This window comes from Saccoglossus kowalevskii, chromosome 16 (assembly GCF_978046115.1).
Source record: "Saccoglossus kowalevskii chromosome 16, keSacKowa6.1, whole genome shotgun sequence".
In the NCBI taxonomy this organism is placed as follows: domain Eukaryota; kingdom Metazoa; phylum Hemichordata; class Enteropneusta; family Harrimaniidae; genus Saccoglossus; species Saccoglossus kowalevskii.
In genome coordinates, this window is record NC_140656.1 from 10184590 (window position 1) to 10253105 (window position 68516).

Here is a 68516-nt window from a genome sequence, read left to right on the forward strand (position 1 = left end):
ATGTGCGGACAAATATTTAATACTTATTTTTGTGTAGACAGCTCTCGTTTAATTATTTTACACCATTACAAGTTGTTAAATTGAGAGAATAAGTGTGCGGACAAATATTTTAGACTTATTTTGGTGTAGACAGCTCTTGTTTGATTAATTCCCACAATTACAAGTTGTTAAATTGAGAGAATAAATGTATGGACAAGCATTTGAAACTTATGTTGGTGTAGACAGCTCTCGTTTAATTATTTTACACCATTACAAGTTGTTAAATTGAGAGAATAAATGTGCGGACAAATATTTTAGACTTACTTTGGTGTAGACAGCTCTCGTTTAATTATTTTACACCATTACAAGTTGTTAAATTGAGAGAATAAATGTATGGACTAATATTTGAGTCTTATTTTGGTGTAAACAACTCGCGTTTGATTAATTCCCACAATTACAAATTGTTAAATTGAGAGAATAAATGTGTGGACAAATATTTGAGACTTATTTTGGTGTAGACAGCTCTCGTTTAATTATTTTACACCATTACAAGTTGTTAAATTGAGAGAATAAATGTGCGGACAAATATTTTAGACTTATTTTGGTGTAGACAGCTCTCGTTTAATTATTTTACACCATTACAAGTTGTTAAATTGAGAGAATAAATGTGCGGACAAATATTTTAGACTTATTTTGGTGTAGACAGCTCTCGTTTGATTAATTCCCACAATTACAAGTTGTTAAATTGAGAGAATGAATGTGCGGACAAATATTTAATACTTATTTTTGTGTAGACAGCTCTCGTTTAATTATTTTACACCTTTACAAGTTGTTAAATTGAGAGAATAAATGTGCGGACAAATATTTTAGACTTACTTTGGTGTAGACAGCTCTCGTTTAATTATTTTACACCATTACAAGTTGTTAAATTGAGAGAATAAATGTATGGACTAATATTTGAGTCTTATTTTGGTGTAAACAACTCGCGTTTGATTAATTCCCACAATTACAAATTGTTAAATTGAGAGAATAAATGTGTGGACAAATATTTGAGACTTATTTTTGTGTAGACAGCTCTCGTTTAATTATTTTACACCATTACAAGTTGTTAAATTGAGAGAATAAGTGTGCGGACAAATATTTTAGACTTATTTTGGTGTAGACAGCTCTTGTTTGATTAATTCCCACAATTACAAGTTGTTAAATTGAGAGAATAAGTGTGCGGACAAATATTTTAGACTTATTTTGGTGTAGACAGCTCTCGTTTGATTAATTCCCACAATTACAAGTTGTTAAATTGAGAGAATGAATGTGCGGACAAATATTTAATACTTATTTTTGTGTAGACAGCTCTCGTTTAATTATTTTACACCATTACAAGTTGTTAAATTGAGAGAATAAGTGTGCGGACAAATATTTTAGACTTATTTTGGTGTAGACAGCTCTTGTTTGATTAATTCCCGCAATTACAAGTTGTTAAATTGAGAGAATAAATGTATGGACAAGCATTTGAAACTTATGTTGGTGTAGACAACTCTCATTGATTCACAGTCAATTCGTCCCAATTCACATTCGTCCCACAAGTCGATTCGTCCCAATTCACATTCGTCCCACAAGTCGATTCGTCCCAATTCACATTCGTCCCAATTCACATTCGTCCCAGTTCACATTCGTCCATTTTTTTTAATTTATGGTCAGCGTTACGATCTTGAGCAGGGTCAATTTCTATGCCAACTGTTACTGACACGCTAATAACTCCACGTTGCGTGTACGGTGTATTTGTATTTATTAACTAATAACTCTACGTTGCATGTAAGGTGTGTTTGTATGATTCACAGTCAATTCGTCCCAATTATTTATTAACTAATAACTTGTACGTTGCACGTACTAGTACGGTGTATTTGTATTTATTAACCAATAACTCTACGTTGCGTGTACGGTGTATTTGTTTATAGCATCGGCAAAAACAAAATGGCATAATGAACAATTACGCATGCCAGTGCATGACGTGTACGTGAACAGTTCGTTGTTTGGATTTTTTGTGTTTATTTGGCGAGTTAGTAGTGGGCTAACCTTAAAACTGACGAATCCATCGACTTGTGGGACGAATCGACTTTGGGACGAATCAACTTGTGGGACGAATCGACTTTGGGACGAATTAACTTGTGGGACGAATCGACTTGTGGGACGAATGTGATTTGGGACGAATCGACCGTTCCCCCTCTCATTTGATTAATTCCAACAATTACAAGTTCTTAAATTGACAGAATGAATGTATGGACAAATATTGACCATTATATTTGTGAGTAAATACCTGTTGTTTAATTAATGTCCACCTCTACAAGGTTGTTAAATTGAGAGAATAAATGTGTCGACAAATATTTGATACTTATTTAGGTGTAAGAACTGTGTTTGGCCAACTTCCACCATTGCAAGTTATTAAAATAATGAAATAAATATACTGGTATCATTGGATATTTGATTTAATTGTGAAACTTTCTAGCAAAATGTTAACTGCTGGCTTCGAACCCTCAATCAACAATTCCGCAGACACAGTATAAATTCCACAACACCACAGAAGATATTCGTCTGTTGTGAGTTTTGTGAGGTTTATTATTTTTTCGCGACGTTCTTTGTTTACTTGTTTACGGTTTGAGAGATTTCAGTTTATTTGATCTACGTTTTTACGGTAGCTCTGAGCGGGACTCGAACCCACTGTCTTTTCAAGCTAATTTTGTTTTATTTTGATGGCACGCTTGTGTACCACGCCACGACGTTGGTCGTTAAGTGGTGTTCATTTTTTCTAACTACTCCAGTGTTCCGATGAGTTGAACGGAAAAGCCAAAACGATTGCTGGTTTCTGATTGCTTCGGTTCTGGTGAGTGTGTATCTAGTGTGATTCGAACCCATGTCGTTTGTGTTGGGCGTTTTTTTATTTCCCATGTTGGCTACGGCGTAATATGCAACCACTTCCCCGTTTTATTGTGATTTTGAGAGTGTTTAATGACGTCTTCCTCACCCGTCACGCCATGACCCAGTTTCAACCACACGGCCATTTTGCAACACAGTTCGTGACCCTCGGCGTCACCCGACTGACTATATGATCGTTCTGTTCAACTGTTAAGCTAGGATTTATTACCGTTATTATCATTATATTGTCACATGATTTGTTTTACCTTATGTGTAATGTCTTAAGTATCCATATATACCAAGGAAACGACCCCGATTTAAGGTCATGTATTTTGTGACGTCACCAATTCGTGTGTAGGTACGGCTTCTAGATCCGTGCCCAATATGACAACTAAACAACTTAGAATTGTCGACAGCATAATAACGACTGAAAATGTGAATGAGATTAAGCAATTGTACCCACCAATGCACTGAGAAACAAGCCACGGTTCTGTCAGCAAGCCACACATTACGAAAAACAAAATGGAAGCTTTAACAACAACGCCCTATGTAGCCTATTAAATTATTAACTACTTTCCCGGATGTCGAAGATACGACGTAACGTAACGTCGTCGCCACAAAACTAAAATTTCCTTTTATCGACTTAGTATTTTCCGCCATGACAAAGCCGGAGTATTTTTGTACAACAGTCTCGCTACTTCCAGGAAATTGGTCTATATGTGTAAACTCTTACTCAAGTTACTGTTTTTTTTTTCTTCCAAACCGTGCCTGGAAGATGTATGGTGACAGTAAATGCCATTGTTATATTGTATATATACGCATTGTTTATCCGGGAAACACTAATAATATTATTACTTTACACTCATCATTGTAGACTACGCTGAGTTGTAGTTTCACTCCACTCAGGTGGTACCGGTAATATACTTTGGTGACGCTCTTGATATAAACCTACTTTGCAATATCAAGTATAATTGCCAGACAAATATGAAAAAACACCTGCAATAAAACTGACGATGGTGGGATTAGAACAAAATCGAGTAATACCCAATGTCCATTGTGTGCGAGTCCCAAAAGTTGATCCACACCAACTGCCAATCCTCAAGCCAGGCTAAACCACGTGACATGCACATTGATTGGACGAAAGCCAAACCACACAATTTGATAAATTATACAAAGCACACTGAGCTATATTTGAAAACCTACGGGCAGTTTTGTTCCAGTTCCGGGCTGGAATGATGTTGTTAAAGACGCCCATGATAGGGCTCGTGAATGTTTTCTTGTGTGGCGAGATGCTGGCAAACACAGACAAGGTTTCATTCCGCCATATGATGCAATCATCAAGATCAAAATTCAAGCTTGCACTGCGTAGTTACAGAAAGAACAAAGCACAGGCTAGAGCTGATTCTATTGCAAAATCCTTTATAAATAAAGAGTGCAGTGCATTCTGGAAGAAGGTTTGTGGTACATCGTCCTCAACGGTTGGGGGTACCTCGGGTGAACCAGAAATTGCGGATATGTGGGCCGATCATTTTGAAGCTATTGTGAATTCCGTGAAGAATGATCAATATGAAGCAAAAGTTCATAACTATATATCTGACTGTGATAATAACGGTATTCTTGTATCTAGTGCGGACATTGCGAATATGATCGGTAAGCTACCAACTCAAAAGTCGCGTGGTTCTGGTGGTCTCTGCGCTGAAAATCTTAAGTATGCTAACTCATCTGTCAATGTGCATTTGTCTATGTGTATCTCATCTATGTTTGTCCACGGGTATATCCCTCCTGAGATGTCAAACGTTATTCTTCTTCCTCTATTGAAGAACGAAAATGGAGATGTGACCAGCAAGAACAACTACCGTCCTATGACAATAGGCAATGCACACGCTTTTCTGAGTTCGGTTGTATGTTTGGCATCAATACATTTTGTGAGGTATTCGTTAGTAAAATGATTGGAAATGAACTTGATTAGCATTAACAGTATAGTATTACAAAGTGGAATTTTAGAAATTATTCTCAACCACAAATTAATATACATATAATTGCAATAATTCAATTTTTGCACTACTGAGAATGTCAAATTAATGACGTATTAATCCCATAATACCAAGCAATCAAAGATAAACCAGGATGATCCAAAGTTGGGATGGAATTAAAAACAATAATATTAATTGTCTGATTAAACTGCAATGAAATAATTTGTTCCGTTGTTTGATAAAGGGTATTGTACACTTGGAACAGAAATATAAATGAATCAGCCAGAACAGTCTAATAATAGCCAACTATTCTCCTTCACAGTGATTAGCTGCATTCTGTGGTGCGGGTTCTGCTACAGGTAGGACTGTCGGCGCTGCAGGGGACGTATGCGCAAAAGTAGATTCTGTGTATGCAATTGGAGGAGGTAGCGGTGCAGGGATACTGACTGTTACCGGTGGTGATAGAACCATTTCTGCTGGCGTGTCTTGTTGTTGAAGAAGTCAAGGTGGGAAGGGATTGAACACTTTCATTTGTGCTTGCAAGAACTCTTTTCGGTTGTACTTGTGAAAGTTCATTCGGAGGGCGACTGCTGCTCAGTTCTCATTCCCAACCAATGACAGCGGTGTTAGTATCTCAAATTTTGGAACGTATCATTGTAGACACATTGCTACGCTTTCCCTCGTCACAGGGGCTGACACTGTTCGACCTCGCCGGAGATTAGTGAGCGATGTTTTCCTGTCGTACACTGAAGGAATTGCTGTGTTAATATACTGATGCGTATTCACAAATACTAGTAGTACTGGTCGGTCATCCTCATCTCCAGTGTTCATATTCGTGTTTACTCGTGGGTTAGGCTGTAAATGTCTATGTCTATGCGGTTTTGAACCAATAGGTATAACGGTATTAAGTCTTCATACCCAGTTAATTAAAATCTGTGGAATACTTCGCGATGTCGACCCCATCTTGTTGTCATTCCTGTACGAGGATACAGATGGACCAGCGCTCTTGATACCTATGGCATGTTGTACCCAGGCGATGAAATCTGATTAATATGCACCTTTCTGTTTAACTTCCATTTTTTCTCCTAACCCCGCACATATAACACAAAGAAAAATGAAAAAATGTAAACTTCTTGTGTAAAACATGCAACGCAATGAAATATGAAACATTTAAAAAAAATAGTTGCAACAACATGGTTTGTGATAAATTCATTCATTACTAAAAATATATAAAAAGTCAATATGAACAGATTTTCATTACTATTTTAGCTAAGAACTTTGTAAAGAGAATGTGTACAATATTCATAATATAATGTATGTTTTAAAGTTGTGAGTGTGAGATATCGAATGTAATATATATATATATTGCGTAATTTCTTATTTATATGTACTTTTTGTATGCCAATACGCTCACAAGAGGGCGTTAATTAATGATGTAATCAAATAGAACTTAAGGAGCCTTTGTCCACTCTAAATGTGGGTGACGGATCAATTTCAATCAGTCGCCAATTTTCGTCGAGTCGTTACGAACACATTCCTAGTCACCAACACTTTTATCTTTCTACACAATATTTGCAAGAACTCTGCGTTCAGCAATTACATCGCGTTTGTTCAAGCCCGTGTTGTCATCCGTTGATGAGTCAAAAATTAAGCCACGTGTTGCATGCGTCGAAAGGGTTGACTTTATTCATACGAATACAATATTTAATTTTGGTAACAATCTGTCTTTGTGTCGTTTCATGTTTTTTTGTTCATATCTATGAAAAGAAAGGAGTGAAATCAATGGAAATAGTACATATTTTAACATAAATAATTTATTTCAACAATTGCAACACACGATGTGTCAAAAGTTACAATCGATTTACAAGTTGAATGAAAATGTTAGTTACTGAATGGCAAGCCACGGTCAACTGGACACGCGTGACGAATAACAAAATGGAAGCTTTGACAACATCGCCCTCTGTAGCCAATTATATTAATAACTTCGTTTGATATTAAAGTTTGTATTTGTGTAAACTCCTACTCAAGTTAGTCTTTTTCGTTTTCTTTCAAACCGTGCATGGATGAAGTATGGTGGCAGTAAGTGCCATCATTGTTACACTATTGTAAATATACGTATTGTTTATCATGGAAACAATCATAATAATATAGCAGCAAGCAGAGATTACCGGCTTTTGATGCAATGCCCATGTTAGCACAGAATTGCATTTATGCAACATAGTTATGACATTACACTTCTGTAATATCTAGTGTAATGGAGACATGTACTGTGATCAGTTTACTATATACTATAAAGGCAAATTGATCTAAGCACAGCATGGCAAACAGGTCACAATTTTGCTAACAGGTGGGGAAGGGTGCTGTTATGGTAACTTGGTGACAGTATGGTGAACTATGACCAGTTCACTATATTGGGACCAGTCTATTGTATACAGTATGTAACACGTACGGAGGGTGTGGCAGTGTGAGTCAAAAACGTTCAGATATCGAAAGATGAACCAACGGTGACATAGCGGTTATGCAGAAAACCCATGCGTAACCGTCGGATTATTGCATGATCCCCGATGAGAACAACATTATTTTTTCAGGATATATTCAGATATATAGCCATTTATAACTATTAGCTAGATCTAACAGCAGTTATATATATAGCCATTTATAACTATCAGCTAGATCTAACAGCAGTTAGATATATGTCCATTTATAAGTACCAGCTAGATCTAAGTTCAGATTCAAATAAGCATGAACCACTAATTTGACAGGAAAGTGATACTTATAATGCAGCAAGGTGTTTTAATTGCTGTTGTGGTAGAGTTTTTATATTTTCCTGTCAAATGCATTTATTGGTCCACTGAAAAATCAAAATAATGTTCCCTGTAACTTAGATTCTTATTGATCAAGGCATTTTTAAAATCATGGGTGTTAACTCCCCTCAAGTTATGACCCGTTGTCCCCTATGAAATAATGGTTGCATCTAATATTAAAATAAAGATGGCGGAGTATAGCGTTGATTCAACTCGTTCTACTCTGAATTACTTGGAGTCAATAAAGATCCTAGAAAGTTAGTATTTATATGCCTGTGTCTTTTTTTGTTTTTTGTTTTTTACTGTCTTTGACTTTTCCAGTATGTTTGTTGCTATTGACAACAATTCAGTCCTTTACAAGGCTTCTGTCCATGTTTTTCTTTACTACCTACCCAGCTCCTCGCCGGGGCGCTATGCAGCTGGTGTGGTATATTTATCACAGACAGTAGGGCAATTGTCACACTTAGTGCTTCAAGAAAATATTCTCTGTTCATGTGTATTTATATAAATAGATGCAGTTTCTTTGGCTTGAAAAAACATTCACTGGCTTCGTACATACAGGTATACTGGTTTACCTGTTTCTAGTTGAAATTTAGCCAATCTTATTATCCAGCAGGACAGTTGGACATTTGTCACATGTCACAACACTCATTTCCAAGTGCCACAGCTTGAAACAAGTAGTCAAATCTGATATTGACTGGAGCTTTTGTTTATATGGACATGGTAAATGGCAAACTAGATGGTCAGAAAATAATAAAAATAATCACAGGTTTACTCCACCCACCCCACTATGAAGTAAAAGGCCATATATGATGGTTTCATGTTTCTTATGTAAGACAAGTTGTGAAATGCGTTTTCCAGATTCCTACAAATCAGGACAAAAATACCAATATTTCACAAAAATACGGTCCGTTGGGGTTATATTAAGCCAACCAAGAACACTAAGCACTAAGCGTTAGGCCGTCGCTGATTGGCTGCTGTGCTGGAATGCCAATTTTTAGTTTCAAATACCCCGGCTTAGTGTTCTAGGTTCTTCGCGTAATTGGGTGTTCGTATGCAAGGGATTTCTCCACACAAAAACGACGAATTCGGCCGAATTTTGTTATTGGTTGGCCTAATATAACCCCAACGGACCGTATTTTTGTCCTGATTTGTAGGAATCTGAAAAACGCGTTTCACAACTTGTCTCTTATTTAGTTTTATGCGTCATTCAAGATGGCGGCCCCCATATAGTAAATATCGCATTATTTTATTATATCAGATGTGCGCCAGTGTCGCATACGACCTATTTACCACTTCCGTGTCACTGAGAATGTTCTAGAACCGTAAGTTCCAGACTCATTATGTATGCTGATGTAATGATCTATTTATAGACAGTGTGGGTATATATAGGGGAGTTGTTCAGCACTGAGTTCAGATCGGAGATTTCGTTGAATTGTATTGGAGTTTACTATCTAGTCATTGGAGTAGTGGAGTTTTACCGCGTTATTGTACTTGATGTTTGCAGAATATAATAATACCAGTACCAGTTGAAACCTCATCTGTTGGCTCCGTGTTCGTATTTTATCATCGCCGCCAGGGAAGTCTTTCTGTTACTATTGCCATTTTGGTATTTGAACCATCACACCTGTACTATACCAATTACGGTAATATTACGTTGCGTGTGACAGCCAGCTGACTGTGGATGTGGGAGTCGAATATTCCAAAACAAAAGTGCTCAATACAAAGTATATGTAGAGCGAATAAATACGGAAATAGAGTAATTAATACACAACTACATGAATATTGAAACTCGACAGCACTGTTTCGTAAGGTACAAGTACCTCACTCATCTGGAGCTTTATGTTTATTATGTTTATATATCATTGTAATAAAAATTGACAAACCATCTTTTATAATTCAGAGGTTTTGTTTATCGTGCTTGGTCTTTCATAATGCGACACTTCGTCCCTTGTCAGGGGAGAAAGTGATGTATAACTGCTATCACCTTCAGCGTCCTAAAATATAAGTGTGTATATTAGAGCATCAGAAACATGTGGCTTATTAATTAGTTATTTAACAATGCTTATTGGGTACGGGCAAAATTCAACAGGATATACGATTAACAACAGTATATTCATCCAGTAATCATTGTCGATAAGATATAGATATATTTGTCCGATCAATGTCATTTGCAACTATTTACATTTTGAGAAGGTGAAGAAAAATCAGATTATGATGGTTTTTGTTTCTTACCAAATTCGATAATGGCTTTGGAACTTCATATGTTGGTTCTTTATTAAATGATGTTGATGGCATTATTTCTGATGTCTTCAGGAAACGGATAAAAAAATAAAAGAAAACAGTTCATGGAGTCAGAAATTAAGTATATTCACCATTTTTTATTTTGGTTTATTTGATATATTTTTGTTTTTATCGATATAGATAATTAATTGGTGGTAGTACCTGTTTTGTTGGTATTTGATGTTTGAAACGTCTATACAACATAAATGCAATGATATTACCAGTCACAGAACAAACGAAAAGTGGTATAAGTATACCAGCTAAAATTACAATATCATTACTCTTATTTCCTGTACCTGAGAGAATGTGAAGCAAAAAAGCAATATATTTCAATTATTACAATATATTACAATTTCTGTGATTCGCATGAACCACTCAAACCCATCACATACACACGTGACATTGTGGTATTTAAGCCCATTGATTGAGATTATGAGAAATTCTCGTCGATTCTGAAAAACTGGAGGGTCGCTAGGAGAAAAGTTGAATGGCATCGGGCAAGGTGGCATTTTATCTTTCTGTTTGTTCAATGTGTATATGGATGGATCGTGTGAACGTTTGAGTAAATGAACAAGTGTGTTTATAATATATATATATATGTATTTGTTACTTGTTTTAAAACTGTGAGTTGGCCCTAGAATTAAATAATGATAATTACTAAGTTTCCCTTATTAAGTACGGAATATCTGTGATCTATATGAATGAGAGTAAAGTCGCAAAACCACACAGAAATGACCAGAAACGCGATGTATGTTCCCCCCAAATTATTCACACGATGTGATGTTACCACACCTGAAATATTGACCGTTGCTCTGAAACTATCCACTTCACAAATACCATCAATTGTACAATATGTAATTCTATAATCATCTGTTCTTTTATCCACTGTGTACTCTAGTTTATTCATATTTAGGCAGTGGTCGATTGTATTCCAGTCTTCATATTCCACGTGTTCTATTTTTACACATTCATATGTCATGTCTTCATGCCGTGTCCATTTTAGTATACCGGTTTGCGAGTTGAGCTGAACAGTTGGTTCATCTGTTTATAGAATTTCTACAATATCAACTCTCTACATTTCTGGACCATTCAAAATACAGTGGTGAGTAAATAAGCACTAACTATAATATGTATATGCGCACTCACCAAATGTTTTGACTACCTGGAGAGAAGAGAAGTTGCTTCTCCCTTTTGTACTTCCGGTTTGGGCTCTGTATTCATAAACAGTTGAATGTTGTAAATCGAGTATATGTATTGTAGTATTGCGTGTTCCTGTTCCATCTCTAGGCCACGTTAGAAAAAGCGCATCGCTCGGAGAACGGTATTCTATATAGTGTCTTAAATGTTCGGGATCTCCTCCATGGTATCCAGGCACTAGATCAATGACTACACTGTCATAATATCGACCAATAACAGCGATAGACACTGGGAATTCAGGAACGTCTATAATGATATAATTATTTCAGTTTATTCTGCGTATAACGTAAAAAATATAAAGTGAGAGTTATATATACACACTGATTAATTTTATAATGTTAATTGTAAATTCACCACTGATTTCCTTGCAAGAAGGGTATAGCATGTTGTGTGATTAATATGCGTTATAATTCATTATAAAATTATGTGCACATATTATTTACCAACAATGGACACATTAGGTTAATCGTGACCATTCTTATGTTGTTTTTTTCAACATCTGAACGCCGTCTTCCAATATATCAAATACTAGACGTTATTCCCCACACAATTAATATAATCATCTTTATCTTTGGTATGTATACGTACGTGTATTGTAACAGAAGGGCGAGAAAACCCATTCGAATACATTTGGAAATGGTTTGTATCATTGTTACGCTTTCCGTAACAAAGACTGCGACGACAATGATGATAAACATTGTACTTATACAAACTGCCACATGGTCAATGGTATTTCAATATAACAGATTACAAGATGTATTCAAAGTTGAATAACATATCCGCTAATCAAAATCATATGTGAACGAGAGCAAAGGAAAAACGGATATAAACTTGCATACCTGTTGGCACTAATTCGATATAAAGATAAACTATTCCAGCGTCATTACTCGTGTATATAGTATATGTACCAAAGTGCTGCTCGGCAATCTCTTCGATATGAACTTCGCAACTTGATGGTGTTTCTTCTCTAGTATGTAAAACTACGAAGTCATTCACCCAATCACCACATGTCACAGGCAAAGGATTAGCATCTACAATTAGTGTCATTGTTACTGATTCACCGATATCTCCAGAATACATTCTTGGGCCAACAAGTGTGGGTAAATCTATAATTTCATTTACAGTTATAATTAGATGCGAGTAACTTTCATCAATAGTTCATATTATTCTAATGAATATGCATATTACTGTCTACAAGGCTTAGTTAGCAGATTGTGTATAAAATATATTACTAAGATAACTTTTTGTCATGTGATCCATTTTTTTGGCCGCTGTTTTATTTTTATAAATTAACATGTCCCCTTGTCTTTATGTTATTTATAAACTGGCTATTTATATACAATGTTATGTATTCAATTATTCATGAGCAAATAGCAATACGTACAATATATATTTTGTATTTATGTCAATTAATATACGTTCAGCACTGTGTACTGGGCCAAGGCAACTGATTGCTGAATCTTTGAAGTTTATCGTTTTTCGTGGTACAAGTCCAAAACATACACTTGAAAGTACGAGTTTACAGATATAAAAAACACGGTTTTGGACGTGGTGCTTCTAATACTTACATTGTATTATAACGACAGTGTTTGAAGCAACTTTTTTCTGTTCTCCGTTATGAAAAGTGTTTGTAGCAGTACAAATATATGTTCCATTCTGTGCTCTGTGAACACATGCGTTCTCATATGTGCTTCCTTTAAATACACTGTTATCGGGTGTAGTCCATGTGACTATGGGATCTGGATTTCCATCTACAGTACAATATATCGACAGTGTTTCACCTTCTACTAGTGTCACAAATGCTGGGGTTTGAACCTCTGCTGGATCTGAATGTAAGAACAATTATCAAATCATACAAATTAGTTACTGGCCTTCACTCAAAAACAAAACAGTAACTTTTGCCACACACTCAAGTGGAGTAGAATAAGATATGTCAAAAATAGGTATCCAAAGACTTATTTTGCGTGAAGCCACGATCAGAATTGGGGGCTCGTGCATTGCCATGTCAACTGTGGGACAGGACTTTCTTTAGATCTGCGTTTTGTTTATGTGAATTGATTTGACAATACTACTACATAGTCAAACCGAAACTTTTAAGTATGACAAACAGAAGGTTGTAAAAAAAATATGTCATAGAATGTACAGAAATACTTTTCCCCATCAGAAAGCAAACCAAGACATACACTGTACTTCCACGGTGATGGTTGCTATCTCACTTTGCGTTGTACCATCATGTAATATATTCGACGCTCTGCATTTATATTCCCCAGTTTGGTTTCTATTGATATGATTTACATTCAAAATACTTCCAGACTTAATAAAAGCTCCTGATGGTTCCTCCCAAGAATAACTAGGAGTTGGATTTCCACTAGCTGAACATGTTGCAACGAAAGTCTTGCCTTCAACAATGTACCCGTTATTTCCATCGCTGATGGATACAAATCCTACTAGATCTGAAAGATGCAGAAATATAGTAATGTATACATCTGCAATACAAAAAATTATAAGAACGTGTGACGACTTGACAGCAACTAGACCTATACGTAAATGATAACTTACATTGCACATTGACATAAATACCCGATGATCCACTCCCACGAGTACCATCGTAGAATGTGTTTGTCGCTGTACAGGTATATTCACCAATTTCCGTTCTACGTATATTCGTGATTGTCAGTATAGTTCCATTTGATGTATACGTATGGTCAGAATTCTTCCACGTGTAACTAGGGGTGGGATTTCCATCGCTATTACACACAGCGGTGAATGTGTTTCCTTCTATCACGTTAGCATCGTCATTATTCGTGGATATAGAAACAGTCTGCGGGGAATCTAAACGAATATAAATGACACTGTCAAATACATGTATTGCGAAATGGTTATCATATTTCTGACAAAGAATGAAAGAAATCCCCCAACACAGACATGTACACACATACACACATACATCCAAGTCCTAACATAATGATTCTTGTGATACAAGTCACGTAACTTAATGTAATGCAGATTACGTATATAAGATAAGCTGTTTTAGTGAAATTCGAATACTAGTAGTAACACATTTGATTTTGGTAATTTCTGAACTATGTTGATATATATGCACATAACACAATATAGCGTAATACAATATATGGAATTCAGAGTTTAGTGTACCAGGAAATTCATATTCTAAATCCAACGGCATCAACTAAATGACAAAGATGTTTCTTTTATTCCAACATCGTTTATTGTTGAAAGTTTTCTTCGCCCGCATTTTATTATGCGAAACTGTTTGCTCGATGTGATAATTTAATAGCATACCACCCACAACCCTCATCATATTTCAAAATGTTGGATATACACAATGTACTACATATTGCCATGGTAACACTGCTATATAAAATTACTTACACTGTACATCTACTATTAGAATTTCTACATTTGTTCCATGTGTATCATCCCAGTATGTATTGGTAGCAATACACGTATACAAACCGCTGTCATATATCTGGATATTATATATACTCAGTGTACTGGTATTTGCTATGGTAACACCATCCTTTTCCCATTTAATACTGTCATGTGTTGGATTGGACTCAAGTGTAATTAAACACACTGTTGTGAAGTCTTGATATTTCTTTATTTTACCATTATTATCACCACTTGTAATACTTGTTGTTATCTCAGGTGGATCTAATTTAAATATTAATTGTATTATAACATTAACAATAGTGGATGACCGGCTAACCAAGTGAAAAGAACGATTCTAGGCCCGTTGCCCCCGGCCTTTTGCCCCCCCCCCGGTCTGTACCTACGCGGTATTGCATACAATATTAGTGTCTGATTTTAAAAAATGAAAAATTTAAGAAAACTTGTATGAATAAAATGTGATAATAATTTTATTGTATGAATAAAATGTGACAATAATTTTGTTATAAAGTTAAGCTCAATAAATAAAAAGGTATCACAAAAAACACACTTGTCTTTATTCACAAATAAATGCTTGTTGAATTTCTAAAATAAAAACACGGGGGGGGGGCAAAATTATCAGAGGGCAACAGGTCGGGGGGCAACGGGCCGGGGGTAAATGGCCGGGGGGGGGGCAACGGGCCTGCTTCCGAAAAGCACTCTGTTCGGCAAACAGTTTTATTGTTTGTAATTTGGGTTGGCTGGGAGTTTATATTATTGTTATTCATTTATAGATTCGTTATTCCAGTGATGAATTTGCTTCCATTAAAAAGCAAAGAAACTAGAAAAATCCACAGTGAACGGAACAGTTCCATAGTCACTGGCCTCTGAATTGACATAATTTAAAGGGAATTCTTGAAATTTGTTTTTGAAAACTCGTGCTGCAAAATAAAATGCGAGAGAAGCTAGTTTTAATCCACCAAATATTACATTTTAAATCAATCAAATTATGAACGAACGAGTGTTGTGTGGTGTGTGGTGCACAACGTGCAAAATTTCACGAACAAACGATGTATTTTACACGCGACGCGACGAACAACGACCCTTTAAATAGCAACACGTTGGGCCTATGTAATAAACATACTTACATTGTACATCAAATATAATATCACGATTACATTGTGGATATATTGACATTGAACTGTGACTGTATTTACAGTTGTATCGATCATCCTTTTTAGCTTTGGTTATTGTTATAAGCCATGACATCGGTCTGTCACCTTTATGATTTGTATCCTGTCCATTTTCAGTCCACATTAGTTCACCAGGAGGTGCTGCTTTATTTAGATCACATTTCAATGTAACACCAGTACCGGTAATGACTTCATAATTTGATCCAATCGCGCCCTCTGTGATACAGATTGGTGATTCATCTGTGAAACAATATAAAATTTACAAGATAATTGTACTATTTTAACTGCACTGATTTTAACTGATTGTCTGAAGATAGTTTGCATTCACAAAATGCAGCCAATTATTGGATTATTAGAGATATTCAGATAACGTTTAATAATTAAGGCCTCGTCTCATAATGCCTCCCTAGAAATTGATGCTTCTCTGTAAATGTTGCATATGCTTACTATGAATGGGTTTGCAGCTAACTCATTTAGCAAATGTGATAATATTAAAGTATGTTCATCTACTGTGTTATTCGTGACCAATATATGTCCGCCAGCATATAATATACTATGAAATAAAGTAGTATGAGTAATGCTGTCACAACACTTACCCAGTATTATAAGTGTTGCCTCTTGTGACTGAGGATGTGCATTTCCCACAGTGCACTTCCATGTGCCATCATCAGTTACACTCACAGGATCCATCTTTAGATGATATTCTCCATCAGAATGTGTTCCAGTAATAATACATGTAGGACACTGATGTGTGATAACGGCTGTACCAGATGAAACTTGTCTATGTGAACTCCCTGATGTATCGTACCATTTAGGTAAAGATGGTGGAACGAGATTACTGAGTGCACATTTCATCTCAGCTGATCCACCATTCACAGCTACCGTATCATATGGTGTTTGGGTCCATGTTGGTATTGCCGACACTACAAAAACAAGCAAACTTATTATTGTTCCAGGAAATGGACATTGTATCCCTTTTGTGTGTGTAGACAAGTGACATTATTATTTCAATAACCGTTGGGTTGGATCGTATGATCTAGGTGGACCACAAATTTGCATAGTGTGACATTAAATATAGAATGACATCATCCAATCCTGCAAAAATCATGATTATGAGCTGAAACAATCTTACAGCAATGAGAAAAGACTCGAAGTAAAAAAAAGTTCTTTAAAGCCAAAAGTTGCTCAAAATAAGAAGAATTTTGAAAAAAAAAATAATTAAAACAAAACAAGAAACGTTAAAAGAAAAACAATTTGATAATGGTTGAAAAATGGGCTCTACGTAGCGCTAAAAGAAAAAATATCCCATCCCTTATTTACTAGGTATGACGTTGTGGTTACGTAATGATTTGTGGTAACATGCATTAACTCGAACTATAATTGCTTATGGTGGATTGAAGAAGTATTTTGGTTTACCTGACACAGACTTTACGTCTTGGTGGCTTTATATTTGGAAACCTTATACAAATTTAGTGTCGCATACGACATGTTTACCACTTCCTTGTCACTGAGAATGTTCTAGAAACGTACTGTGTCTGGGTAGAATATTCTAGATTTTTAGGAACTGGTTGAATAGGTAATAGAACACTGTAGAAGGCAATAGAAGGTAATGGAACATTCTAGAAATTTGTAGTAAGTTCCAGACTCATTATGTATGCTGATGTAATGGTCTATTTATAGACAGTGGGGGTATATATAGGGGAGTTGTTCAGCACTGAGATCAGATCGGAGATCTCGTTGAATTGTATTGGAGTTTAAGTATCTAGTTATTGGAGTAGTGGAGTTTTACCGCGTTGTTGTACTTGATGTTTGCAGAGTATAATAATACCAGTACCAGTTGAAACCTCATCTGTTGGCTCCGTGTTCGTATTTTATCATCGCCGCCAGGGAAGTCTTTCTGTTACTGTTGCCATTTTGGTATTTGAACCATCACACCTGTACTATACCAATTACGGTAATATTACGTTGTGTGTGACATGTAGATTGAACAAAAATGTTTGGGGTGTATAGTTTTTACGATGATTTTATATGTCGTGCTACACAGTGATGGTAGTAACCGCTTGTTTCATATATGTTAAAGTCTTAACCCATGGCCTTAGATTTGAACAAAGTTGAACATTTACATATTCAATTAAACTTTGTTTTGTGTTGGTCAAAATGTACAATTTGTGCCCTGTGAGAGTTTTATTCTTGTTGAAAATTGCTTTTTTTCAAAATTATTTTAATAATTAGTGGAATGTACTTCTACACACTTTCAAAAGTTGAGGTCAAAATAACATGGATTTTTTTATTTTGTTTAACTCCAGTTTTTCTGAAAGGAAAGCCTTACTATTATCTGACAAAATCAACATCCAAGTTTAGTTCCATAGATTATGGAAGGTACCTTCCATGCACAGATTAACTCAAAACAAAACAATGTTTATTCCCGACGAATTTCAATGTTGATACATGTATTAGCATCCATTTTGTTCGAGTGAGTGCAAACAATTAAAATAATTACCGTGGTCGCCCGCGAATTTGTTTCGTACATCTAGCCATCAATATCGTCAGTTAAGGTATAGATGCAGGTTCGTGGGCACTTGAGAGTGAATTTTCTTTTTTTTTTTGCTTTTTATTATTCAAACAGTCTTGGCTATAGACTGTTAAAATTTCACAGCATTGTGAATAGTGGAACATACTCAAAAGACGATTTTAAAATATAGAAAACTGGTACAAACATTCTTACTTTTGAATGCTTAGCAAGATTTAGCAAGGTTGTACATAAATAATCAAAAATAAACATGGTGAAAAAAAGTAATGACAGGATCTCCATATTATGCACTATATTTAACTTTTTACAAAACTATAATAGGTTTAAATTTGGAACTGTTACAGCCATTTTAATTATGAGCATTAGCAAACATCTTACTGAGTGAATGGTTATGCAAATTAGCCATTATCTCCACTTGTGTTTTTCAGTTTACCATGGAAGTTCAAATCTAAATAGCTCCCACATTTCTTGTTTATTTTGAGTGAAACTTTCACACAACGTTTATCAGTTGTTTATTAACAAATGGGCGTCCAGGCGTATATTTAGTATGTTTTGTTTTCATATTACAAAGTTGTCAAGCAGGATGTGTGCCATATAGTCAATCCCGGTCAGTATTTCACACTTCGAATGTCATTGTCCGAGAATGCGAAGCTTTAAAAACAAGTCATTGTCAATGACACGTCCCCGTTCCGTTCATATTTGAGTGACATATACATTCAAAGCAGATCATGACCGAAATGCACCTGCATATGTACAACACATTGTACTAAATCTGAACAAAATCCATGCATGCATGACTGAGATCCGGTTCTGGAATTGTGAAAATACGTGATTTTAATGCATTTTCGGCCTTAAAATGGCCATCATTCAGCTATTGCTAAGCGGATCATGAAACAAATGCACATATCTATTTGTGACATGATGCACCATGTGTGTGTGAAGTTTGAACTTGATCAATCCAGACATGTCTTGGATACGGATCCAGAACTGAATTCTTTAAGAAAATGGCCGCCAGTCGGCCATTTCGAACTTGATCCGAAAAAAAAAATGACGTGCATCAAGGTCCTATTATGTTTAATGTAAGTACCGAATTTGAACAAAATCCGTCCATGCATAACTGAGATCCGGGTTCGGAATGGTGAAAATGTGCGATTTCAATGCATTTTCGGCCTTAAAGCGGCCGCCATTTGGCTATCGTTAATGGGATCATGAAACAAATGCACATACATATTTGTGACATGATGTACCTTGTGTGTGTGAAGTTTGAACTTGATCAATCCAGACATGTCTCGGATACGGATCCAGAACTGAATTCTTTAAAACAAAATGGCCGCCAGTCGGCCATTTCGAACTTGATCTGAAAAAAAAAATGACGTGCATCAAGGTCCTATTATGTTTAATGTATGTACCAAATTTGAATGAAATCCGTCCATGCATAACTGAGATCTGGGTCCGGAATGGTGAAAATGTGCGATTTCAATGCATTTTCGGCCTTAAAGCGGCCGCCATTTGGCTATCGTTAATGGGATCATGAAACAAATGCACATACATATTTGTGACATGATGTACCTTGTGTGTGTGAAGTTTGAACTTGATCAATCCAGACATGTCTCGGATACGGATCCAGAACTGAATTCTTTAAAACAAAATGGCCGCCAGTCGGCCATTTCGAACTTGATCTGAAAAAAAAATGACGTGCATCAAGGTCCTATTATGTTTAATGTATGTACCAAATTTGAATGAAATCCGTCCATGCATAACTGAGATCTGGGTCCGGAATGGTGAAAATGTGCGATTTCAATGCATTTTCGGCCTTAAAGCGGCCGCCATTTGGCTATCGTTAATGGGATCATGAAACAAATGCACATACATATTTGTGACATGATGTACCTTGTGTGTGTGAAGTTTGAACTTGATCAATCCAGACATGTCTCGGATACGGATCCAGAACTGAATTCTTTAAAACAAAATGGCCGCCAGTCGGCCATTTCGAACTTGATCTGAAAAAAAAAATGACGTGCATCAAGGTCCTATTATGTTTAATGTATGTACCAAATTTGAATGAAATCCGTCCATGCATAACTGAGATCTGGGTCCGGAATGGTGAAAATGTGCGATTTCAATGCATTTTCGGCCTTTAAGCGGCCGCCATTTGGCTATCGTTAATGGGATCATGAAACAAATGCACATACATATTTGTGACATGATGTACCTTGTGTGTGTGAAGTTTGAACTTGATCAATCCAGACATGTCTCTGATACGGATCCAGAACTGAATTCTTTAAAACAAAATGGCCGCCAGTCGGCCATTTCGAACTTGATCCGAAAAAAAAAATGACGTGCATCAATGTCCTATTATGTTTAATGTATGTACCAAATTTGAACGAAATCCGTCCATGCATAACTGAGATCCGGGTCCGGAATGGTGAAAATGTGCCATTTTGATGCATTTTCGGCCTTAAAATGGCCGCTATTCGGCTATCGTTAATCAGATCATGAAAAAAATGCATGTGCATATGTCCCATATAATGTGTGATGTATGAGTGAAGTTTGAACATAATCGGTCCATGCATGTTCGAGATACAGGTGATCACGGACGCACGGACGCACGGACGCACGGACGCACGCACACAGGGCAAAACATAAGTCCCCGTTTTCGGACTCCGTCCGAACGGGGACTAATAAGCCCAGACGTCCTTTTGTTCGTAGAGACGTTGTCAAAATAGTATGAAAATGTCAGGACAAACTGACAAAAACTGTGGGAGCTAATTAATTTTCAATCTCTCTTACCAACCAGAAAACACGAACGGAGATAATGGCCGTTTTATGAAAGTGACGTTCATCTTCCACAAAAATGGCTATTGCATCACGACGACATGCCAAAATCCATCATACACCGACGCTTGCCGATGTTCAATGGTCAGATAAAAAAATAAAATAAAAATATTTAGAATACTAGGGAAACGGACGTAAAATCGTCCGCGGAGTCAAAACCTTGCGTGAAAACTGTCATGGCGTCGTCTTATCTTTTCCACTTAGGGAGGGGCACAATGGATTACGTAAAGCCAATGAGATATTCATACAGTTATACAAACATAGCGATCCCCATTGGGTGGGTTGAGTCTAAATTTACCTTTCCTCAAACCTTTAACAAATACTCTGTATGACGCAGTTTTTCACGATCTCCAGTGAAATGGATCATGCGAAGTTAGACGGCCAGGTTGAAATGGGCCGTAATATTTTGCTACACAACGGCTATTCACAGTTTTTATACTCAATCGCCGGTGAGAAAAAGTCGAAATGAAAGACAACTATTGTAAATCGAAACAGGTTTCATTCAACTACGAGCAGACGCGATGGGTCGATAAAAATTAAAACGAACCCTGACCTCTGGAAATACCTCATTCATAGAGTGCCATAGTACCAGAGGTCGCCGAGCACGGCCGTACAACGTACTTTGCGACATCGCTACAGATGCATGCTAGCTGACAAGGGGGTGTCCGATTAAGGTAACCAAGATGGCATCGCAGAGTGCGTGATTTTTCCGCGGTGTTTAAAAACAGCATCTCGTTGCCGATGTTTCTGTAATTTTCGGGGTATTTTTTATTTTTAAGTAACCGAGCATTTCACGTTTGTGTATTTTGCCACTGAAAAGGTAGTTATCGATGACAGCACATCAATGGTCTGAATGGTGTTTATCCACTACTACATCGCAATGCTATCAGCACGGTGATCGTTACAGCGAAACGACAAATGTAAAATTAGTCAGTTTTATAATGTCTTCGGAGAAAAAAATGCGTGAAAAAAAAAATATTTAACAGTACTCCACTGGAAGCTGCCAGGCTAGAAGTTGTCGACATGTTGCGAGATAAGGGTGAAAAAGCTTACTTATCATTTACAACTGTATGTTTTTTGTATTCCGCTTGCATGCTGGAAGCGTCTACGTATTGTCTTTTTTTTTTGTAGTTTGCAAGACTAGTTGGTAGCACTTGAGGTAAGTTAAACAGGGTCGCGGACAGGAAGTTACACATCGCCGCACCATAACTGAGGCCAGCAACTCATTTGCATATAACATCAACAGTGACTTGTCAATCAAAGAGCAACGTAAACAAACTTTCGGGACTTTTAATCACATACGCGTGCCTCGATTCCCTATATTTTAAAATCCATTTTTGGGCATGTTCCAGCATTGACAATGCTCCGAAATTTCAACACTATCTAGCCAAGACTGTCTGGGTAACAAAAGCAAAAAAAAAAAAAATTCTCTCCTAGTGCCCACAAACATGCATCTATACCTTAATTGGCCGACATAGCAGCGTTGCAAGCAATATTGTTCCAAGGATCAAGTCGATCGTAGCAACACAGCTGTATTGTCCTATGTATTGTGATACTTCGCCCCTTTTTTACCCACAATAAAACAGTGGAATCTCCATACGAAAAAATAAAGCGTTGACTATGCGTAGTACGTCTTTGGGTCCAACTAATGTCATATTCTAATCATAACCCCCACGTTAACAGCGTTAACACAAATTACGTAACCATTTTTTGTGATTACAGCCCATGTGTAAAATTGTTATGAAGGAGTGGCTTTCAAAGAGACGACAGATGACTATTGTGATGGTAAAACACATCAATCAATGAATGCATTAGCTTGTCTATCTGAAGATGTTTCTTTTATGCTTTTCGTTTCACAAGCGAGGTCACTGTGACAAAACAGAAAATTAACAGAAGTCGATCACTGCGTTGTCATGTGTTTAAACGGCCCGTACGATCACGGCATCTGTCACGGTTCCAGACATGACGTTTATTTACAAGGCCACCAACTCTTACCACTGTACCATAAAATTAGTGCGAGAGAATGGTTGAGCGAGTGTGTGTATTTGTTTTTATTGAATGAACTGATACTGTAACATTGTTCATAAACCATGCTCCTTTCTCTGTGGGTGCTGCATGTAATGCCGTCGTCACTTTAATTTTCTTTTTGAAATCTTCGTTTTTTAGTTTACTCCTATTAGACCACTCAAAATACAATTTATTTTTTTCAAAATATAATTTCCTGTTTTTATCTATTAATTTAGCCATTCTCAAAAATATTATTTTAATGGTTTTATGGCCGAATTCCGGGGTGCTCAATTTGATTTTGGGTGGGAGTGCTCCGCAGCCAGTTAAAAACTGGACTCAAAAGGATTGGCAATGAGGGCGCTTTTGGCCCCAAAATTAGCGTTTTCGCCATGTTTCTAAACTGGCCGAAAATCTTGAAGTTCTGGCTCAACAACATCGGCTCGATTATATAGGCTCGATCATGAAAAAGGGGGTCAAAACATCCCCATATACATTAACAATGGGAGGAGGGAAAATCGCTGTATGAATGCAATAATAAATTGTCCGTTCTCAAATGCATTTCAGCGAAAATTTCAAAAAAGAATTCACCAATTGACCAATAATTTAGATTTAGTACGACTGTCACACAAATACGTAATGATATTGGTATTAAGAATTTCGTAAATAAATGATGTCAAATGTTCAATATGTATGAAGTCAGAATATAGAGAATTGCCGTCCTGATTGATTCCAAAGATTGAAGTGATTGAAGTGCTTAAATTTTTTAGTTATGTTGTAATACTGTTCCAATATCGGTTTACGTGTCGTAAAAACCAGGACCTGCTATGTTTTAGTAAGAGCTGAGGATCGGGAACCTCCTTGTTCCTACTGGCCTGAAGTTTATTCACCGTAATTAATTAGTCACAGTCTGAAGATGAAAACAAGTATGCAAATAATGTTCAGGCACACTTTAAGCACACTTGAAACAATAAAACAATGCTACATATAGATTTTATAATCACTAAAATATAATGACAAATGGTATGGTGCTTATTTTTTTATTTATCATAGAGAGACTTATCTTGAACTTGCTACAATTAGCTTCAATTTTAATTTAGTAATTATATAGTACTTAATAGAAATGCCCAAACAACGCGAAATTTTGAAAACTAAAATGCAGCTGACCTACATAATTGTTGTCAAAGAAAGTGCCACCATTTGAGACTGTTATACCTGGTAAGAGCACGATACTAATCTATACAATTTGTGTCGCGGAAAACCTTGTCAGCTATAAAGATGTAAAATGCACTCATAACACCTTATATCACAATGCAGGAATCGGTGGATAAGCTTTTTTGCCTGAATATTTAAATGTTACACGTGCTTCATACCTGTAACTTGACCTTACGTATTACACAGACACTCACAGACGTAAAGATTCAACTCGCGTGACAAGTACTTACCGATCACTGTAACAGTATTCAACAAAACGACGTAGTACATAGTCTTAGACGCTAAAGGGAACATATCTGTAGTGTGTGTTGTTACACCGAGATTTAGTTGTTTGTTTAGTACAGGTTGTTCGTATGCGAGGAGTATATTATCTTATACTTATCATCCAAAGTCTAATCCTAATCCAGGTCTTCTTTAATGCACCACTAGTCGCACTGGTGTACGTGGAAGATACTTCCAGTTATCTGGTATCACTGTGTAACCCGGACTTAACGCGTTAAATAGAAAATTGCCATACTATTGTCTAATACATTTCCGTGTTGGGCGCCCTCTTCGAGCTTATTCGACGCAGTTGAGATGTAGGTGCTGTGCTCGGCATGAATCAATACATGTTCTCAGTTATGTGATTATTTTCAAATAAAACAGGTACATTTTTGTACTCAATAAAACACTAACATGTTATGCAATTCCATTGCAATATATACGAATGGTGGTTTATAATATTTTGTCCTCGGGGGCGGACATCCGGGCATTTTCACCGCCTGGCAACCCGCGGCGGTGAAAACAAAGGCCCAAAACTCGCAGAAAACGGTACTTTGGGGTGATTGTTGAAACTCCTCTGAACAGTGCAACAAAATTAGCCCTACGTGTGTAACATATATAAATTTGATTGTTCGGGATTACTTCAAAGTTGAGTTTGTATTGTTTTCTCGAATTTTCACCGGCTCGACCGGCGTTCCACAGCAGCGCGCACAGAGCCCATAGAAATACGTGGTACAGTGGTGCGCGTCTTAGCAACGTATAACGTCTGTGACGTAGCTCCGCCCCCGAGGATAGCTAAAGGACACACCACACTACACTGGGTTCTCATTTGGGACTCGGGACACCGGACTGCTGCACGCTGAGTAGGTCGTACGGTTCTCATTTAGGACTCGGACACCGGACGGTTGCATGCTGGGTAGGTCATACCGTTCTCAAATACTCACGGCAGTCAAATTGAATAATAAAATATTTCTCTTTTTATCCCAAAACGGCCAAGTTCGTATACCTTAAAGATATTCTTTAAGACATTGCTTATATTGCAGTACCAGATATTGCACACGCTCAGAATACACCCCAACACAAGAATCAGATCACATAATGAATATTTGTATTCAATGAATAACAGTAGCATTCTCAAATACTCACGGCAGTCAAATTGAATAATGAAATATTTCTCTTTTTATCCCAAAACGGCCAAGTTCGTATACCTTAAAGATATTCTTTAAGACATTGCTTATATTGCAGTACCAGATATTTCACACGCTCAGAATACACCCCAACACAAGAATCAGATCACATAATGAATATTTGTATTCAATAAATAACAGTGGCATAAGTAGCATAAACAAAGCATATACATTAAGTATGAGTTATCATGCTATAAAAAGTAAAAATATTGTTTTGATTCATAACATAATATATATCTTTTTGAAGCCCTTATCTTTGCTTTTTGAAAAACTACGAGTTGAATCAGTTTGGACATTCACAAAATTACATACTTACAGTTTTACAACCATAACACCTACTCGGGATTGTCTAACATGCATCGTCAACACGGACCCAAAAAAACTCACCAAATATATGCTACAACCATGGAGGTAACAGACAGAAGGAGTTACAACTGGTTTAAGATCAAAGGTTCCATATCATTTCCGCCGTTTACGATGGTATACAAACCATAACTGTGAGCAATATTTCACTCTTAAACTGCGATTTTCTATATAACTTGGACTAAACATGGAGGTACGTGTGATGGCTAGTGGAAGTGTGACACTCATTTGTAATGTGTGAATTATTAACAGGTATTAAATAATAAAGTTTAAATAATTCGTGAAAATGCGAATTGGACGAAATTTGTTTTCACGCGAAAATTTCATTGCGTGAAAATTTCCCGTTCTACAGTATATTAATTCGATAATGTATTATTTGCTGCTAGATTAACACGCAAACATTATAATCACTGGGTGTTTAGCCCGAGTCGTGGGGAAATCACAGTTTAGAGTGAAATATTTTTACCCAATTAGAAATGTTATTTATTATTTCGTATGTTTTGTACCAATATGTATTACTCACACTTATGGTTAGTATACCATCGTAAATCATTTTTTTTTGTCGGGCTGATAAAAAATACAACTCACATGGTAAAATATTGTCATGGTCTGCTCCAATAAAAAAAATTAAAATCCAATTTTAGTAAATAAATATTTTGAAGTTGAACTAATGGCTGATACAAAGATCTTGCAACAAAAAAAGAATGTAACAATTTAACATGGAAATTTATAGCCAAGTATACGTTGTGTCTGTTGGTAGAATATTTTTGTGGTGTTTATATGGAGGGTAGTACATGTATTAAAATATTTTTATTTTGCAAGGCTAGTAACTTTCTGACTGTGTCTGGTATACAATTTTGAAAAATTTAAAACACTGTCAAACTGTTGTCTATTTTCAAAATAAGTTACCAGTCTATTTCTCCAAGACAGCTTGAGATTGCAATACCCCTGTAGTTGGGTGAGTTTGATTTTAAAACCAAATTAGTAAATTGGAACCGTTGGACTTGTGTTCCATAAGTCATGGTATATTCATTAGAATTGAAGACTTTAAACGCTTACGTAATGTTTTGTGAGGTAATTTTCACCAATTTTAATAATAGTTGTGTTACCCCTTTTCGTTTATGAATTAAAATATTTTATCGATTATATTGTAACCCTTTTCGACTCCCGAGTTGTAATTAAAATGTAGCGCCGCCTGTGGTGTAACAATTAGAAGTTTTAGACTGGACGTTGGGGGCGTTTGAATTGTTCCTCCAATACAGCCCTGTTGACGATTGAGAGAAAGTGTCAACATGGCCGACTTAGTTGACAAGTTGCCTGCCTGGGAAATCCAAAGGCGATCAGCATCGTACAGGTACGTCGCAGCCGAGGAGGACACGGCCTGGAATACGATTGAGAGTAGGAAGGCCAACGGTAGAAACATGTACTACGACTTGTATCAGTGGAAAATGGGGCAATCGCCCGATAACGTAAGACGTTTTTGCTCTCCTGACATTAAAAAGGACGAACGCGAGGAACTGATTGAGTGGATTCGAGATGTTGACGACAGTGGATCCTGTCAGAGCCTGCAAATCCTATTTTCATTTTCTGTGCCTTTTCCCGTTGCCTTAGACTTCATCGTGGGTCTGGAAGACCCGATTGTTTCTATGGGGGCGGTAGGTATTAATTAACTATGTACTATACAACCTTGACTGTCAACGCAATATTTTTATTATCTGTTTTATTGATATTTTGAATTCATCTTACATGTATACGGAAATCATTTTTTTCTCCATTAATTCGGTCGCTTCTTTGAATAAATAAACTGATGATGAATGTTGGCAATCATTTAAAGCATATGGTCAGTTGCACATACTGTCACATATGAACTCAAAGCTATTATAAGATTTTTTACAAAATGAAAACATTTATATAGAATTATAGTCTGGGCTTTAGGAAGTATTCAGCTGTTGACAACTTCACTAATGCCTAGATATGATGCTGGAAATTATTAAATTTAGTCAAAAATTGTAAATGTCATTAACTGAAAATGTAATAATGCATTGTCATTTATCAAATGATTGAGTTTTTATAGGAAATTCCTTCACATACAGTACAGTGTGTACCCAACGGTGTGTGACATGTGCATAAATCTGATATTATTTGCATTATACGTACACATATGGCGGGTTGAATGCTGCATTGATCAAAGAGATCATTATGCACTAGTCAAAAGTCCTGTAATCTGAATACTAGGACCTGACATTACACAAAGTGGTGTTTGTGTTTGATTGGGACTGAATTTCATGAATGTGCGTCTCTGTGACTCCTGTTTAAAAAACTCAAGTGAAATTCTCACTCGTTAAAAATTTCGCATTCTTCCCGTGAAAGATACACATTTATCAGCCAGGTGTATTTTATATGAACAAAAAAAAAGCAACTCAACCAGCAGTATTGCAATATTGTTTTGCCAACACAATTGCAATATTGATAGTTCAAATGTAACATAATTTGTAATTGTAAACTGATATCAATATTGCTGATTTGTTTGCAAAACAGTAAGTTATATTGCAATATATACTGCTCGTTGGCTTGCTTTTTTATTCACTGTGAAAGTTTGGCTAACCATTGCCCAGGTGAGCAAGTCAATACAGTTTCCCTGTACAATGGTAATGTACCCATCCCTGGGAGCAGGACTTCTACAGTACATATACATGGGAACATATGCAAGATATGGTACTTTAATTTAAGCTGTGCTCAAACAATTAGTACCGGTATACTCACTGTAAGGATACTTTGTGCAGTGATTCTCTTGTGAGGCCAGTCATATTTAAACTATTACAGTTAAAATTTATTGCTAAATAACCAACCACCTGTTGATTTGAAACGTCATTTTTTTATTTCTGTGATGAAAACAGACATTAGTGAAATTAAATCAACAAAACCTCTTGTAACATTTGACAGTATAGCTTGATTTCCTCAAAATTAAAGTTTGAACAAACAAATATTTGCAAATTAGCTTTGGGCATTCTTTGCTGTACAATTTATAAGAAGGGTGTTGCCATGGTCAGAAGACATTTGTTGATCCATGCATTAGTGAAGTTGTAAAAAATACTGTATTTTTGGAGATTTTCAAAAACTCTTTCAATTCCTGTGTCATTTAATTTTTTAGATTATAATACTGGACAGTGACAGAGTTAGTTTGTCTTTATAACATTATTAGGCATTTTTACCATTGTGTGACCTAGATCATAGGCTTAGTTTGACACACCTCCCTTGGCCATGCATACCCGGTAGTTCTCTAAGTCATGTCTAGTTCAGTGTATTATCTCCTTAGGCCAGGCAAAATTTTATGTGACTGAGAATTTAACCTTTTGAGCCAAGGTAAACTTCAGTTACCATCCATAAAATAGTTCCATTTGTAGTCAACTCATTTTCACATAAAATGTTGACAGAAATTTTCAAATTTTATGATCAAAAACTAAAAATAATGTTATATTAGTTCTGTTTGGTCCAAAATTAAGACTGAATTCAGTGAAAATTACAAAAAATGTGAACAAATTTTGAGCATGAAAAAAATTTGATGCTCAAAGGGTCAACTCTTTTGGACCAGTAGTAGTAGTTCAGTAGTCCCCCTAAGTCATGCATAGTTCAGTAGTTCCCCTAGCTCATGAATAATTTAGCAGTTCCCCTAGGTCATGCATAGTTAGCAGCCTACCTTGTGATTATAAACAACTTCATGATTTTCCAATTATATTTTTTTAGGGTTGTGGTTATTGGGAATATTTACTTAAAAAACGTGGCGTGGATATCGTATGCTATGATCAGAACTCACAATACGCTCCCGACATGAGATACATAGAAATCAAGGTAGGTTTTGCCACACCTGGAGTATTTTGCTGTCTATGGATGATGTCATGTGACTGCCAAATTAGCATATTTCTTTCATGATACATGTCACATATCCAGTAGGTGACCTATACAATGTGTAAACATGAATAAATTTTACATGGTTCCTATGGAAGTCATAAATGTGTTTAACACATTACCTGGTAATGTTGTTTTTTCTATTCATTCATCTATTCATTTCCTAAGGCTTTTGGCAGGTGATTTATTAAAATGCTCTTGACACAACATTGCCATTTTTAATGCCTTTACTAATTTTAGAATGTACAAAATTATTTGGTGCGAACTTGTCAAAATATAAAAAAATTAGAAATTTTAATTTTAAATATGTATCACATGGTTACTGTCGAACAAATTATTTTCATTGGCATTTAGTTAATTTTGATATTCTTGGCATATTCACTGGGTTTTAAGTTGACAAATTTCCCAGTGAAACAATACATTGTATTGTAATTTTACTTATGAGCAAAAAGAGTGAAATAATTCAAGCTTAGGGCAATATAACTCAATCAAATTTGAGTGTATTTATTTTGAAATGAACAGTCTGATTGCTTTTTCAATCAGAATGATTTCCTTTTTTTTCATTTATTGTATTTTTAAGAGTTCTAAAAGGATTTGAAACTTGAAGCAATACGATACGTAGGAATCCTGATTTTTTCACTTCCGTATATTGTGGTTGCATGGCAACTGTTTTGTGAGATTATTACGCAGTCAATTTGGTTCTGTAAAACTGCAAAATCTACAGCTCGCAATGTATGTGCTCGGCATCAAGCAACCACCACACTGTTAGTATTTCTGATCATATTACTGTTTGTTTCTTATCACCTTTCACATTTTTTGGTGACTTTCATCTTCAACTGTTCAGACGACTCGATCAGAACTGTTGGTGGGTTTCTCAGATATGACAAAAATGCTTTTCTAATGACAAACAGCAAATAAAAAGGGAAGGTTCTGGGACGTGTTTCCATGGAAACAATGAATTTGTGATTTTGGCATAGCATATACCTATTTTAGTAGTCATTTTGAATTGAAAATACATAAAATAAAAGTTAAAAAAAAAATAGTTTTGGTCACATTTTAGCAATATTTTATAAAATTCCAGTATGAAAAGTGTATTGCCACATCTATTTATAGTGTCAATCTCTATAGCACAATACTTTATATACATGTAGTGACAGGACAGTATTTCTAATTTTAATGTCTTATGGAAGGTATAATTTGTAATAATCGTTCGTTCTATTGTAGGATGGTGGTCCTGAAGTGTTATCAGAGTATTCAGAGAGAACATTGATGATATCATGGCCTGATTCGGAAGGTAAATCTAAATATGAATCTATGCTGCGTTTTTTTGTCATTGACTGATATTATGCATGGTTTTGCCAAGATTGGAACTTGCTTGGTGTGATTGAAATAGAATCTGAGCTGGTCAGATTACTGCTGCAGTGTCTGAGAATGAATTTGAATTAACAGCTTTGTCAGCTGTGTTAGAATACAAAGTTTGGTGAATAATATAAGAAAATTAGTTATATTTACAGGGGAGGACAGGGGGTGGAGATTCAAATAAGATTGATTGTAATTTTTAATTTTCCAAACTATATTTGTGGGTCAGTCAGCATTGCCAACAGCAAATATAATCTCCTTAATTGTGTCGTAATGGCTTATGACTCTCCTTGCCGGACCCTCCTGAGGTTGAGTTTTAAGGGATTTTTTTCCACGAATCAGATTTAATGATGTGTAGACCTATTTTAATTGACTATATTAACGCTGTAGTAGCTGGAATTTATTTTACTTGCTAGTCAATATTACAAACGGGGCATCGTTAACTTAGTTTTGTTTACCCTGTTTCTGTCTGTTGTTCCACTGATAGCTCAAGAGAACCACCTGTGGGATTTCATTGAAACTTGTGCATATAAATTATCTCATTTGCATAACTTTCCTATTCATTTACAGAATCAAGTACATTCTCCACTGATTGTCTTAAACACTACAAAGGTAGCAGTATCATTCACATTGGTGAGCTCTTCGGTGAGACTATGTCATCCAATCCATGGGGGCAGTCAACATCGCAGAATTTCCAGTTGCAATTGGGAGAGGAATATCGATGCATAAACCGTGTACAATTGCCAAACTGGCCTGGACATATGGATGCTTTGACATTATGGAGACGGGTTGAGTCACCTGTGGACTGCGATGGCGCCATGTTCCAGCATGTAGATGTGCCTCCAAAGAGATACTACTGAACACACAAGCGTAGTCTACAACTCTGAACACTTGGATTAATAGCTTGAAAGTTTCTTATTTATTATAAAATGGCTAATCATAATACTATATACTGAATATTTCTTGGTAACACTGGTACTACTAAAATAAAGTGATAGTGTAGCTACTATAGCAGGGGTATGGGTGGAGGAAATGTGGTGGAAAAACTGTACTTCCCTTCACTTAGTTCTAAACTATATTTTTTTTCAGAATGATATTGCTGTAAGAGTTGTTATTTTCACAATCAAATGTGTGATGTTTTTTTTTTTTTGAAATATTCAGGGGTTAAAGTTAAAGTTGTCTGTCCATTGGTCTGATTGGAGTATGAAAAAGTGCCTGTCCTAATACATGATGTACCTGTTCCTGCAAAATAAATTACAACATATTATTCAAAACAAAATGTTAAATTCTTGGCTGATAAACATTTCAGAAGTCTCAGAAACTCTGAAAGCATTTTGCTTGACATTAGCAACTCGGAACTACCCTTTTCGGTCAGTTAGTAAAAACTTGATATCATTATATTCACCTGTCCACAGGGACATGCAATGTTTTCATTTACTTCTCCCAGCTACAATTTGCCTGTGTGGACAGGTGGACAGGACTTAATTTCAACCCCTGGTAATATAGTAATATTTTTGTTTCCTGGAGAATTTTTTTTTTAATTTACATATGTAATGACTAGAATAATAGAACACTGCACATACATGACATGATGTCAACTGTTTATTTATTCAATTATGTTCCACTGTTCCAAGTCGGAATATGTCTTCCTCTATGCGCCTGAAGTGATCTTTATCATTTAGTGTAATTTTTAATGTAAATGAATCATGTGTAGGACATTTAAACACACACTTTGTGATGCTTTTAGTTTGTATGAATGGCAGTAATGTTCTAAATATACTACTAGTATTATAACCATTATTCAGTTTTACTGAGTTCAGTCAGTTTTGCAATTTGTGTTATTTCTGAAATCAATTTATATTCATGTCATTCAAATTCCAAATTTGATATCTTGCTAAATTTTCAATTCACTTGAAAATTAATACTTTAAATTCAGAAATTATTATCAGCCATCATTTAAAGCTTTTTTTTTTTTTTTTGCATCTCAGGTTAACTTTCTCTATCAAAGAAATTAATTGAGTTTTTACCATACAACTTGTTTAGCTCCGCTGTCGACTTTGTCGAGCGGAGCTTATCATATGAGTGATTGTCCGTCGGCGTCCGTCGTCCGTGTCAATGTTTTATTTTTCCGACTTCTTCTTGAAAACTACAAGCCTGAATGCTTTGATACTTGGTGTATATGTACCTTGGGTAGACCTCTCTTAGATTTGTTCATTTCATGATGATATCTTCAATTCTCTAATTTGGGTGAATATTTTTGGTAAAATAGTGATATTTTCAACTTCTTGTTAAAAACCGCAAGTTCAATTGCTTTGATATTACATATATAGGTACTACATGTGGACCTCTCTCAGATTTGTTCATTTTGTAATGATATCTTTAATTCTCTAATTTTGGTAAATATTTTTGTCATTTTTGGTAAAAAGTGATATTTTCAACTTCTTGTTAAAAACAGCAAGTCCAATTGCTTTGATATTACATATACAGGTACTACGTGTGGTTCTAACTCAGATTTGTTCATTTCATGATGATATCTTCAATTCTCTAATTTTGATGAATATTTTTGTAGTTTTTGGTAAAAAGTGATATTTTCCACTTCTTGTTGAAAACCGCAAGTCTGATTGTTTTGATACTATACATATTGTTCATTTTCTAATGATATCTTCTGTTCTTTAATTGAAATGTGCATTGCTAACAGCGGAGCTATCACAGCCGAGAGGCTGTTTGCTTATTTTAAGATTTTAAACCTGAAACAATAATTTTAACTTATACTCATCTTTAGTAAAAAATGAATATAAGTACACCTGTACACTTGTATGAGAATTTTGTAGCTGCCGTGATTTCCTGGCGATTTTTATGAAATCTGGGAATATGTGTATTAATAACAGAATCCAATGGCCTCGCCCTGATGCTTGTGCAGTGTGAAAGATATTTTAACTTGTGATACGGTGTATCTACGCTTCACTCGTAAAAATACGGCTGCAGGATACACCTCATCACTCGTGACAATTTATATAACTCACAAACGTCAGGACTAGAACATGGAGGTTCTGTCATATTACCCACAAGTCTCTGTACTGTTCCCACAATGATAGCCAATATATGTAGAAAATAGATCCCATCACCACAGTTTAAGACTGAGTGTTTATTAATTATCAGGCCGCAAAAAAAATTATCACAATTAGTGAAAGTCAACACTGGCCGTTTGATTCTACATGGCATTTATAAAATATAAAATAAAGTGTTATAAATGTCTTGTATAAAAAAAACATGCCAATGTGAAATTTAGTATAATGTTTAATTATTGCCAAATTAAAAAAATAAATAGGTTAATTTTTATCATATGGATATATATATATAAAATTTGGTGTTCATTTTTACAATAGTTTGATTAAAAGAGTATTAATAAAGTTGGATTAGATACAACACTGAAACGCATGGAATATGAAAACATGTTTCACTCTGAATTTTAACGATTTAAAGTAAATCTGCTGGTGACATCGTTTTGAATTACTTGTATTCATAAATGCAACAAATGAAAATATTTAATTATGCAGATATTTTTTTGCATTTAATACTGATGGTAAATGAGTATGAATACCATGATCTATTGGTGAAGTCTCTTGTTGTCATGGTGATATTACTACATATATTAGCTAAAAGCAACATTTGTATTCACTTTGCTACAGCAATTTTAATTATCCTGTGGTCATTTGCATGCTGAAAAATCATTGCATGATGGAAGAACATTTGTGTTTTATTTACTCTTGAACAGTTGAAATGTAATAAACAATGTTGTAATCATGAATTAGAAGGTTGAGTTTGAGAATGTAAGATATTTATTCGAATATTAGATGAATAAAAAAAATAGTTTTAACAGCAAGTAATGATTTAGCCACATCTAGGAATGCATTGTCTTGTGTGCAAATGAGGAATTGTGAATGGAATAAATCTGAGTTTGGTATGAAAGAAAACTACTATCCACCACTTTAGAAACGACATGTTCTGATATTTTAAGTATTAGTTAATTGAATGAGTAGGTGCAGTTTTAGCTAGTGTGACAATTATCACACTTGTAGATGATTTCCATACAGACATTTGTGTGGATTGGGCTCTGTGTATGGTCAGGTTCTTGTGAGGCCAGGTGTTAGTGGAATATTGAGTATCTATTGGGAATACTTTTCTCTAAAGCGTCTCATTGGTGCCAGTGTTACAATGTGCATTTGCATAAATTATTTAAATTATATGGTGATGATGACTTTATTTGAAGTGCTCTCCAAACCAAATCCATTGCAGAATAGGGTTCAACAGACAAATCATTAAAAGTCACGCTACATCCAAGCTTTGCCAACTTTTACAATTGAAAAGGTAAACTTAAGTTTTATATTGATGAAAAAAATTGATTCTGTCTCCACTGAGATTTCCAACATAACTACGGCAAGAAAATTATTTTGTATACAAAATAAAAGTGATTTGCAAAATAAAAAAATAATCTATTAAATGATCCCCTGATATTTACCAGCAGCCGCAAAGGAAGATAGTTGAAAGATAAATGGGATACAGAAGAGATTGGCTCAAAATGATAAGATGAGCAAAGCGCCCTCAATAGTCTGGAATACTATATTTTTAGATCCCATAAATTTACATATTCAATATTTTCGGTTCTCCTTTTGTGAGTATGTTATATTCATAAGGTCAAATTGAGTTCATATTACATCATCAAGGGTGTTATATATGTTTGTGATACCGACCTAGACATCCCTTGAGGAAAGGAGCAGGGGTTAGGCTCAAGTTTTTACCTGTGTCGTTTCACACAAACCACGGTTACTATAACAACATAGTAGCATTAGAAAATCATGCGTAAAACATTCGGAAAACAAATCAGAAAGGAAAGTAAAAGTAGCCAACTGGTAAATAAAATGTAGTTCAAAAGATACCCATAATATCTGTCTTTTGAAGGAAGGGTTATCCAAGGATGTGACCCAGGTTTGTAGTTTATTTTTCTACGGCTTTTGCCCTAAGGAGATTTTACAATCGATGCGAGGTAATGGAACAGAAATGGCATATGTAGTAATAATGGCACAGAAATGATCTATGTAGTAATAATAGCACAGTAATGACCTATGTGGTAATAATGGCACAGAAATGGCCTATTTGGTAATAATGGCACAGAAATGGCCTATTTGGTAATAATGGCAAAAGCAATGGCCTATGCGATAATAATGGCTCGGATAACAATGCCACAGTAATGGCATACGCGGTAATAACGGTCTATGTGGTAATAATGGCACAGAAATGGCCTATTTGGTAATAATGGCACAGTATTGGTCTATGTGGTAATAATGGCACAGTAATGGCCTATGCGAAAATAATGGCTCGGATAACAATGGCACAGTAAGGGTCTATGCGGTAATAATGGCACAGTAATAGCATACGCGGTAATAATGGCACAGTAATGCCCTATGTGGTAATAATGGCACAGTAATGGCATACGCGGTAATAATGGCACAGTAATGGCCTATGCGATAATAATGGCTCGGATAACAATGCCACAGTGATGGTCTATGCGGTAATAATGGCACGGTAATGGCATACGCGGTAATAATGGTCTAAGTGGTAATAATGGCATATTTGGAAATAATGGCACAGTAATGACCTATGTGGTAATAATCGCACAGTAATGGCATATTTGGTAATAATGGCACAGTAATGGCATGTGCGGTAATAATAACACAGTAATGGCATATGCGGTAATAATGGCACTGTAATGGCATATGCGGTAATAATGGCACAGTAATGGCATATGCGGTAATAATGGCACAGTAATGGCATATGCGGTAATAATGGCACTGAAATGGCATATGCGGTAATAATGGCACAGTAATGGCATATGCGGTAATAATGGCACAGTAATGGCATATGTGGTAATAATGCCACAGTAATGGCATACGCGGTAATAATGGCATACCATTTTGTGGCAATTAAGACACAATCCGACAAATGAAAGCATTATGTACTGTATTTCTTCTTGGCACTTTATTAATCTACAAAAACGGACCCGATCACCGCCATTTAACTTGAAAACGTTGCGGTCTATCCGGAGTCTATCTAAATACCTAGTGACTACTGGTGGTTAGAAAATGTGAATGCAAAACAATAGAAGAATGGATGAAATACTATAAAAAACAACGCCAAACAACTGTTCACATATTGCGGGATGATAAATTCATTAAAATAATCGGGATTTTTTATTGGAACTTGTATGAATGTCATAAGCTACTTCACGCTTCCATTTGACTTGTAATCGTATTGTGTTGTAAATAAATACATATTAAACACACGTCTAAGAACATAGTCTAATTATCCCCGCCATGGCCTATGATTTTCTTCTTTAATACACGGCCTATGACGTCATCGTCATATTGTAGATCATTTCTTGCATAATTAGGCTGATTATCGCTTCAAGGGATAAGTTAACAAACGTCGTTACGGTCGTTATATCTCGCCAAGACGGCGGCTACTGGCATTGTCATATGACTGTGTGTATTTTCGCGAAGCATTGTTTTACTATACACTACGTGTTTCGCATTAACGTCATAAATTACAGCTCGAAATTATCCGTGTAGATGACGTAGAAATGAATCATTCCAGGCAGATATTTCTATCCGACGTGTTGCTATGTTTTATTTTGTTGGACCAACGTCTGCTGCATTGAATGCATTATTTAAAATCACTTCGACGTCTCAATACGTGCATTCTAATAATGACCATAGTTCCACTCGGATCTCCCCCACTAAGCAGCTGCACACGTCCAATCCATTGTCTGCTTAAAGTCCTTTGTATGTGATATTCACGTGTCAGTGCTTTCATAAAATTATTCAATACCTGCTTAACGGCAAATCCTCGGACAGTCGCGATTAAATTAAATAACTTTGTGGTACATGCGGCTGAATGAATTGAAAACACTGTGAACGTGTTAACTTTGTTAGCTCCGAGTATTGTACACATACTAAAACTAATACTAGAAAGACTGGACACTATTCACGTATGGGTCGCCGTTTGGATTTTCTTTAAATTGCGACATGTAAGTTGTAACTCGCCTCGTCTCGAACATGACGTGCCGCGAAGTGCGACTGTAATTACTAATGATCGTTATTAGTGTCCCTCGCCAGTTGAACAAGACATTGGGTAAAAATGTATGTTTAAATAGGTGAGCTTAACGCGCGTATAGTGAATTGTGAAAAAGGTTTTCCAATTAAATCTTAAAATGGACATAATTTCATGTGTCAATCCCCCTAGCGTAGTTACCACGAGGGTGTCCCCAACTGCTCATTATGGGGAGATATCACGCTGCTTGTCACACGAAAAACGCATTCTGCTTTAGAATTGACTGCCATGGTAACAGAAGTGTGGCCGTGCATGCTGGGGTTGTGTTTAACAAACAAGTGGGTGCGCACACTCAGTATACTTCTAGCGCATGACGAACAATGCATGGTGTACGGGGAGAGAGAGGAGAAAGTTTGTGTGTTTATATTACAGCAGCTGCTTTGTCTGGGAGGAGAGCGTAACGGTTAAACACATCGAAGGATGCGTACTGGTCAGCGGCACTGATGTTTTAGTCGGTAACTGAACCTAGGTTTATTAATTACGATGGCTGAGTTATCCGTTTCTTCCATGAACGGTTTGAGTGTTAGTTACGGGAGTTCCGTGGACCTGGCTGGATCGTCGACCGGGCCAAGGAACGGTCGTAGAAATGGAAGCGCAATGTCCGTACTCGAATTGATTGACAGAGAAAATGACAATCGGTTCCTCTTGCGAGAAAACGGGGATTTAGCGTCCAATGCGAAAGATGACGAGAAACGGAACATTAAACGACGATCGTTGTCGTTTTGGGGTTCGCTACGAAATGTGGTTCGGTTCAGAAATGCGGTGGATGTCAGAAAAAAGAAAGTTTCCAGACCCATGGAACGAAGAGATTCGTTCATGGAGAGGTTCACGACGCGACAGAGAGACATACTGCCGACACAAGACGTTAGTAAAGAAGACGATTCACACGATCCCCGTGACATGAAAGATATTGGAGCCTCATCTGACCTTTTTGTGGTGCACCCCGATGAAAACTTTAATTTTTATTGGTCAATGGTGATTACTGCTGCTGTTATTTACAATTGGTGGGTCATTATAGCACGTCAGGCATGGGAGGACTTACAAGACAACTACACTGCGCTGTGGTTCACATTGGACTACACCTCGGATTTTATTTACTTAGCAGATATTGTAGTGCAATTACGCACAGGTTATTTGGAGCACGGGATCTTAGTAAAAGACTCCAAAAAACTTGCAATACACTATGTGAAAACTAAATATTTTAAAATCGACGTGTTGTCACTCTTACCAATGGATTTGCTTTATCTGGCGATCGGTGATGTGAAGCCAATGTTGCGATTTCCGCGATTTTTGAAAGTCTACCGATTCAAGCAGCTGTATTACATGGTGGAAACTCGCACCGCGCATCCCAACATCTGGAGGGTGATGAACTTGCAGCATCTGCTATTTCTGCTTATTCATTGGTTTGCAGCTATTTATTTTGTTATTAGTCAGAGTGTGGGATTCGGCAATGGTGAGTGGGCTTACCCGGAGCCTATCGGTGAGTACGGCTCTCTCACCAGGAAGTACTTGTGGTGCGTTTACTGGTCCACATTGACCATGACCACAATCGGAGATTTACCTTCACCGGAAGCGAATGGGGAGTAAGTGTCAATCAATTAATTATGCATATTAGACCCCATTATATTATTATTGCTGGGAATCCTCGCAACACAGGGGACTTGATGACGTAACATGTTATCTGCAAGAACGTTACTGTTTATTTCCGTTCTCGATAATAGTAAAAAAAGTGCCCACCATGTGACGTCATCCAGCGTCAAACTCGATATTTTCGACCTGGTCTCTTATAGTGTCTATGTTCGCAATCAATGCTTTAGATGGTTCGGCATTGCATTTTGTGTTTTACTTTGATATATTTTTATCGTCAATTACCGCTGAATAGTTCCTCTTTATTTCAAGACGATGTCACTGGTTTAGAAATGATGTTGTATATATTATCCCTTTTTTTTCAAAACGCGCGTTAATTCTAAAACTTCTCTAAAACAATATATCAGTCAACGGCTTATATCAACAACGTGAATCGGATTGCGTCCATGTTATAAGATTAAGGTGATATAAGTTTTATCAATAATCGTAATTTCCAATAATTTCTTATTTCATTATTTGATCTGGAGCCAAAATAACCTCTGTGCTACCAATTGAATTCACATGTAGAAATACATTGTAATCCATGTGACACGTGTTTATGATAGTTGTATACAGATGTGTTTGAACAAATATCATTTCCATTTGACATCGTCTTTTGTTTATTTGCTTCAAGTTGGAATTGTTATTATATTGCCTGCCAGGGGCAACGTCACGGTGCCGTTGTCGACGTCGTGTACGTATGGGTTGGGGGGGGGGGGGTAGTATCTGCGGCGGATCTGTCAATGGCAAACGACAAACCCCGTGCATGAAAGTCACCAATCTGATTACTTTGGCAATCCATAGAATGTCAATTTATGGAACTATATGACCATGTGAATTTCAAATTAATTTTTATAGATAATATCCCGGATTTATAAGGGAAAATCATTTAAATCCTTGTTAATATAGCTGATCGTGACGTCAACATGTTCTGGTCGCGTACGCAGGAGTTCGATGATTAAACCTTTGAAATGCGCATGTAGATTTAAATGTACGTATCGGAAAATCAAAACGTTTGTGTTTGTCATTGCGTACTAACTTAAAGTACTAACTCAAAGTTAACAAACGGTTTTGTTGTTTACAGTCTATAAAGTTCATTAAATATGCAATATGTATGCAACATATCTAATATGTTATTTTGATATTTATAACACTTTGGAGTGCGGCGTAAAGATTGGAATGACGAACAGTTATTAACACGCATGCCCGTCCATTGAGATGTCCGTAACCAAACTATCAGCGGACATGCGTATTATAGAATATCGCTGTTTCATCGTTCATGATAAATCAGAATGCAATGTATTCACCAATATATAGTATTAAACAACACCACTACACATTAAACGTTCTCATTCACAGTTGGTCTTTCATGGAGGTATAAATGTTTATACCTCCATAGTATTTTAAAGTGTCACTCTCTGTAAACACTTGCAGCTTCATCCAACTGGAATATCAAGTGTACATTCATGGCGCGGCATTCGATACAACCTGGTTCTCAGCGCGAATAACTGTGAACACTGAATGCAAATATGAATTACAGCTTGTCGTTGTAATTATAACTTTGTGAATATCTACTGATTATTTCGTCTGTTTGTTTGTAGGTACGTTTTTCAAATCTGTAGTTATCTAATTGGTGTGTTTGTATTCGCCACTATCGTAGGTAGGTCACCTATGAACTGTTTTTCAGGGGTTCTGCCGGGATGCTTAGCTTTTAATTCTTGTTATTTTGACATATTCTCCTCTATGTGTATATATTTCTGACGATAACCAACCACTTTATTAGAAGTGATGGACTAATCCTTGGCTGCTTTCGTTCCATACATAATATTTCAAACGAGTGTATATTTAAAATAAAGCTTCGGGTGTTGACACAATGAAGAGGGGGGTATTAAAAGAACTACATTTGCAGAGAATTGTTTGCTGCTACGCCTGAAATAATTGATGATATCTGTTTTGTAGCCACTAGTGTTTGTTAATTGTGACGTAATCGTGCCATTTAGCATCAGAGTTCCATTTCTACGAATATATCTCTGCCACCAAGCGATCTTATGCTTATCGGTGTTCTGGCCGCAATGATCTCTGGGAAGGAGAATGTGCGGAGATGTGAATTCGAATTGGTTGTTTGTAAGTTGTGTGCCTTCCTATATTTACAGGCCAAGTTGGAACAGTGGTCGAGAATCGCAATGCATCACGGATGGAGTTCGAAAAGCACCTCGTGAGTATATATTGCATATTGGGTCTATTATGGTATATTGGGCCATTGTGATCCACGGGATTCTCGCACTGGCATACGAGTATGTCTTTTACAATATTGAATATGTGAAATTGTAACTCCGATATATAAATACTCGATACAATAACTATTGTTTAACTCGTCTTGAATTGTTTGAGTGAATTATTAATAAGAATTATCAGAATTTATTCATGTTATTATAGTTTTATTTTATGTCTCTGTTCACAAAGCAAACAACAAACATATTGTTACCGAAATAATTCTCGCGCGCGCAAAAAAAAGAGCTATCGCTTACTATTGGTTCTTGTGAATTTTTTGGAAATTCTGATGAATACTGTAAAATACTTTTCAGCTGGAATTAATTTTTGCGCCATGCCACATCTGCCCACCAGAAAAGAACTCGTTTAATTGGCTATTATAGTTATTAACTTTTGTTTTTACAGGACAACACTAAACAGTACATGCGTACACATAATGTGCCAGAAGAAGTGCAGAGGCGAATACAGCGATGGTACGATTACACGTGGGCCAGGTACGTCACCACGGCAGCCATTCCAATCAATGCGCGGTTCACATCGCTTGTACGTCAATTAATGCGTCTTTGACCTCTTCCTGAGCAACTTACCATTTATGAACTATTTATTTTAATTGGGACATAAACCACGGGAAATAAAAGAATTAAAAATGTGATCATGTGCGGGCAAATGTATTGTATGAAATTTACGGTCGAAAAAGCATTGTTTACAAAAAAATAGACTTGTATAAACACGTTTCCCATGCTAGCTTTATTCCTTGTGAGTATTGCGCAGTGTGTTAAAGAGCAATGTGAATACATTTTATTGATTGATTGATTTATTGACATGTTCGATATGGTTTCATACGACGTATACCACGCGTGTAAAATACATTGTTTGAATGCGCGTTGCGTGACGACTATGGCGCGTTTACGTCATATAATATAGGTGGCTAAAATAACGTCGATAATGTTAGCTTTATATGGACATGTTCATATACACATTGAGTCTGGAATTCTGGCCAACTGAAAACGCTGTTTTTACAACTCGCACACAATACTGCACATGCGTTTTGAATTAATTAATGGTATGTACAAGTAATTCTAGGCGCATGCGCCTTGCGTAGTTCCTTATTTCATCAAACCGGAACAACATTTTAGGTATTGTCGGACGAAAATATTATAAGGCCTAAAAGTTGTATTTTTCAAAGAGAAACATAATTGTGTATTATTATAATAGCACTTTTGTTGTAAACTTTCGTCAATCTCTATTTTTTTCAGAGGTCACCTCACCGGTGGGGGCGATATAAGCAATCTCAGTTTATTGCCTGACAAGATGAAAACAGAACTGGCACTACACGTCAATCTGGATACACTGAGAAAGGTACGAGAACACATATTCTTAGTGTTTAGTCGTTTAGCCTCGGCCTAGCGAGGAATTTGAAGCAAGTGCATTTATAACATACTCCAATTAATATATACAACCTCTGATATATAATTTTCTCTGTTGTGTTATTTAAGGTGACGATTTTCCAAGAATGTCCTCCTGAGTTTCTCCATGATCTCGTCTTAAAAATGAAAGCGTTTATCTTCACACCCGGCGACTTGATATGCCGCAAAGGTGAAGTAGCCAGAGAAATGTTTATCATCGCAGACGGCATCCTGGAGGTCACGGGGTCAGTAGTGATTTGGTTTCTCACCTAAGTATCCATACGCGAGGTCATGCATTTCTTTATTGTAAGTTGTTGAAACAACTTTTCCTCAGAAATATTCGTATTACAAAATGTTCTTTGAAAGCGCGCCTTGATTCTAACTTTTGAGCATGTATAAACTATTGTGTTTTCAGTAGGGTAGAACCATAGACAGTATACTATACTGTCTATGGTAGAACTAACCTGTCTCACAACAGTCTAAACCGAGTACACGTTGACGTGGCAGTATTGGTTCGATGAAATACTGAAAAAGACAGTACGCATGCGCTTCACATTGTGTGTGCGTATACGTAAATCCAGGGCGCATTCGGGTGAATACATTGTCCCAATAAGCAATATAATATTTTTGAAAGAATATAATTTGTTTCTGCTTTCGGCAGAGTACATCGTGAGACCACTAATTGAAATTCTTATATTTAAAGCGGGAGAGTCGTCACCTGCGTATGCGTCAGATGGCCATAGCGTGTCATTGTTTACTAACAAGCGTCTACCCATGAGCCTTTGCGTTTTAGCGTGTGTCGTTATCGTCGCTTGGAACTCAATTCCCGCGCGTGCGCAAGTGACGACCCTCTCGCTTTAAATGTAATTATTTTAATTGTCATATGACAACCATATAATTCGCCCATCCCTGCCAAATAAAAAAAACAAAACAAAAAAACGTAACTTATTTTAATCGACGCACGTATATGTCTCGGCCTTATATTTGGCCTTACACGTGACTTGGCCTAACATAGGACGGATATTGCTTGAATATACTTACCTGAACATGTGCACTGTTTTATTCTCAGAGAGGCGGGAGAAGTGTTCACAACTTTGAAAGCCGGTGATTTCTTCGGAGAAATAGGAATGCTTAATCTTGACAAAGAAAGTGGCGCCAACAAGTAGGTGCAAGCAAGTTACCCTCGTCATTAACGGTTATCAACCTATCACCCGTCAGTATTACATGGTTCAATGAACTGACAATACACTACGATAAAATGATGCCTTCAGTGTTTATCCAGTGCGGATCTTACCGTTTACCCCCCCCCCCTCCCTTGACACAAACATCCACACACTGGAAGTGGGTCTTACATGTACAGTTTCCATGGAAACGAGTTCAGTGACTATTACCGTATTGTTCACTTTCGAATCTATTCGAGACAAAAAATAAGTGACCATTGTCAAGAAAAGTTGGGGCCAAGTAATGTTATCATTATTTATAATTCTATGAATCATGTTTATCAAATGCTTCTGGATATGCTTATTGTATTATTTTTAATAAATCCTTATGGCGAACGAACGTCAGAAGCCACTCGAGGGTGCCGAATAGTAGCGTTAATTACGGGATAATTGGGTTACTGCCTTAATCGACGCGTGCTTACCATGACGATGTCACGTTTCTTTGCAGACGCACAGCAGATGTTCGGTCTATGGGCTATTCCGAGCTCTTTACTTTGTCGAAGGAAGACGTTCTCACCGCTATCAAGGACTTCCCTAAAGCACAGGTACGGTAGTGACGATAATTGTAGATATTTTACTGACAGCAAAATGTCATCACATATTTCTCGATCACTAATCATAATGATCACCACCTGAGGTGTCTGTTAGGTGTCAATTTATTTTTGAGATAGAAGGTCTCAGGCCAACAGTGACAATTATTAGTCCCCGTTCGGACGTAGTCCGAAAACGGGGACTTATGTTTTGCCCTGTGTGCGTCCGTGCGTGCGTGCGTGCGTCCGTGATCACCTGTATCTCGAACATGCATGGACCGATTAAGTTCAAACTTCACTCATACATCACACATTATATGGGACATATGCACATGCATTTTTTTTATGATCCGATTAACGATAGCCAAATAGCGGTCATTTTAAGGCCGAAAATGCATCAAAATCACACATTTTCACCATTCCGGACCCGGATCTCAGTTATGCATGTACGGATTTTGTTCAAATTTGGTACTTACATTAAACATAATAGGACCTTGATGCACGTCATTTTTTTTTTTGGATCGAGTTTGAAATGGCCGACTGGCGGCCATTTTGTTTTAAAGAATTCAGTTCTGGATCCGTATCTGAGACATGCTTGGATTGATCGAATTCAAACTTCACACACACAAGGTACATCATGTCACAAATATGTATGTGCATTTGTTTCATGATCTCATTAACGATAGCCAAATGGCGGCCGCTTTAAGGCCGAAAATGCATTGAAATCGCACATTTTCACCATTCCGGACCCGGATCTCAGTTATGCATGGACGGATTTCGTTCAAATTTGGTACATACATTAAACATAATAGGACCTTGATGCACGTCTTTTTTTTTCGGATCAAGTTCGAAATGGCCGACTGGCGGCCACTTTGTTAAAGAATTCAGTTCTGGATCCGTATCCAAGACATGTCTGGATTGATCAAGTTCAAACTTCACACACACATGGTACATCATGTCACAAATAGATATGTGCATTTGTTTCATGATCCGCTTAACAATAGCTGAATGATGGCCATTTTAAGGCCGAAAATGCATCAAAATCACGTATTTTCACAATTCCGGAACCGGATCTCAGTCATGCATGGATGGATTTTGTTCAGATTTAGTACAATGTGTTGTACATATGCTAGTGCATTTCGGTCATGATCTGCTTTGAATGTATATGTCACTCAAATATGAACGGAACGGGGACGTGTCATTGACAATGACTTGTTTGTTTTAATATGCCTATATTCCATAAACGATCTGCTACAAGTCTCCCGAATAAATGATCTCATCGATTATGGTCGACATTTTTTATTCAATGTTTTTGTGTGCAATCATTTCTGCAAACTTGGTAGTATGGCACTTATTTGGCAACTTTTTTTTATTACCAAATTACCATTTTGGAGTACAGACGGTCGCCTTTTTGTGTGTAATCTGATGCACTTGGGTGGAAATATTGTTATTTCCGAATAAATGATCTGGTCGATTATGGTTGACATTGTTTATACAATGTTTTTATGTGCAACCATTTCTGTGAACTTGATAGCATGGAACTTATTTGCATTCATGATCTGATTCAATATGGCCGACTAGTGGCCATTCATGACATTAGGTTACACATGCGCATTACAGTATCTAAAGCATTATGAATCACACGATTAGTGATTTTTATTTTATTTGAATGGAGTCATTTAGAATAACTTGTTGTTGTTGCTGTTCTTGTTCTTTATGGTGATGAAGGGTAAATATATTAAAACCATTGCCGGATTAGGAATAAACAACATGATTGTCATTTTCAGAAAATTTTAGAGGAATTTGGTCGCAAGAGGCTGCAGCACGAGAAATCGAAAATTAGCAAAGATCACAGTGGTGATGCGGAAAGTAGGCCTATCATTGGGGTAACTATCGAGAGGGCGCCCGAAGATGAATCTGCGTTCGAATCAGTGACGACCACCGTGGAACGCATCAACTCAGCTGAGATTCACCAATGGTATGTCATGTCAATAGTCACGTGTCGTATACTGTGACGCCACAATGTTCTTTTGCACTTGTCTGAATTATGGCTAGGGACGAACCATTTGAAATATTGGGGCCGAAAATAGCTCGAGATGTTGACCATTTTGTAGTTTAATCAATACACCAAGGTGTACATATCGCGTAACATACTAGTCTGCGTGACCAAAACAGGCTGACTGTAAACAAATAGAAAGCTTCTTAAGAATACATTGATCTTTGTTACAGGGCATCCCAGCAAGAGCTTCGAACCACTGGCACTTCGCGAAATGAGCTGGACGCACCGATTGTCTTTAGGCAGCGTCTTGGCAGTAATGACTCAGATCACAGCTCCACGGCTCGACTGATCGCTGAACTCTACCCCTCACCAGCTTCCAGTGACGCAGAGAAGAAACAATCCGATATATTGAAAAATAAATTACAAGTACGACGCAGTTCGAGACGATCTAGACGGGGTAGCTGGAAATCTGTCTCAGCGAACGAGGATGAGTTGGAATGTCAGATTTCCGATATCACATTATCTATGCAAGACGTTCTTCATAAAAAATTGGCAAGTAATTTCTAACCGTATAATATCAGTAATGTATATAGACATGTGCCACAAAATGGGTCCGATTTTTAGAAGCCACAGTCAAAGGCGGTGGCACGAAATTTTGCAAGTGGTCGCGCATTTTTGTTTCGAGACGGACAGTCTCGATGGAAGTCCATTTAAAGGGCGATAGTCGTCGCGTCACGCATGCGCGAGATATATGAGTCTCATATAAACAACTATGGCCACTTTGACTGTTGGGCAGGTCAACGAGTACAAACCGAGATGTTACCAAACTTTAATTAGGTATCTTTTAAGTGATTGGAAGGTATCGAAGGGGTCACCGGCGGTAATTAGTGAAAGGTCAAACCTCATACTTATGATTTCCATTAGAAGAGCGCATTGAGTTATGGGAAAATCAATGTTACCATCACAAATGTCGCATATGCTCAGCGCGACGACTACTGCCCTTTAATTCAGTTTTCAGTCTGTCAAGGGAACTGTGGTCTGAAAGAAAACACTTTTTCGGTCTGTACCATACAAAACAAACGAAAATAATAAAAACATTTTAATATGTAGAGGGTATATATATTTTTGGCAAATTGTTGAAGTGGGTATCCATTATCATATTGTGACTGTTTCGGAAACTGAAGGATGGGGATCCGGAAGTACTGACGAGTATCATAGTACTAGAGTCGAATTTTAAACATATTTGTTTACATCCACACTGCACGTGACAAAAATCAACTATGCTAAAGAATATTAATCTCTCAAAACAATGTTTAAGGTAGAAGCCTACTCATAAATTAAAAAACTCAGAATTTATTCATTTTGCAACAAACTGTACTCCAAGGCAATATAGGGATATTCACCAGCCTTATTTTCGAGATATTGATGGTTTTAATTTAGTGGAAAGTCGCCATTTTGGCACTATCATAATGCTTTTACCATAGGTTCCTATGGCAGAGATATTATGCAATATCTCAAAATCTAGCCTGGTGACATAGACTGAAAAAATCATATATTGTTAATGAAGGAGTACTTCTTGTTGTTCTGAATTATTTTAAAAATCTGGGTTTTAAAAAGTGTCAAAAAATGCAATTTTTTTTTAACATTGTGTACCATGGAATTGTTTTAAAAATAGCGATTTTCAGGAAATATTAGAACACGTTTCTCAAAAAACTTAACTGTAACACACAAAATAATGCTATTTCATTGTACCATGGGACATTAGCTTCATGATTGTACATAATAAACTAATGAACATTGTCATGCGATTTATGACCAATGTTGTCAAAAATTGTGAGTAGGCTTCTACCTTAAGATATTCTTTGCTTCAAAAACGTCAACAAAATCATCAAAATCGTAGCTCGCCCTTTCACAGGTTTGTCGTTGATGGCGCTGTTTATATAAGTTGCATTCAATTGAAATGAATCACGGTTTATATACGGTGTACAGTAATTATTCTCGCATACTATGGAATGCACTATAGTGACCTTATATCATTGGAAAAAGCTAATGGCACTATTCACATTATATGTTAATTTGTATTATTGATTTACTTGGATTTCAACATTTTAGATGAAATACCACCAAGAAATTGAACATCTTAGGAACAATATACGAGATATGGAAAGCCAGATGCAACTCATAGAAACTGAAAATCAGAAAAAAGATTGCAGGATTGAGGAATTGCAGACGTTATTGAAGGTATATCTGGTATGTGTGCGTGGTTGGTTTGATTGGAATAACGTGGAATAACTTGCCTAGTGCGTGTGTATGTGGTGCGTTGGATTCGAATGACAATTTAGTAGGTACTTAGTGTACGTGTGTAACTCGATAAATTCGGATGGCTATGTTTGAAATTACTGCCCCCTTGATTCTGGCTGCTGGCCATTTTCGTTCATGAAATCGTCGGATATCATCAGAAAACGCGGGATTTGTGCAGTTTTGAATAAAACTAAGTTAGCGATTATGATCATCGTTTATAGAAAGCACTTTCCCCACCCTCTATCGACGAAATGAGTGTGTGACGTAAATGCGGTTCACGATGTCGACATCAATATAATCTATTAGTTGTATAATCTATACAGCCAAACTTGGTTGTTGCAAGTAGACTTCAGTGGTTTGATCACAGTCCATCTATCATATATAGAGGGACTGTGGTTTGATACACCATGGCGTTTGATGCACACCCAGATAGAATGTAATACAATGCATATGGTTATTTTCAGGAACCAAAGCAATGCGATTGCAAGGATGGATCACCAGGGACCAGAGATGTGAATACACATATCTCCGCCACAGACGTTCAAGATTTGCTGCCCTCTGTGTCAGACTAGACATTAATAATGATAACTGATGTTTTGATGATCGCATCACATAAAAACAAAAGTTCATTGGGGGGCGATGGGGCGGTATTACAGCGTATTTAGACATGAATGTCTAAAGAAGGACCTACCATGATTTTAAAATATTTATTGTTTAAACCAAAGCACCACATGTAACTGAGTTGTCCTGTTGTTGTTCGAATAAATTATATGTATATATTATATATATAGTATTGTCGTCAATTAAAAAAGTCTCGATGGTTGGAAGTTTCAATTGAAATGAACAGCTCGAAAATTACCATTGGAAAGAAATAGCTCAATATCCATAACAAAGAAAGCCAGCTTGGTACATATTCACAATTCACAAACAAGACGAGAAAACTAGACACATTTAGAAAGAAATGCGAACACAGTGCACATCATTACCCATGATTCTAAGTAATCTGCACAATGTCAGCTATTCTGCATAAACTACGACACCTATAAATAACACATTAAGGTTATTCGTGGGCATTCAACCAATTAAAACAAGGGAGAAATGTGTTGTTTCAAACAGCGTTCAATGATAATTATTGATCTGAACGTATGAGATATGAGGAACCAACGCGCATGGTTAAATAGCTCAAAAATCGCCATTTTCATGATGGGCTATTTTTTGTAGAAAAGTAGTTTGATGGCCATGTTTTTAAGGAGGGTTTTCTGTACGGCATAGAAAAACACAGTGAACAAGAAAGCCATCAGAGATTGCAGAATTCCCAGCATCTTGCACAGGCACTGGTTGAACATTTATCTACAATAGTGTTCCAGACATAATACTAGTAGTTTTGCATTTTAATGAGGTTACATAACCATATACAGTTATTAAGTATGTTGATCAGATCTAACATAGTGGGTTCTGTATAACACTATGTGAATGTTTCTATCTGCAATAGTGGTACGACTCCGCACGAATGTACAGACTTACTGATGGACACTGGTAACCACTATAACCCCCGCCAGCACAATGTGCCCGGTGATAAATAATCAAGGAAATGTGATGATACATTCACCCCCCTCCCAATAAATGCCACCACTATACTTTGATCTATTTAGACTCGGAAATGGGATATATACTCCACACTTTTAGTCAAATTAGAAGCAGTATTTTCGAACAGAACCGCACATAAACAAAGAATTGAATTTATTTCATGCTAGATCACGTCTTATTTTGACCACAGACTGGCCTATCATGTTATACATATACGTATGTGCTTGTAATAGTGCAAATATGACATAACATATTTCTGCAACACAACATTCTGATTGGTCAAGAAGCTGTAGATACTGGTAGGTTGTAACAAAAGTATTGAACCAGGGGAAGATGTGTTGCATAACAGTCCCATATCCCACAGACCGTCTGACAATTTGGTTAGGGGGCCTGCCTGGCAAATAGGCCAAAGACATAAAAAAAACATGCTCTTGACATAATATTCAGAGAAAATCAGACAAAAGTACTGATGGTTTACCAATAAGTTGGCATATTTGAGTAAAGACCAATCGATAAATGTCCAGGCTGCAGAAAAAAACATGCAAAGCACATGCGTTGATTCTTGCTATTTGTGACTGACCAACCAAAGTGTACTCGTAACTGAAGAAGATATAAGACTGGTTGTGATGTCTGCCTTCCTTCAAACAAAAATCTAGTCGAGTACTGCTACAATGAAGTCCCTGCGTGGATTGGATGACAATTGGCAGAAGAACTTCAGTTTTTGGATACTCAAGATGAAGACGAATCTCCCAAGACAGCATGAATCTTAGTCAACACACTGAAGCAAAAGTCAGTCATTGCAGATAAGCACATTGAGAACATATAATTTGTTTTGATTAACAAATTAGGACAATTTTTTTCATAAAATAAAGCATTTGTGCGTGTCTGAGGCAAACATAGCAGTACATGTGCAGGTGATACTCCCTAGTATACAGAAACATAGTTAAACTCTGGTGACCTTGCCCTATTCTATTCACGTCTAAATGCAGCACTTTTTTTCTGAGATGAGGCATTTATTTTTATACTAAATTATGAACTACTTTGAATAATATTAATACAGAAGTACAATTGATGTTCAATTATTACTGATTTAAATTCAACCTGAATCAAAGAAAGCTTAGAAAGAACTCCCGTGTGCTGAGAGTATTGGAGACACATTAAAAATTAATTCAAAATGAAAACGCAGAAAACTAATTATGCAAATAAGGTAACTAATATGAACAGATTTAAGTGTAAAACTAATAAGGTCCGCACAATGTACCAAGTTTCATTGAAATGTGATTAGAACCAAAAAAATATTAATTATTATGCTAATTAGAGAATTAATATGAACAGATTTTAACCCAAAATTAATCAGGCTGTCTATTGTCCTAGAGCATTTATGTACCAAGTTTTATTCAAATGTGATGATCAATACTTGAGATATAGTATTAATTAATTATGTTAATTAAGTGATTAATAAGCATAAATATTTCCCAAAAACTAATATGGTGTACAGTCCTAGGTTCATTGCAATGTGATGGGTACTCTTTAAAAGTTTCATTGAAATCCAATGAGTGGTTTTTAGACATCAGTGCAACAGCCATAGAACAGCAAAAAATTAATTAATAATGCGAATTAGGTGATTAATATACACAAATATTTACCCCAAAACTAATTAGATCTCTGCACAGTCCTCAAGTAACTATGTACCAAATTTCATTGAAACGTGATCATTACTACCGGTACTCGAAATATCAAAAGCTGAAAATTAATTAATTATGCAAATTAGGTAATTAATATGTACTGATATTACCCTAAAAACTATCAGGTCTGTGCAGTGTCATATGACATCTATGTACCAAGTTTTATTGAAATGTTATGATTAGTACTTGAGATATCAGTGGAAAAGCCGAAAATTGATTAATCATTATGTAAATTAGGTAATTAATAATATTAACAGATTTTTACCCAAACTAATCAAATCTGCGCATTAGTTCAGAGCATCCATGTGCCAAGTTTCATTGAAATCCAATGAGTGGTTCTTCTCAGTGGAACAGTCATGCAAATTAGGTAATTAATATTCATAGATTTTTACCCAAATCTAATCAAATCTGCGTATTGGTTCAGAGCATCCATGTGTCAAGTTTCATCAAAATCCAATGAGTGATTCTTCAAATATCAGTGGAACAGTCATGGAACAGCTTTAAATCAGTTAATTATCATTCAAATTAAGTAATTAATATTCATAGATTTTTACCCAAAACTAATCAAATCTGCGCACTAGTTCAGAGCATCCATGTGCCATGTTTCATCAAAATCCAATGAGTGGTTCTTCAGATATTAGTGGAACAGCTAAAAATCAGCTAATTATCATGCAAATTAGGTAATTAATATTCATAGATATTTACCCAAACCTAATTAACTCTGCGCATTATCCCAGAGCATCTATGTATCAAGTTTCACCAAAATTTGATTAGTGGTTCTTGAGATAACGGTGGAACAAAAAAAAGTGACATACATACATACAGACAGACATACAGACAAGGTAACTGCAAACACTCCCTTTTGTGCTTCGCACACGGGAGTCAATAAATTTAAAAGACAAAACAATAGTTTTACCCATAATTCAGTTATATTGGATTTAATTTATGGGTAAAACTGTTGTTTTTCAACAACGAAATAACTTGTGCATTGTTCGTCATAACTGTAGCCTTTTAAAATTCACATAAAACTATCAAACAAATTGATTGTGATCAGTTTAATAAACACGAATTCAAAGTGTTTTCAAGAAAAAATAAAATGTGTACAATTTTCTTTTCAAAATGTGGATTTAATTTCTTGCCTGTTACCGGTAGGTATTTTTGCATTATTGTTTTGATAACTTTGGACTGAGCAGACAATGCTCTATTGGCTTCAGATCTTGATCAAAGTTTGGCATCCAAAAGGTTATTCATAGGAGTACTTGTATCGATCATCTGACATCTTGTTTTCTGTTAAGATAGTTTATGCATTTTATTGGCATGTTCACAAATTAGACTGTGCAACAATTCTCTATGATGAGTTGATATTGAAAACCCAGACTGGTATTCCCATGGGATTTGCATTACCAATGATATTGATTACAAGATAAATGATTTGGTTAATTAAACACAGTAATGCATATTCCCTCTAGAATCTGTGACCTCTGAATGTGTACCACCAGTAATCATTCAAATAGAAAGTCCAAATTTGACTACTACTTTCTCAATTTTTACATGATATTTTCACACAGGACATCTGACGTTTGAACTAAGGGAAGATTTTATACAGTTTGGAATAGAATTAGTAAAGTTATTGTACACACATTCACAACTACAACTACTGTACAACTACGACAGACATTTCCCATTCATCTTTGTTGATATGGGCAAAGTATAAACTAATAACACAAGAAATCACACTAGGGAGACCCACCATCTCACTGCACATTTGCGTGGAGATGCAGAAGCCAAACAGGATTCAAAATGGACAAATGCAATACAATCATATTTAAGTTATATTATTATTGTATCTTTATTTTCTTCATAGAATATTACACTAGAATAATAATAGACTTAGCAATGTACACAACCTATATCGTAGCTACATAAAACTTGAAAACAAAATAAACACACACAAAATAAACTGGCATTGGTTTCTTTAGTTATAGCCCCAGTCTTCAGGATGAGAAAGCAACCACATGATTTGTTGATTCTATCATTACATAAAAATTCCCCTTAAAATATAATGAAACATTGGATTCTATACTCAGGCAGAGTAAACTATATGGGAGAAATTATTCTAACTTCCAATCTATTTCGAGTTATTCAATTGCAAATTTATTAAACTTTCAGAAATGTAAAACGAAGATATTAGAGATACTCAAAACAAAATTATTAATTCAAAGTCGTCAACAGATAAAAACAAAATGGTATTTACAATGAATGAACACTGGGGTTGATGAGCTGTTGTCTCAAATAAGGATATTATGGAATCATTCCTGCTGTTATTAATCAGGTAATAAGTATTGCTACTTTGCATAGAGGAAGTGACTGGACTGCATTGCAATGCACCCTGGGAGTACAAAGGAAGGTTTTTTTTTTCTTCATAAATATGTTTTATATGTTTTTTTTGTTGAAATTTTCTGAATCTTTTATTTCGAACTTACAAAGATTTCATGCTATGCTAATTACAATGAATCAAATAAAACAAAAAAAAACAAAAAAAAACAGAGGATAGGAAAGTCTAATAAAAATAGATATATTAAACCACTACCCAGACCTGCAGTGTAAAGTGAAAAGATTTATGTATGATTTTGTGAGCAGCAACTTAACATAGCACTGCAGGTATGGAGAGGGCATGCATCTTAAAATCAGATCACCACATCAGGTTACAAATCAACATGACACAGTTGCCCCTAATGATAAAACAAAGTATATTTAAAAAGATTAATATATTGAAAAACAAGCAGCCTATCGGCTGAGATAGCTCCGCTGTTAGCAATGCACATTTCAATTAAAGAACTGAAGACATCATTAGAAAATGAACAATATGAATAGTATCAAAGCAATCGGACTTACAGTTTTTAACAAGAAGTCGAAAATATCACTTTTTACCAAAAATGACAAAAATATTCACCAAAATTAGAGAATTGAAGATACCATCACAAAATGAACAAATCTGAGAGAGGTCCACATGTAGTACCTATATATGTAATATCAAAGCAATCGGACTTACAGATTTCAACAAGAAGTCGAAAATATCACTTTTTACCAAAAATGACAAAAATATTCACCAAAATTAGAGAACTGAAGATATCATCACAAAATGAACAAATCTGAGAAAGGTCTACATGTAGTATCTATATATGTAATATCAAAGCAATTGAACTATTGGTTTTTAACAAGAAGTCGAAAATATCACTTTTTACCAAAAATTACAAAAATATTTACCAAAATTAGAGAATTGAAAATATCATCACAAAATGAACAAATCTGAGAGAGGTCCACATGTAGTACCTGTATATGTAATATCAAAGCAATCAGACTTGCGGTTTTTAACAAGAAGTCGAAAATATCACTTTTTACCACAAATGACAAAAATATTCACCAAAATTAGAGAATTGAAGATATCAACATGAAATGAACAAACCTAAGAGAGGTCTACCCAAGGTACATATACACCAAGTATCAAAGCATTCAGGCTTGTAGTTTTCAAGAAGAAGTCGAAAAAGTAAAACATTGACACGGACGACGGAGACGGACAATCACTCATATGATAAGCTCCGCTCGACAAAGTCGACAGCGGAGCTAAAAAAACTGTCACATTAAAACCAAGGTTTAACAAGTGATTGTCAATGAAATAGTTCAGTTTGTATTGGCAACAGTTGTTAAAAAACAATTTGCATACCAAATTTACATAACTCAAAGCATGGGTTCACTTAAAAGTCAGTCAGCCATTTTAAATTCCAATCAATTGTATTTCACGCTGGTGATGATTTACCTAGAACATAAATACTCACCAGCACTAATCAAATGCCGTTTCTTGGCTTTTTCGCACACATCTCTGTACTTTCCTTTTAAATTCCCCGTGGTAGTCTTCCCTCCAATCTTTCTGTAAAACAGAAACAAGTCATTGTTAATGACGTAGTCCCAGTTGCAATTAGGGGAAATGTTATTCCATGTCGAAGAAGGTAATATGGCAAAAAAGCAAGGTGGCTGCAATTCGTCTTTTATCTAGTCACAAATTGAATTGTTATGGACATGTATTGCTGCAGGCAGAATATATGCAATCAAATTGGATATGAAAATCACTGGTCATGTGACCAGGTAAATGACTCTGAATTTGTAGTGTATCGTCAGTACTTGAGAGTGAATAATAGACTAACCTACTAAATTTTCAATTTAATATATAGTCACAAACTTCATATTTCTCATGTTTATGCAGTTTTTGTATCCAAATTTAAGTAAAGTGCATGTCTCCAGTATCAATAGAGAATATACAACTTGTAGCAAGAGTTCAATTTACTTACACACAGACATAATCTGTTGTACAAGCTGTCACGCATCTCATGGGGGAAATCTCATCATTCAGGAATTTATTTGCAACCAGACTAGTTATCTACAAACATTTTTATTTTTATTAATAATTTAGATTTTTTAACTGACAACATTTAATACAACCTTTGGAAAATATTATGTTGAATGAGACAAAAATATGAGACTGTACATGGGTATCATAGATATAGAATGGCCAAAAAAGAAAATTACCAGATCCGATCATAAAATCATGCACATGTATCCCAACAAGCCAGACGGCCATCTTTAATCAAATCACAAAATGAAGAGTCATTTATTCATTTATGACATATGTGCTAAATATCAATGAAAATGATACATAGGTGAAAGATATACCAGTATTATGGCAAAAAAAAAAAAGGCTGCCAGTCAACCATCTTTGATCCGACTGTGAAACGGTCATGGACATGTATGGAGAAAAACAAAAAACCATGTCAACGATGCTTTTTCTATAACAATATGGCTGCCAGTCGGCAATTTTTTATCCTATCTTGTAATGTATGTACTAAATGTTAAAAAATATTAATGAAGTCTTGTATATATAAAATATAGAAATATGGCCAAAAAGTAAGATGGCCATCAGTTAGCCACCTTTGATTAAATTGTAAAACAAATTGTCTTGCACATGTATGTATTCTCATATGTATAATGTATGTAGCAAAACTATTGCATGTGCATATGTCCCACATAAAATACTAGACGCATACAAATAATGAATGGATTCGACACAGAGGGATCTGAAATATGACTTTCGATGCACAAAGGCCCCATTTTTGAACTTTGTTCGAACACAGACTAATAAAAGTCTGAGACTGGATCAAGATTGATGCTTTGTATATGAAATAGCAGTGTTCTCCCCAGCATTCAATTTGCGTGCGGGCCACCACGCAGCTTTCTTTGCCCGCCACCGTGATCTTGAGCCACCACTGTGATTAGTAAGACTGTCACAGTGCTTTTTTCATTGTTCATCCTGTGAACTGTTACTCCCGATAAAACTAAGTCAAATTTTACGTTAATTTCATATGAAAAAACAAGTAAAATTTTTTGCATGGCATGTCTGAGTAAGAGGAATTATTGGTATAACCGGTGTATAACATCGCGAAGTGAGTTATGTCACGTCGTGACTTTGATGACTGTTTGAAAGTTTTATTTTTTCGTTCATTACTGTAAATGTACCGGTAAACATTGTGGAAGCTGATGGTACGAATAATGAACAGCAATTTTTTGAAGGAGAATGTTTTTGTAGTAAATAAGATCATGGAAGTCGAGAAAATATTCCTGGCTGAAACATTTCAAATGCATTTCGTTTAACCTTTACGATTTATTTGTACAATTTAAATTGTGAAACGTAATATTTTGACTCTGTGACTGAGCTCATTAACATTATAAAAGTGCCAAAAGAACAGTGTTTATAACACTATGAAGTTTTTGAAAGTATTTTTGTTTGTTGTGTGGGTGTAAATGTGCTTTGGTCAATCTCTATCATTATGTAAATGATATGCAAATTATATGCAAGTTAGTCCGCCACAGTGGTTTAAATTCCTTGGGAGAACACTGGAAATAGGATAAACAAGAATGGAGAGGAACAAATCAGAGTGAAGAAGGATAAATCAGTGTGAAGAGACATAAATCAGAGAGTCTGATTAGAGGCAGTCAGGTAAGGCTATTCAAGGAGACAGCCAATGCTTGAAATATGATGTACTTACAGCAGCATCAACATTGGCAGGTGATTCATCATTAGGATCAGCTAACATTGATATAACACTAAGTAAAATTGTTTCTACTGTGTGTACTGGTACCCATCGTTCTGAAGCTCTCTCATAGCCATATTTATCTTCTCCTGGTTCATGCAGGATGGAAATACACACATCACCATTTTTGTCAACTGTTGAAAGAACAACACAGATTTAATAAGCAAGGAGAAATACATGGTTATTATGAGAATGTGCCACGGTACCGTGACGCTTGGAGACTCTACAGTGATGCTTGCCCTTTGTACGCGATACTTGGTCACTCGCATGTGATGCTTATTGCTTTGTTTTAAACAAAGTCTCATCAGTCTCGTCTTGCACAAATTTAAAACAATAACATGTATTGAACGAAAGGTAATCCCGCTTTTGTTAGCCATACAAAGACAGTGATAAAAACGTAAGCCTGCAAGAAGTTACCAAGTCTTTCAAGGGTGAAGAGCCTCTAACTCCAAAAACAAAGGCAACAATGTGACAAAACAAGTCTCACAAATAACAAACGTAGCATACATCGGGAATATCTATCTCGATTTGCTGCACTGTGGTTATTTACGTTTTTACCACAAAAACGTAGGTGACACTAATTACCCAAAAATCAAGTGAAATTAAGTCGCATTGGAAAGAAAAGTGTTGAAGCAAAAATGATTCAAATGCAGACGAGACAGCGATGAAATAGCAAGCCCTGACCTCTGGAAATTTGTGTATTTTACACCAAAAAGTCAGACACCGATGATCACAATAGCAGCGGTGAATACCCGTCAATGCCATCAAGCTGACAATGTTAAGGTGATCATAGCCTTACCCACAAGGTACAGATCAATAATGCCAAAATGCAACTGTAGAAACAAAATGTTCTCATTATTGATTTATTAATTTCAACATATCTTGATAACGTCATATGAACTGACAGTGACATGGGCACTAAAACTGACTATTTGTACAAAAAATAATGATGAACCAGTCACATCCATGGATAACATTATACAGTGGCCCCTCGCTAAGTCGCGGGTGTTGGGATCCAAGCAAAAACCGCGACTTATCGAGGACCGCGACTTACCGAGGGACGTCATGAAAGAGGGAGGTCGTGCATTGAAAAACATATAAAAAGCACATATAAACCCTCGGTTTAGTTAATTGATGTATCATCACATGTGTCAGGCAGTATTCGAATAAAATCATGATTATGTTTGCTGTAAACATTGCGTTGATTATTTTGTTTGGGTCTGATATTATGTGGGCCGCTTGCTGTTGCTTGCGACTTCGACGGTAACAGCTTCCAAAATAAACCAGTTTCATCGCAATTATAAACATGTTCGTCAAAATAACCACCTTCATAGATAATTTCTCTCAGTTTTTCGGGAAAAGTTCCGACAGCGTCAATGTTCCCAGATCGAGCTTCGTCTTGGATTGAGACTGCGTGTGTCGATAGCGTGTCTTCTTTGCCATCGCAAGAACCACCCTGAACTGGCCTTAAATTCAAAGTCGTCATATCTGAGTTGTATGCTTTGCATTGGGTGATGGGACCAGATAGTGGAGTTCCGGGAGACCGTTCTTAAAGAAATGTAAACAGCTTTATCGGTGTCATCATTGTCGGACACTTTCGCTTGTTTTTCTGTTCAGTCCCGCCTCTTGGTCAACTTTGAAAACAAATTTACTTTTCATTTTTTACCCACCCACGAATAGTGGGCTCAACCACGTGCACCCCTTAACTTGGTTTGACACGGTCGATTGCCGTGAGTTTATGGCGTACGAACAGGCTGTATAGCTTTCGCTTTGACATGTTGCTCAATTGAGAAATAGAGATCAGAATTCTATGAATTCAACTCATTGTAGCGAGTTTTTGTAGAGGTATACCAAAATGGGACCGGCCAAGAAGTACGTACGGTCACTACTCGACACCCCTGTTGACACCTTGAGTAAGGCCGCCGTCACCCATTGCGTCTCAGCAATTGACGGACAGTGGGTGTTAAGTTGTCTCTTTAACGGTTAGTTAAAAATACTATGCCACGAAACATTAGTCTTTGTACTTCAAAACTGCTATCAAAACACAATAGAAATTTTGGGAGCCATCCAAGTACCCGCGACTTAGCCGAATCGCGACTTACCGAGGCGCGACTTAGCGAGGGGCCACTGTATTTACTGACTGGCTATAATACAAGTCTTTCCATTTTTTTCTTCTTTTTTAAGCTGTTCTATTACAAACTTTAATTGACTTGACACACACATAAAATACAATGCAGTTAAAAAAAAATATAATTTATCAGATATAAAAATATCTTGTCTTTAATTAATTGTATTATCATCTAAGAATAGTCTTTGTTAACCTTTAGAGTGCCAAACCAATACGAAAAACAAAATTGCTACATTTTCATCATACTTTAAATTTTTTTTAAGACTGGCTATATAACCTAAATCTGTTTTGTTACTAGACAATGTTATATTATATGGCTAAATATTGGATGTTTTAATCACGGGTAATAAAATACTGTTAATAGACGTGTTGCAATGATTTATTCATCAGCACATCATGCATGATAACATAGTATTCACTCACCATTTGGGTGCCAGATATCTGTGATAAACTTCATTTTTGGTGGCCTATGTGGATATTCCTTTGGGAATATTAAATGTGCTTTGAAAAATCCACCCTCACTGAAATAAAACAAAATGCATGAACATTAGTAGAAAACCAGTCATAGGGGGAATTATAACATTAACTAATAGAACAAAACCAGAAAGAAAGAAACAAGCTGCCTCTCAGCTGAGATAGCTCCGCTGTTATCATTAGAAAATGAACAATATGTAGACTTGCTGTTTTTAACAAGAATTCAAAAATATCACTTTTCACCAAAAATGACAAAAATAATCATCAAAATTAGATAATTGAAGATATCACCACGAAATTAACAATCTGAAAGAGGACCACATGTAGTACCTATATATGTAATATCAAAGCAATTGGACTTGAGGTTTTTAACAAGAAGTCGAAAATATCACTTTTTACCAAAAATGACAAAAATATTCACCAAAATTAGAGAATTGAAGATATCATCATCAAATGAACAAACCTGAGAGAGGTCCACATGTAGTACCTATATATGTAGTATCAAAGCAATTGAAATTGCGGTTTTTAACAAGAAGTCGAAAATATCACTTTTTACCAAAAATGACAAAAATATTCATCAAAATTAGAGAATTGAAGATATCATCATCAAATGAACAAACCTGAGAGAGGTCCACATGTAGTACCTATATATGTGATATCAAAGCAATTGGACTTGCGGTTTTTAACAAGAAGTCGAAAATATCACTTTTTACCAAAAATGTCAAAAATATTCATCAAAATTAGAGAATTGAAGATATCATCATGAAATAAACAAATCTAAGAGAGGTCTACCCAAGGTACATATACACCAAGTATCAAAGCATTCAGGCTTATAGTTTTCAAGAAGAAGTCGAACAAGTAAAACATTGACACGGACGACAGACAACGACGGACAATCACTCATATAAGAAAAATGAAACAGTATATGGTTCACAAGCTCCAATATCAAAAAAATGATCGAGTTTCAATTATACTATTGCTTGCTAAGGATAAAATGACTCAGATAGCAGTAATCACTCAGGGTTATTGACGTCAAACTAAGAAAATGTATGAATTTTATGACTTAAGGGGGAAAAAAGGGTGAAATGCACAATGTTTAGTGAAAACTGTCACTAGTGTGCCTTTAGGCACAGAAGTCACTGATGGTCATGATATTTATCTAGTCAAATCAATATTTCTGACAGCCACAATCTACAGCAAACAAAGTAACAATTGAATACGGTTCTCAATCAGAATTTATTTTTGCTATTATTACAGGGCTCAAAAATCGCAGGGGCCATAAAGGCGATGCCTAGATGTTCCAGATGAATGCGTTGATGACCTTCAAAATACTCAAATATTTACTTCACAAATTCAAAGTCTGTATTTTTACGAATTTTGGACTTGAAATTGGGTGCCCTCAAGAACAGAAATTAAAGCCGTTATTATTCCTAGATATGTGAACACGAGTGAAAATAAAGCAAATCACATATTGACCATAAATCAAAGTAATTATAGTCACTAGTTGCATTCAGGTTACACATTAGTACAGACCAGGATTTTAGCTAGCCGCCTATCATTTTAAACAGGTACAACATGTTATTCAACATAACCTGCTGGAGGCTCCATGTATAGCAAAAATGAATAGGGGAAAAAAGCAATGTGTTGGGCTAACAGCTAATGTTTGCCTATCAACTCGACCCAGTTGCAGCCACACACAGGAGGGACCTTATTTTAGTACAAACCACAGACCTCCAATAACTTACTAAGAACATGAACCCACTACAACTCTTTTTTTTTACCTTTGATTTCTCAGTACAATTACCACATACACTTGAGTTCCTTGGTTATACCATACAATAACATTTTTTTCAGTTGTAATTATGTATACTATATAAACTGTCTTAAAAGTTGTATAACAATTGAGGGTCAATTTTTTTATCAAGACCTGTTGTATTACCAATGAGAAATTATGTCACTTCATCAAAAGTTAAAGAAATTATAGAAAAATACATGAAATTGTGCATGTCACATTTCAATGGGAAATATTGTCGACATGTGTCATGTGCCAAATACTCTTAATACTTAATGTTTGCAGAGATATTACCGCAGTTGTGTTAACATTAATAGAGACAAACTTGAGACTGACATGGCTAATGTTTAAAGCAGGCCCTCATTTATTGATTTATTACCTGACCTATATTATGTAAACATGATATATGGACAGCAAGTTCTGCACCTGTGTCAGACAGATACTATTTACTGAATTTACTGAAAAAGGAATTGACCTCTCGCACCCAAAGCGAGAATCATTCGTCTTCACAAAAACCAAAACGAAACTAAAAAAAACGTTAATATGTAACAGTTATTATTAATCATCATGCCCAGTAAAGGCAAAAATGAATCCACTTCTTCGAAGATGGTGTTCAGCCTGTTCGAATTTGTATTTTACAACAAAAATGCCTTTTATAATAGAGTGGAATATGGTATGTTGTGTGATTGAACAGTTTTTATAAATTTCCTCCTAAAGTCTTAGAGCTAATCAATAAATCATGTACTGTGTGATACTGATAGAACCTGTGTAACGACTTTCATCAAGATGATTGTGCATGATTTTGATCCAAAAATTAATTATATATTCAGAATATACCAAGGCACAAATTTGTCAAAGCAAAAATTATAAAAAAACATTGGCATACAGAAATAATGCTGGGAATATTGTAGGATATCAAGGCAATTGCCTTTGATGTGATTTGTGAAGTTCAAGCCCTACAATTTCATTGATATTCATGAGTGATCATTCTAGTGGTGAAAAACATTCTCGAAGGTGGACTGAAACAGGAAGTCAGTAGAAGACAAAAGAATTTTCGTTAGCATCAATCCAAAAGGTCATTGTCTATTCTTGTTTGTGATTAGTCATGGCAACGTTTGGAGGGGGGGTGACATAGCTCCGTCTTTGAGAATACTTATAAACTCGAAGGTATCATTATTTGGAGCAGGAGAAAACACTTCACTTCATTCACAAAATTTCACACTATCTGTGAATAGTGAAATTTTGCCTTCACAAAGAAACCAGGAGCAGAATTACTGAGGTTACTATAAAAAAAAACGTGATTTAACTGACTGCCTGCTGAAGTGCCAAGACTGTGTATAAACAGAAAGCTTGCTTGTAAACAGATAACAAAGAGTAGTTTGTTTACTATAACTTTTACATACAGTGATCAACAATTTATTTTTGACACATGGTTTTCTGTATCACCTCCTCCTGTAAGCTGATTAGAGACATCATAATTGCCCATGTTCTAGGCCCATTATATAGTCAGAAGGGGGTTTAAAAACCTTGGATGCACGTGTTTAGTATTTTGAACAAAGATAAATTTGACTCTGAAGCAGGTACTAATCCAACTACACACACAGTCACACTGGTGACCTGTCTTTAAAAGTCAGAATGTGGTGACTTTTTGATTTTTTTGACAGAGGACCCATACCCATTCTAAAGTTATCACTTCAGAATTTCGAAAAAAGTGGGATGGAAAAAAGCCAGTTATAGTTATACAACTCCTCAACTTGTGTACATCCAGAGACACCCTGGTTAACTACACTCGGTGATTAATTAATTGCTGATTGAAATATAGAAACTTGCTATAAACGAATTTCGAAGTATGTTGTATTGTCGTCAATACTAGTTCGTTGTAAAGAAAGGATGTTTATTACCATGCCGACGCACCTACACTATAATACGAAGGTCCAGGAAGTGTCGTAATATTGACTTCCGCTCGAAGACCAGCATAAACAAAGGCCAACCTTGGCTGCATTTTGTCACTGAAAATATACGTAGTACTCACTAGAGGGTGTCTTGTGTTCCAATTATTAGGACTTCCCATTTAAAAATATCGTCATCATCTATGAGCCCAGCTGAAAAGCCTTGCACTGGGTTCTTATTTAGATCTGTTGGAGCGAAAAATACATGATAAGGATAATTTCTTTGACGATCGCGCACGCACAGCTGATCACGTTGATCAGCCCTATCACAACATTGAAATCCGGCGAATGACAAAACGAGTGCAACAAATATTACAAAAAAAAATATGTTCTCCACTTTGAGACTTTGATTCAAATTAAAATCATAAAAGATTGAGCACGGTAGAATCACGAAACATACACAAATTGCGTGTCCCGGGAATGAATTTTAGGAAACATTCGGGAAGCTCGCACTCCGGTGACGGTGTCGTTCAGTTTTGAGTTTCGGTAAACTGCGTGCCACAAACTTGGTCTAGGCTGCCCAGAACCGAACAGCGGATTTTACCAAAGCATACCGTTGAGTTGCTTCCTGAGAAGAAGGGCTGCTTGTTGTTCTGACATGGACGGTATGTTGGCACCAAATCCAAAGTAAAACAGCAGCAAAACAAGTACTACGACAAAGAAAAATGAAAATATGGCCGACTACAGATCGATCTCCAACGGATCATGCGCAGTTACCTAGAGGCGGATATATTTACCCACAATGCCATGCGATACGTCGAACTCGGGACAAGGACGGTATGGACGTACCCGTGTTAGTACGCCCATGGTAAAATATACGACCGTGATGGGGGGGGGGATTTATTCAAGGTCATTTTGAAACACACAAAAACTTATGTTTTTTTCTTAAAAGAGTTCGTGTAAGTATGGTAAAAACCTATCTTCTATTTATTTTACAGCAAGAATTACGTGTTCAAACCGTGTTGACTTACCGGTATATGAATCACAGTCCATATAGAGAACGAATATATGCATAAATACATCTACACAGTTCCATGTAATTCGTACCTGTTTCTATTACCGTTGCCTCATTATTGAACAATGTCTATCTTCAGCATCTGAGAATAAGTATTGAAATCGGCAGAACACCTTCTTCAACTAAAAAACAAAATCGATATTTGTAGCGGGAAAACTCATTCATTCAGTTCTTTTCCGAAATATACATTTTACGCGTTCTCCCGGCACACTTTTCGTGATTTGATTGAAAGTGGCCGACCGAAGGTCATTTTGTGTTCTGTCTGTTTAGGTATGTCTCAGTTATTTTTGAATGGCGGTCACTAATTTTAGTGGTTTGAATTTAAAATCACAAACTTTGAACATGTCACGAACTGTTTCTCGGGCATGCCTTTGCCGATTTCTTTCAGACTTGGCATGAAAATCACTCACGGGGGGGTGACTGATGCACGTTAGTTCGTTTGTAATTTGATTCAAAATGGTCTACGGTGGCCTTGTTGGTGTTATTTTCCTTTGTTGACCATTTCTTTTACATGATTTTACTGATTTTTTTGAAAATTGATACAAACACAATATATAGAACATATTGGCACGTTTATTTTTTTTTCTCGATATATGAGTTTTGTGGCTATTTTTGTCCCCGCACACCCCAAAAAATGTCATAAACAATTTCCAAGTTATGCCTTGGTCAATTCTGAATTTCTGGGGCATGATGGGTTACTGATGCACATGAGTTTGTTCTGTGACTTGATTCAAACAGGTCGACTGACGGCCATAATGATTTTTATTTTCAGGTGTTTTCAATCATTTTTGCTTAAACTAGCACATATTATGTTTTATCAGATTGACTAAACACCACATGCAACACTGTCCATATCTTTCATTCTTTATAATTGACACAGTCACTATCAACTGAACGGGAACTACGTTATTGACAATAACTCGTTTGTGTGTGCTTTGATGGACAAACATGGCCACAAGTCGGCCATAAGTCGTCAAAACACAAAACAAATTAACACGCCTCTGTATAGCATTATGTGTTGTCTTTGTATCTTTCGTCTACAAAACTGATCACGGCATGTCAGAGAAATGATCAAGGATACATACAAATGACACCAACATGGCCGCCAGTCGGCAATTGTGAATCAAATCACAAAAATAAAATGACACGCATCACTAGCCCATAATATGCGATGGCACCATGCCACGTTTGAATTAAATTGACACAGGCCGGGCTTGCCTGAGAAACAGTTGCTCAAATTCCATTTGTTTTGAAGAAAATGACCGTCAGTCAGCTAAATTGTATTGATATCCTTAAATATCTTGAATCAAAACTAGAAATCCATAAGTAGCCTTATAACTATACAATGTTGATACTAATTACCACATTGATTCTGTGTTAATATCTTTACTTTAACATTTTTGACGAATATTTTGAGTTTGCGTCAAAACTTTGAAAACTACTGCTCAAATTGCTTTGATATGAGGTGTGTATGTTCCCTGAGATTTCCTCTCTTATATTTATTTTTTGCGCGATAATATATTTGTGTTTTTTTTTTTACGATTTGGGATAAAGAATTCTATTGTCAACTAGTTCTTGGAACCTCCTTGATATTAAATGTGTGTGTGTGGTTACTTTCGGTAGACTGCATTAAGGTAAATTTATAAATCACTGTACAAGTACAAATTCTATAAATGAACAGAACAGCGAACAAGAGCTCCGAGTGACACAAGACACTATGCATGCAATACGTTTTCTTTTCTGTGTACTGTACTGTATTGTTACCGATAAAGAACCATTAAAATCGAAAAAAGTTGAAAAGTTACTTAGGATAATTACCAAATATTATACTTTAAAT

General features: G+C 36.2%; 6 protein-coding genes across 6 annotated transcripts; 2 read left to right on the forward strand and 4 right to left on the reverse strand.

The window, feature by feature from the left end:
* Positions 1-9449: 9449 nt before the first annotated feature.
* LOC146733652 (uncharacterized) lies at positions 9450-10978 on the reverse strand. The gene is made up of 4 exons (XM_085491477.1): positions 10742-10978; positions 10112-10245; positions 9902-9976; positions 9450-9663 (listed from the first exon to the last, which is right to left on the reverse strand). Exons 1-4 carry the CDS (start codon positions 10926-10928, stop codon positions 9559-9561), a joined length of 501 nt encoding a protein of 166 aa, XP_085347603.1. The 5' UTR covers positions 10929-10978; the 3' UTR covers positions 9450-9558.
* An 88-nt stretch (positions 10979-11066) lies between these two features.
* LOC146733653 (muscle, skeletal receptor tyrosine-protein kinase-like) lies at positions 11067-14109 on the reverse strand. The gene is made up of 6 exons (XM_085490855.1): positions 14094-14109; positions 13706-13978; positions 13330-13599; positions 12715-12972; positions 11986-12252; positions 11067-11392 (listed from the first exon to the last, which is right to left on the reverse strand). Exons 1-6 carry the CDS (start codon positions 14107-14109, stop codon positions 11067-11069), a joined length of 1410 nt encoding a protein of 469 aa, XP_085346981.1.
* Positions 14110-15537: 1428 nt separating this feature from the next.
* LOC102809634 (titin-like) lies at positions 15538-16429 on the reverse strand. Its single transcript, XM_006815682.3, has 2 exons — positions 16323-16429; positions 15538-15966 (listed from the first exon to the last, which is right to left on the reverse strand). Exons 1-2 carry the CDS (start codon positions 16414-16416, stop codon positions 15611-15613), a joined length of 450 nt encoding a protein of 149 aa, XP_006815745.3. The 5' UTR covers positions 16417-16429; the 3' UTR covers positions 15538-15610.
* A 10974-nt stretch (positions 16430-27403) lies between these two features.
* On the forward strand, positions 27404-32478 carry LOC100378907 (uncharacterized). Its single transcript, XM_006815672.3, has 4 exons — positions 27404-27776; positions 29866-29970; positions 31252-31321; positions 31957-32478. Exons 1-4 carry the CDS (start codon positions 27414-27416, stop codon positions 32244-32246), a joined length of 828 nt encoding a protein of 275 aa, XP_006815735.2. The 5' UTR covers positions 27404-27413; the 3' UTR covers positions 32247-32478.
* Positions 32479-38873: 6395 nt separating this feature from the next.
* Positions 38874-50690, forward strand: LOC100379055 (cyclic nucleotide-gated channel alpha-3-like). The gene is made up of 13 exons (XM_085490856.1): positions 38874-38950; positions 39126-40136; positions 41781-41839; positions 42333-42394; positions 42856-42944; positions 43707-43809; positions 43947-44101; positions 44926-45018; positions 45525-45621; positions 47394-47607; positions 47979-48157; positions 49718-49846; positions 50371-50690. Exons 1-13 carry the CDS (start codon positions 38874-38876, stop codon positions 50476-50478), a joined length of 2376 nt encoding a protein of 791 aa, XP_085346982.1. The 3' UTR covers positions 50479-50690.
* Positions 50691-55316: 4626 nt separating this feature from the next.
* LOC100376666 (ubiquitin-conjugating enzyme E2 G1-like) lies at positions 55317-66362 on the reverse strand. Its single transcript, XM_002734073.4, has 6 exons — positions 66219-66362; positions 65748-65850; positions 61873-61970; positions 59277-59455; positions 57015-57106; positions 55317-55910 (listed from the first exon to the last, which is right to left on the reverse strand). Exons 1-5 carry the CDS (start codon positions 66262-66264, stop codon positions 57020-57022), a joined length of 513 nt encoding a protein of 170 aa, XP_002734119.1. The 5' UTR covers positions 66265-66362; the 3' UTR covers positions 55317-55910; positions 57015-57019.
* Positions 66363-68516: the final 2154 nt, after the last annotated feature.

Bases quoted from the DNA above. Each gene is read 5' to 3' on its own strand.
- LOC146733652 (XM_085491477.1), bottom strand. From the start codon at position 10,928: ATGACATATGAATGTGTAAAAATAGAACACGTGGAATATGAAGACTGG. The intron at 9,977-10,111 runs GTACTACCACCA...CGTTTCCTGAAG, and splicing joins ATCAAATACCAACAAAACAG to ACATCAGAAATAATGCCATC. The intron at 9,664-9,901 runs GTAAGAAACAAA...CTTATATTTTAG, and splicing joins CAAAGCCATTATCGAATTTG to GACGCTGAAGGTGATAGCAG.
- LOC146733653 (XM_085490855.1), bottom strand. The intron at 12,973-13,329 runs GTATGTCTTGGT...TCTTACATTCAG, and splicing joins CATCACCGTGGAAGTACAGT to ATCCAGCAGAGGTTCAAACC. The intron at 12,253-12,714 runs GTAAGTATTAGA...ATGAAATTATAG, and splicing joins CACTGTCGTTATAATACAAT to ATTTACCCACACTTGTTGGC.
- LOC102809634 (XM_006815682.3), bottom strand. From the start codon at position 16,416: ATGGATCCTGTGAGTGTAACTGATGATGGCACATGGAAGTGCACTGTG. The intron at 15,967-16,322 runs GTAAGTGTTGTG...ATTGTTTCACAG, and splicing joins GGCAACACTTATAATACTGG to ATGAATCACCAATCTGTATC.
- LOC100378907 (XM_006815672.3), top strand. From the start codon at position 27,414: ATGGCCGACTTAGTTGACAAGTTGCCTGCCTGGGAAATCCAAAGGCGA. The intron at 27,777-29,865 runs GTAGGTATTAAT...ATATTTTTTTAG, and splicing joins CGATTGTTTCTATGGGGGCG to GGTTGTGGTTATTGGGAATA. The intron at 29,971-31,251 runs GTAGGTTTTGCC...GTTCTATTGTAG, and splicing joins TGAGATACATAGAAATCAAG to GATGGTGGTCCTGAAGTGTT.
- LOC100379055 (XM_085490856.1), top strand. From the start codon at position 38,874: ATGCATGGTGTACGGGGAGAGAGAGGAGAAAGTTTGTGTGTTTATATT. The intron at 41,840-42,332 runs GTAGGTCACCTA...CTATATTTACAG, and splicing joins TGTATTCGCCACTATCGTAG to GCCAAGTTGGAACAGTGGTC. The intron at 49,847-50,370 runs GTATATCTGGTA...GGTTATTTTCAG, and splicing joins AATTGCAGACGTTATTGAAG to GAACCAAAGCAATGCGATTG.
- LOC100376666 (XM_002734073.4), bottom strand. From the start codon at position 66,264: ATGTCAGAACAACAAGCAGCCCTTCTTCTCAGGAAGCAACTCAACG. The intron at 59,456-61,872 runs GTGAGTGAATAC...TTCTTTCAACAG, and splicing joins AGATATCTGGCACCCAAATG to TTGACAAAAATGGTGATGTG. The intron at 57,107-59,276 runs GTAAGTACATCA...TCTGTTTTACAG, and splicing joins CTGCCAATGTTGATGCTGCT to AAAGATTGGAGGGAAGACTA.